The 71564-nt window shown below is 45.0% G+C and overlaps 2 protein-coding genes across 2 annotated transcripts; one reads left to right on the top strand and one right to left on the bottom strand.

Annotated features, from left to right (window-relative positions):
• The first annotated feature begins 34416 nt into the window (after nt 1-34416).
• On the top strand, nt 34417-37243 carry FAM181A (family with sequence similarity 181 member A). Its single transcript, XM_064142435.1, has 2 exons — nt 34417-34503; nt 34835-37243. The coding sequence occupies exon 2, from the start codon at nt 34894-34896 to the stop codon at nt 35773-35775; it is 882 nt and encodes a 293-aa protein (XP_063998505.1). The 5' UTR covers nt 34417-34503; nt 34835-34893; the 3' UTR covers nt 35776-37243.
• Nucleotides 37165-66601, bottom strand: ASB2 (ankyrin repeat and SOCS box containing 2). Its single transcript, XM_064142422.1, has 9 exons — nt 66357-66601; nt 64672-64776; nt 59595-59761; nt 58347-58502; nt 56987-57232; nt 55013-55184; nt 48775-49336; nt 42630-42783; nt 37165-41965 (listed from the first exon to the last, which is right to left on the bottom strand). The coding sequence occupies exons 1-9, from the start codon at nt 66599-66601 to the stop codon at nt 41829-41831; spliced, it is 1944 nt and encodes a 647-aa protein (XP_063998492.1). The 3' UTR covers nt 37165-41828.
• Between the last annotated feature and the right edge of the window lie 4963 nt (nt 66602-71564).

The following is a 71564-nucleotide window of genomic DNA, read 5'->3' as shown; positions in this document are numbered from 1 at the left end:
TGTTAGCTGAGATTCTTGCTGTCCTATGAACCTGTCAGCCAAGTCACAGGAGCAAATATAGAGAATCAATAGTCTTTTTGGCAAAGAGAAGGAGCTGACATTGATTCCTCCAGTTCTGGCAGCTGTTTTTTGTACTCTGCCCTTTAATGCATGGCCAAGGCCTACTAACTTGCAGGTTGTTAAACACAGAAGAAAGAAGAAGCACTCTAGAGCCACATCTTCTGCAACTTCCATGAGCTAAGAAATGGGTGAGTTTGGTAAAATGTCAGCCTTTCAAAGGAATGGATGAGACTGGGTGAAAAGGCTCCTCTCATTACATCCTGTCTCAGATGTTCAGACATCTGGCAGTGTTCTTATTTTGAGGAAGTGTCCTCAGTAGCCTTCTGGAAAGGTCTTCTGTCATAATCTAGTATGTTTGGCTATAATAATATATGGTCCAAACCTACCATAAATCAAAAGTTGTAGATTACAGTCCCAGGCTATGATACGAAATCTTGAACTTGCAAAGGAGACAGTTTGGTGGGAATTAACATCAACAACCCCCCTAGATGGTCTATACCCATCATCATCATAAGATTGACAAGGCAAAGAGTCATGATACTTTTCCTTCTTTGCCCTGTGCATTCCTAACACTATTCCTTAGATAATAATACCACAGTAAATAATACCACATTTGACTGATGTTGCTTTGCAGATCTTTTGATGATTTGTTTTTTTTCTCAGTTCAACTCTGTTTTGGAAATGCTGTGCACCTCCACAAGAAGCCAGGCAGAGCTGGGTAGAGGATTTATTTTGTAGTGATTATTCTTTATACTAAATGCCACCTCGTAAAACAATCACTGATAATTTGACTTCATTAAGCATTCTTTGTTTTACATCTTTAATTCATTAACCTTGGCATTGTCAGCATGTTGCCATAATCAAATGTAACTTATTCCATGTTGTGCAGTGAAAGCTGAGGGCAGATCTCACACTGGGCTGTTGTCTAATGGACCTGAAGTGCCTGCTAAATGTAATGATGGCACTGTCTTAGGTATAGGCACCTAGCAAGGGGAGAGGATGTATGTGCTGGACACGACCAGACACACACCCAGGTGCTGAGTTTGTCACATGCAGCCATTTCATCAAATACCTGATAAGTTTGCTAAAGCCCAGACTGATTCTATTCTTGAGCTGCTGCTCAACTTGCATTCCTCATGGGGCTGTTTTATTTTGCTTACTTGGACGGTGTTCTCAAAGGAGGAGAGAACTGACATACAGGCTTTGCTCAACATCTGCTGTACTTTTAAAACTGCATATAATGAGTGGATAATTCAAAATGATGTAACTTGCATCAGAAAGAGAAGTGAAAAGCCTCTTACACACACTGAGGGCATTATTTGGCCCTTTCATGTGAAAGCAACAAAAGAATATCGAGGGCAAGTTCTGCTTTTTGTAATGTGTGCTGATAAAATACTTGATGCAAATGACATCCTGTAGGTCTCTGCCACCTTTTTTCGTGTTGGCCTGCCTGTGGTCAGCTCTCAAAGGTCCTTGCAGAGCAACATCAGATACAGTAAGCCCTAGATCCAGCTATTTGGAAAGGGTAACTTCCTCAACTCCGGGAGTCAAAAGACCTGCTAATGCCAAGCATCCTCTCTAGTGCTACAAAGGGAAGGAAAGTGATAAAAAGCACCCTGAGGCATTTCTTTTCAGTCTTGCTACAGGTAAGAACTGAACTGCTCAAAGCTATCATAAGCAATTTGTCTCTATGTTACAGAGAACAGACCTGGTTTTGAAGGTGATGATTACATGGACTTCCCAGCAGAAAGTCAATCAAATCTGAGGCAATATGGTTTTCTTCCAAACTGGACAACAAAGCAGTCCTGGTGCTATTTTATAATGTTTTTGTGGGTGTGAATTTCCCATACACTTCCTAGCTGGGTTTTTCTTTAGTGATTGTGTCAGTTCAGGCTCCACCGGCAGGAGCACCATCTCAGCTGGACACACTGGCTTGCTTCATTCCTGACTTTCTGCCTGGCTTGGCCAAAGGAAACATGATACACCACACTATTAAGGCCATGTCAATCGTTTTTAAGAGCCATCTTTTCCAGTATTATCTATGCTGAGGGCATAGTACAGTGAGAGGAAAGTGATGTATCTTGTAGGCTGTGGTGTGTTAAAGGAAGATGAAGTCAGATACTGCCATGTCTGCAAACAGAACATCACTTACCACTTTCAGCTCTACAAATCATGGTTTTGGTTTCAACTTCTGTACCTTCTTTACAGCCCATACTCCCAAAGATCTCTGAGGTTTCCACCAGCTATTGATCTTTAAAGATAAAAGATTAATTTTGTTTAAAAGGTAAAAAAGCATTTGTCATTCTTGAACAAATCAATGTAAAGGTGGTAGATTTCACAGATGAAGTATCTATAAAAATCAGTATAAGCCCTTCTGCTACCTAAGATCCTCTTTCCAGAACTCCAGATTTTTATCCAGCCTCTTGACAGTGTAATTTCTGCATCTGAATCAACAGACTTTGCTAAAAGCAACTCCCACTGCCTTTTCTGCTTAGTAAACGTTCAACACCTCTTTATTGACTTCATTCTGGTGCCTGCCCAGAGCTGTCCTAGGATATGTTCTCAAAGAATTCTTTATGATTTAATTGCACCAATTAATATTTCAAACTGTCTATCAGCTATCAAACTTTCATCTGGAAGCCCAACAATATTTTATTGCTAGAGATTTGCCCAATTCAAGCTATAAAACTACAATCACTGTTCTGATAGCAAATAATACAGATATCAATCACTGCAAATAATAGACCTAACTTGAACTTTGCCTCTTAATTAAAATAATTGATAAGTTATGCCAGCACATAAAAGGTCAAACCCTTATCCTTCTGGTACTGTAGACCAATGTGACTTCCATGAAGTCAGCAAAAATATCTGTCTGCAAGCATAATGTAACTGAATGAAATGGCTCCTTCTGCTCTTGTTAAACTCAATGGGAAATACCCACTAAAGCAACAGAAGCAAAATCTGGCCAGCTAGCAAGTTTTATTATACAGAGGACAATTATTTTATGTGTTTTGATCTCCTCAAACTCTTCCACCTTCAAATGAATTAGTCTGTATTTACAGCTGTGTAAATGAGAGGACAATCAGACAACAGAGAGAAACAAAGAGAAGGCACTAAGTGCAATTCTCTATTTCCTTTGGGAAGGCAAGAAAGTACAGAGAATGGTATGTGAGCTTCATGCAGAAGAGGTTATTAAGAAAAACATCAGTGCCTGCTGGCAGGTATTGCCTGTCACTGCCAGAGTTTGATAAACTGCAGGCAAATCCTGAGTTCTGTACTGGGCATGAGCTCAGCTAGACACAGGGCATGGCGGTTTCTTGTTTGTTCGTGCTTATGGTATGCACTGAGCTATTATGAGGAAAATGGCCCTGAAACATCAAGCCCCTTTTCTCTATTAGTATTCCATGTTCTGTGCTTTGATGGTCCTTCGCTGACTTTTCTCCAACTTAATACTGTAGCTTGACTGCAGTCTCAGAGTCCCTGTAGTTGAATTTAGAGCTTGTTCAGAGCTCTCCTTTCTTGTAAAAACTAATTTGAGTAATCTAGGCTGGACTGCAACTGATGTACCTTGACATGGCTTCTTTAATCATTGGGGACCTGCACTGACTTGCCCTGGTGGCAAAAAAATATTTCATTTACCTGGTAACAGCATGGCCACTTACTTGGGATGTAACAGAGCTAAACAAATAGCTCTGGTCCCACTGAGTTGAAACAGTATTGTAAGCCCACATGTTCAGTAAACTGTGGAATGAATGAAAGAAATTTGGGTCTGGATTTTATTTAATATTTTTGTTTGCTTCTGGGTTTTTTTCTATTTTATTCCCCCACCCCATCCTCCTCCTTGGTAGGGGCACTGGTTTGGGACATGAGGCAACTGAGTTGACTTAGTTGGTATTCCAGTGAATAATTACTAGATATTTCTGAGTTGGGCTTTTTATTATTTATCAAAACCCATGGCTTCTTCAAAGCTAAGGAGTCTGATAAACTGAGTGCTTCTGAGAAAGCCTGCACTGGTGGAATATGTTATGGAGCATAATGAGAACAAATGCCTGAACCCTGAGTGTTTGAGAGGCAGAGTCCCCAGCCAGAAAGAAGGCTATTTAACTTCGTTCACATCAGGAGCAGCCTTGGGAAACAGGCATTATCTACAAAGGTTACTGCTGCTGGTTCTGATGAAAATTCTCAGATGAAGAAATGGGATTGAGGCTGATAGGTCATGGGGAGAGACATACAACAAACGCTTGCAGCAGTTCTGGGGCACATCACCCTCTAGGCACTACCAAGGCTTGCTCAGTTTGTAGTACAAAGCTTCATCGGTCCCATTAAACAGGCATAGAGCAGGAGAACAAGAGCAGGCCTCCCTCAGGCTTGTGCTCCCTATCTGTGGCCTGGAGAGCCCCTACTTGGGTGCAGTTTGCAGCAAGGCATTGTGCCTGCTGATTTACTCGACATGCCATGCTCTCTGCAGTGTTTAACAGGTGGTCCCCAGGAGAAAATAACTTTCTGTTTAATTGTTGGAATACTTGGAAGACCTCCAACTAGTCCTTGTGCTCTGCTAGCTGCTTCCAACTGCAGACACAAAGCAAGGCTGAATGCTCTCTCTGTGTTGTTGCTTGACTCTATGTGTGCCAGCAGCTAGGCAACTGATGCTCTGGAAAGAGGGCCAGTGGGGGTGCACAGTGCCTCATGCAGGCAGGAGAGCCTCTTGTCAGTCCCTTTTCTACCATGGCACACACTCCAGGCTCTAGCATGTCACAGATACCTGCTGAAGGTCTTTCACTCACTGTTTTTATGACATGAGGGAGGAAAACACATATGCATAGAGGAGAGCTGAGCAAACTCCATCCAAAGCTCTCCGATGTGCTATTTGAGGTGTCACCACAACTAAGCTGAAAACACACTTCTGCACATGTATCTGTGGGTGCATGGGAAAGCTTCCTAGTGCCCTGGGTGTGAGCGAAGAGTCCCAAACCAGGCTCTGCCCCTCACTCTGTGTGTGTCAAGATGAGCCAGCCTGACACACTATGTTGCAGCACCCAACCTCTGCAAGGCAGAAAACACTGAACATTGCTTTTACTCCAGCTGGGCAATTCATGACTGACAAAAGGATGTGTCTCAAAGTCCACCTCACTCCATGCACGCAAAGGAAGTCAAATGGCTGCATATATCACATTGTTGATACTGGGAAGGCATTTGCAGTAAAGCTGAAGGTGATGGAGTCTGGAGTCCAAGGCTGCACACTGATGTAACCTACAGAGACATCACTCTGAATCTGGAGAGGAATGAGTGGCACTTGTCTCTCAAGGGCTTAAAAATTGGGAAAAACAAGCCTTTAGCATATTGCAGCCTTGTTCAACTGGCAGTATTTCTCTGCAAATGGATAAACTAGGCAGTTCTAGAGACAATGGTGGCCCTTTAAATCCAGGGCTTGTTTTTATAGAATGGCTTGCCACTGTTTTATGGAACAAAAATGTAGCTGCTTCAGTACTTCTGGAAGCTTTAATGGAGTACTATGTAGTGTTTGACTATTCTCACAGATTGATCTGACCCCCTCAGTTTTTGTTCTAAAGTTCTTAGATACTTTTGATTTTATTTTGAGGAAATACTTTCTGGAGTTTGTTTCTTTTCTTGTCATTTCATTTTGCAGTGCTGAGCATCACTGAAATAATTCTTTCCCATGTTGTTACTGTGCACTGGGCTTTTAAAATGACTCCATGCAGCTTCATATTTGCTCAAGCAGAAAGGCATAAAATCCCTAGCAAGGGGTGTTGTTATCAGGGGTAATCACCCTCCCGCAGAGATGTGAAGTGCAAGGTGTAAATGAATGCCTCGGCTCCCAGAGGCAGTGTTAGCCAGCAACAGCCACACTCCAGGAGCTGTCTTAGAGGTATTGTGGAATGTTTTGTTTTTCCACATAAATCCTTTAAATAAATTACCATGATGGCTGGAAACCACTGGCTGATACTAAAAGGTCTAAAATGAAGACACAAAGAGAAATCTTTTAAGCGTTTACCATTGTGCTGTTTTCTATTAGTCCATGATTATTTAACTGTAGGCAAGGGGCAGTGGCAGGGAGGAGAGCAGGAGTTTGTGAAGGAACAATCTTCTTTAGATAGGAGGCAACCAAAATGTGGACAGAGGGGTAAGCTGAGGCCACTATGGTTTTAAAAGAGGCTGAAGGATCCTGACATGTCCTCCTTGCAGTGTATGGGCACCCAAGGTGACTTTATCCAGCTTGTGAGGGCAAGCTTACCACCACATGGACCTCAGGTTTTACTGCTGCTTTGCCAGCTTTAAGTGCCACTATGCAAGAGATTTCCTGGCCTTGTTCCCCCATGATATCACAGGGCAAGTGCCAGCTTCGACTGCATGGGCAAGGCTTCATCTGAATCCATCTACCTGTGAGATGGGCAGTGGCATGTGAAGTGCATGGTGACTTTAGAAAGGAGTGCTTCTGAGTCTCAGAAATGTGTATTTTCCTTAATGTCTAGAAAAACAGCACTCCTTTCTTCACATCCTTCATTTTGGTGTTGAAAGGCTTGGATGCCACAGTGCAAAAGAACAGTAACAGAATCATAGAACAGTTTAGGTTGGAAGTGACCTCAAGGATCATCCAGTTCCAGCCCCCTGCCATAGGCAGCGACACCTCCCACTAGAACAGGTCACTCAAGGCCTCATCCAACCTGGCCTTGAACACCTCCAGGGACAGAGCATCCACAATCTCCCTGGGCAACCTGTGCCAGTGCCTCACCACTCTCACTGCAAAGAACTCCTTCCTAACACCTAGTTTGAATCTCCCCTCTTCCAATTTAAATCCATTACCCCTTGTCCTGTCATTACAAGACCTTGTAAATAGTCCCTCTTCAGCCTTCCTGTAGGTGCCCTTCCAATACCTGAAGGCCACTATAAGGTATCCTCAAAGCCTTCTCCTCTCCATGCTGAAGAGCCCCAGCTCTTGTAGCCTGTCCTCACAGCAGAGCTGCTGCAGCCCTCTGATCATCTTTGTGGCTCTCCTCTGGACTCGCTCTAACAGTTCCATGTCCTTATTGTGTTGGGGGCTCCAGAACTGCACACAGACTCCAGGTGGGGTCTCAGGAGAGTAGAGTAAAGGGGGAGAATCCACTCCCTTGCCTTGCTGGCCACACTTCTCTTGATGCAGCAGTTTAATAAGCAGATTCAGTTGCATGAGAATTAACCTACAAGGATACCATCAATAATCTGACTATATTGGAAGTCAGAAGTTGGAAAAGGCCTCAGCTATTAATTAATAGTGGTTTCTTACTAAATTAAGCTAAGCCAAATAACTCACTCAGGCTGACTCCTGCGGTCTGTCTTCCTCTTCTTTTCCAGCGGCTGTAGGTGAATCGTTAAGAGGTCGTTAAGGGTCGTTAGGCACACAAAGGTGTCAATAGGAAAGCAAATGTTTTGAAGGTCTCTGCAGTCAAGACGAGGAGAGTGTGTGAGCTCCGGCAGATACATACATCCAGGCACGGGCAAACTCCAAAGCGGGAACCCCAAAGGCGGGAAGACCCCCAATATTTATAACCTTGGCTAGACAAAGGGCAGAGTTACCACACCTTAGGCGCGAAAGCGCACGGCCAATCCCAGCCTGGCTCCAGCGCGGGAACTCACGGGGCAGTCCTCACCCCCCTTCACTGCTGCAGGGCAGGCGAGGGGGGAGGGAAACCAGGCGGCTTTCCCCTTTCCCCCCCAAAGTCCGGGCAGGAGAGGAATTTAGGGGTACAGGACTCCAGGACACTTTAGCAGAGGCTTCAGGAGGATCTGCTCCATGATCTTGCCAGGCACAGAGGTGAGACTGACTGGTCTGTAGCTCCCGGGGTCATCCTTTTTTCCCTTCTTGAAGATGGGTGTTGTGTTTGCCCTTTCCCAGTCAGCAGGAACTTCACCAGTCTGCCATGACCTTTCAAATATGACGGACAGTAGTTTAGCAACTTCATCTGCCAGTTCTCTCAGGACCCATGGGTAGATCTCATCAGGCTCTATGGACTTGTGCACGTTCAGATTCCTTAGGTGCTCATGAACATGATCTTCAATTATAGTGGTCAAATCTTCTAACAGGGCAAGTGTAAGGTGGAAGATCAGCTATGCTTGAGACGATCTCTTCAGGCAGGCTGCTGAGGATAAAATTTTGACCAAGCTATGGACAACATGACTTAGAGACTGTGTTCAAAATGTTCCAAACTCTGGGTCTTCCAGATGTGGATGATGTCTCTAGGCTCACACAGAACTCAAATCTTGGCACACCTGGCTGTGACTCATGAGTTACGGCTGATAAAATTACATGGGAAGGCAAATTCTGTGATTCATGTGCCAGGCTGCATCCATTGTGCTTACTCTTGCAAACAGCCACAGCCGTATGTGATCAGAGGTGCTCCTGCTGACAGCAGCGTGCTGCCCTGCTGATGCTGCTCTAGAGCCACTTCTTCCACCCAGTTCACCATCGGTGATACTCCAGGTACAAGAGAGAGCAATGCTGTCAGCTCTTCATCACCCGTAGCGACTTTATCCACACGGGGTACTAGCAGGTGTACAAAGGGCCACAAAAAGGCAGTGAGGTGCTGTTGTGGAGGCAGGGAATTCAGGAATTTTTATACAAAAATAGAGTTGTTTTATTTTCCCAAAAGCCCGCCCCCAAAACTACATATACAGAAATTAAATTCCTTTTAATTACCCGGTTCAGTTGCTTGAGAATATCTACAGGGATGCCACTGATAATCTGACTGTTATGGAAGTCAGAAGTTGGGAAAGGCTTTAGCTATTAATTAATAGCGTTTCCCACTTAACAATAAAGCTGAGCCAAAATAACTCACCATCAGGCTGACTTCCTCTTGCTGCCTGTCCCTCTGTTCCCTTTCAGCAGCTGCAGGTGGGTCGTTAAGAGTCGTTAGGCTTTCACAAAGGGACCTTAATGGCTGTAGCAGTCCTTTGGAGCTCATTCTGTATCCAGGCCAGGCGAGGGGGGGGGGGGAAGAACTCTCAGGCAGGCACCAACGTTCAGGCAGGAATGAACTCCAAGGCGGGAACCCCAGAGGCGGGAAGCCCCCAATATTTATACCCTCTCTAGACAAAGATCAGAGTTGCCACTTCCTTAGGCATGAAGGATACAGCCAATCCCAGCCCGATTCCAGCGCGGGCACTGCACGGTGCCAGAAGGGCCCCTGTTCACCTCCTTCACGCCTGCAGGGCAAGCGAGGCGGGGGGGAACCAGGCAGCTTTTCCTCTCCCATTCAAGCCACGGAGGGAGAGCAATTTAGGGGTATCCAGGACTCCAGGACAGGTGTCTGTTAGACCTGCCCAGGTTCCTCTGGTAGAGGCTGCAGCAGGCTTTCCCCATTTTTCCTTTCATGAAGCACCCCAGAACAGAGATTGTTACCCCAGACAGTGATTGGAAAGTCTGGCTAAGGGTCCTGCACAAACCGATTATGCTAAAGCTAGGGTCCGGCAGAGGAGATGCCCACAGACAGTGGTGTGCTGGGGTAGTCATGGCAGATGTGAAGAGGCTGTAGTGAGTCTTAAGTGCTGCAGCTGTCACAGCAGAAAGGTCTGGTGAGGGGCACTTTGATCATCTGAAGTGTTTTGGAGGGAGGGAGCTTGGCACTTGGAATCCAGGGTGGACTAGGTGCCATCAACCCCACCACCGTCTGCCAGTGATGAAAGCAGTCTTAGGCCAGTCTGCGACTTCTGTAGACAGCACTCTGCTGTACGCCATGGCCATTTGTGACTCCTCTGGACCAGCCAAATGTCTCTGTGTTTCTTCAATTATTTTTTTTTAGTACTTTTCCTACTGGGGAGAGATCTGAAAAGGGACAGGTTTAGATGTAAAGAGTGGTCAAGAGGTCAGAGCTTCTTACACTACACAAAGCCCCTGCCACTGGCATTACAAGGAATTCCATTTACCTTTGTCTGCTGCCATGGAAGAAACAAGCTTTATATTGCAGAGAGCTCTGTCTTGTGACCTTGAGTGTGCATCACCCCATACTTGTGGAGGTGCCCTTATATTAACTAAAGGAAGATAAAAAGCCTATGCCCAGACATGAGTAAGCACAAAAAGTGTATACAGTGTGTGGCTTTCTGCCTCCACATGAGACTCCCTTACATAGGCAAGGACATTTTTCATGCCATGGAAGCAATAGAGCAGCGTGTGCCCAAAAGCTATATGGAGGCATGTTAAGGTTCATCACTGGGACACGGAGGTGATGGAGTTGAAAGCCTTATTTCTATTAAAAAGTAGCCAGATGGGAGCCTTTTGGAAATAAGAGCTGTTATTTGCTGTGAATCTCAGCAACTGATGTGCCTCTCAATAGATGTATCCTCCTCCATGCTTGCAAAAGTCTTCTCACACCCCATCTTCTAAAAAGCCCTTACATTAATCTAGATTATCTGCACTAAACATCCTTTTCTCCATTTGTGTGAGGTTGATGGATGGATAAACAAAAGGGGTGAGAGAGCCCAGAAAGCTCCTTTCTCTGCTGAGGGGCTGAGACCCTTAAGGATCTGCAGCACAGACTGGGGTGGGGGACACCTGGAGACAGAGCCATGCACTGCACCTCTGCTGTGCTCACCCCAAGCCTGGCTGGGCAACAAGGTCTCTGGATTAATGCCTTGGATGCTGCTCTCTGCACCAGATCAGTCTGTCCTGAGATGTCAACCTTGTGTGAGTTTATTAAAGTGTTCCTTATTCTCTTATAAAGGCAGTGCAAATAGGGTCAGACTGGTCTTGAATACCTTCCTGTTTGATGTGCAAAATGAAATGGAAAGCTCAAAAAAAATGGCATCTCCATGTACTGAAATGAAGTAGGGTGCATGAATTCATTACGATCTGGAAGCTCTTCAAACACTGCCTAAGTAGGTACAACAGCCTCAGATGAGCCTCAGGACTAGTTAATGCGAGTGATAAAGTTTCCTTGGATTTTTCCCAGTTCCTACTTACAGCTGCACAGCTTCAGCTTGAGAAGAGCATCCACGAAGAAAAGAGGTAGGCTAAAAGAAGCTAAAAGCTGTGAAAATATCTTCAGCTTAAATTAGTTCTCAGCTGCAAGTCTGCAATTCTCAGGACTTCCCCTCCACAACCTAGACAGGAAACAAACTCTCTGGTGGGATTTTTCTGCTCTTCAGACTATGAGGGCTGTGTCCTTCCACAGAGCACTGCAACCAGCAGAGCTCACTCCTTCACAAAATCACAGAATCACAGAATCACTGGGACTGGAAAAGACTTCTGAGATCATCAAGTCCAGCCTATGACCTAACACCATGGCATCAGCTAAACCATGCCCCCAAGTGCCATTCCCAATCTTTTCTTAAAGATTTCCAGGGATAGAATCATAGAATCGTAGAATCAACCAGGTTGGAAGAGACCTCCAAGATCATCCAGTCCAACCTATCACCTCCCTGGGCAGTCCATGCCAGTGCCTATCACCCTTTCCATGAGGAAGTGCTTCCTAATACCCAACCTAAACCTCCCCTGGCAGCTTCAGACCATGCCCTCTTGTCCTGTCACAAGTTGCCTGGGAGAAGAGCCTGACCCCCACCTGACTGCAGCTTCCCTTTGGGTAGCTGTAGAGAGTGATAAGGTCCCCTCTAATTCTGCTCTTTGCCAGACTGAACATCCCCAGCTCCCTCAGCCTCTCCTCACACGACTTTCCCTCCAGCCCCCTCACCAGTCTCATCACTCTCCTCTGGACCTGCTGCCGCACCTCAGTATCCTCCTTGCAGTGAGTGGCCCAGAGCTGCACTCAGTGCTGCCCTCTGCAGCATCTTCCTACCCTCCAGGAGATAGACTCTCCCTCCCAACTTGGTGTCATCTGCAAATTTACTGACAGTAGACTCAATCCCCTCATCCAGATCATCCCTAAAGATGCTGAATAGAACTAGGCCCAGCACTGATCCCTGGGGGACATCACTGGTCACCAGACACCAACTGGATGCGGCACCATTCACAACCACTCTCTGTATTCAGTCATCCATCCAGAGAAGGGTGCACCTGTGCAAGCCATGGGCTGCCAGCTTTTCCAGGAGGATGCTATGGGAGACTGTGTCAAAGGCTTTGCTGATGTCTAGGCAGACCACACCCACAGCCTTCCCCTCATCTACCAGGCAGGTCACACAGTCATAGGAAGCAATCAGATTCCCTACCACCATGGGGCCATACCCTGTTGCTCAGCACATCCAATAGGCCCTCAGAAGAGGGTTTACCCCAGTGGGAATTAGGGAATAGATATCTGTTGTTTCTTGGCTGGGAGGCAGAAGTATCTACTCCCCTTTCAGAAGCCAGCTGGTGATGTGCAGCCATGTGCAGGAGACCTCACAAGCAGAAAAGTGAGTGGATCTGCCTCAGCAATACTGTTGGCTGTCTCCTCATACATTGTTAGCTGTATTATTAATGCTGGTTTATATCTTGCAAAGAGTAGGCACAGCTGGTCTCCCTGACCTCAGCAGCACTATGGGGATATGAATTTCATGTGGATGAACTGAGCTCAGACAGCTGCTACCCATGTGTGAAGTGTGTCCCACACACTTTTTCCTTCCCAAAGGCTGGGACACTGCCAGGGCACGGGCTGGGAGCTAGCCAGGGTCCGTGTCAACCAGGTCTGGGGTCTACAGCCTGAGCCACTGCAGGCTGTGTCCAGAGGACAGCATGTCCTGTCCCAGTGCTGTTGCCTGAAGTCATGCAGAAAGAAAAGGCAAACCTAAATGGATTTTAAATGGTAAATTCAAATACAGTGTGTGCAGCAGAGAGCTTGGAGATAATTAACTCTTCTGATCTAAAGTAGCCTGGGTTTTGCATCTGAGCAGCCTCCTCTGGCCCAAACTGAGACTGAAGAGAGGTGTAGGCCTTGGTAGAAGGGTGTGTATGCTGCCTTATTCTGTCTTGACCCAGACCAGAGATAATAGTTCTTAGTAACCTTTCCTGCTTATGTCCATTTTCTGTCACTTCAAGCTACCACAGTTGATCTGCAGTAGTTCTAAGACGCCCTATAAATGCTGAGCTGTGGAAAGCTGCAAGTTGCCCTGAAAAGTTCCAAATCAAACAGCAGAGGAGCTGATGTTGGTGTGCATTCAGTTGCTGGCTGTACTCTGGGATGTCAGTTCCCACCCATATCATGGCCAAACAGCTGCAGTGTGTGGGAAAGGGCAGCAAAGGGCTCAGGACTGAGCAGGAGACAGCCGTGGGAATATTGTCCCTTCAGGCCATCTTACCAGGATGACTGCTAGTAGATATTGTTATCTCTGGACTAGTACTAGAGAAAGATACCTTCTTAATTTAATATTAGCATAACTAAATGCTAACTTTATCTTCTCCTACATCTTTCACAAATATTATAAATTAATTATTTTAAGGCTGTGAATTAGTTTATGTGCATCTTATCTGAGGCCACCTTGAACCAGCTTGTGATGGAGGGGCAGCAGCCCCAAAACTGAGGCTTTTCTATGCCTCTGCATGCCTGGACATGTTCTTCTGCCAGGACCCACGAGGCAGCAAACAAATCGTGTAACACACACACGCCCAGCCCGTGTGCCCCTGAGGTCCAGGCAGGTAATCCCCATTGGGAGGGTCCAGGCATGTCTCTACTGCCTATTGGGGCAAGGTTTGGCTTACAGCCAACCTGATTGGTCATTTTAGATGTCCAACGAGCCACGAATCTTGGGCCAGAGCCTATAAAGAGTGGTGCACAGCAGCCCCACGTGTTCAGACGGTCCAGAGGTTCAAACCGTTCAGAAGCTTAGAGCATTTAGACTCAGCTCTGATCCACAGCAGCATCCTGCTGCCCTGACCAGCTTGCATGGCCTAGACACAGGATCAGGCCTTACTCACTTGCAAGCATTACAGAGGCTCAGACCTCATGCATTGATCTCAAGGCACAGTCAAGCTACCTGCAAGCCCTTTGAGAAGCAGAGCGCATGCACGCCTGCACCATACATACATGGGGAGCCAAGAACCCCCTGCCTAAGCCTAGAGCTATCTTGATTTATCTACGCAGCATAAGTCTCCCTGCAGCACGGCATAGACCCTGCTTGCCAGCTGTTCTGGAAGTCTGGAAAGACCCAGAGCCCAGCAGACCCTCAGACTGTCTGCAAACCTACGAATGCAGCCTGCTAGCTGTGAGACAGTGTCAGAAGCTACACGGACCAATCCTTTTCCTGCACCTGGAATCCGGCCAGCTGATCATCCCTGGACACAGCTTCCAGAAGAAGCAGCATCCAGGCAGAGATCACCCCAGGAGAGAAGGTTAGAGAAATACTGTTACCCCAGAGACTGGGAAACCTTATCATTCCCTGCAAGCCGGGACAGACTCCAGCTGCAAAGACCCCAAGTACTGGGCACATGCTGAGACAGATTCCCGGGAGGGTGATTAATAATTGATACCTAAGAGCAACACCTAAGTAAGCTTTAAACCTTTGTAATATAAGTTATCTCTATCTGAAGAGCACACACAGTTTCAGCCCTTGCTGGGCAGACACTAGAGTTGCTTAGAGGCATTAAGCCTAAGAAAATCTTTCTCTCTGTCTATAATTGTTCATAATTTGATATTCTCACTTAATAATCAATCCCTGTAAATATATCCCAAGCTATTTTAATAACTTTGCATAAGAACCTGATTTCATAGTGGTTGGGGGTGGTATAAATTTGTAAATATTAATTTTAATAAATAATTTTATAAAAAATCAAAACTGCCTCAAATTAATTTCTCACCTCCCCTTAATAGAGGAGGAACAGAGAAATCCCCTCCACGACACAGCTAACCCCTGATAACTGGACAGCACCAAGGATCTCCTGTTTGAGAATACGGCACCCTTACAAGTGTTTTAGCTCTGACAGATAAAACTCCCCAAAGTAGCCAAAAACCTGCACCTGTTGGACATAATTTCTGCTGCATGAGGCAGAGGTGAACTGGTGTTGCAAGGGTCAGAAAAGGCAGGAGTCTCTTTTGGGAATTGCCCTAGAGGCTGGGACCCCAAAGGCACCTAAGGGGTTTGCAGCAGTTTAGTGTGGCCTGGTTTCAACTGGAAAATAAAGAAGAGGAGAGGTATGAGTGAGGCTACTGCTGCTGAAATCAAATGAGTAAGGCAGTAGCTGCAAGGATCTGGGCCAGGCTTCTTTGCAAGCAGTAGAGAGAGGAGGGCATCCCTTAACATCTCTGCAATATGCATATCCAAAAGGTTGAGGAGGCCCAGCAAGGCCTCCTGTGTGGTCTGGTGCCCCCAAGAAATGGCAAAGAGAGAGGGTGCTGGCAAGGGAAATGATCTCCTTCTGCCAAGCCCCATTACATTTGTCTTTGTCATTTAAGTCAGAGCCAGCTATTCTCGCTGCTGCTGTGCTTCACCCTCCTGGGTAACAATTAACCTCTCTTTCACACAAGATTTTCAGACAGGAAAATACAGCATGCCCTCGGATTCTCAGCTCCTAGATATCCAAACATCACTAAATTGAAGAGATTAAACCAAGATGGAAGAAGAATCTGCTTCCTTCCTGAACAGGCCTCTTGAGACAGGCCATATCTGAAAGCTGGTCCCCTGCAGCTGTGTACGCATCAGGGGAAGGCAATAGTATCACTGAGACTTGGGCAAGGCTGAGGACTGAGATATGTGCAGCATGCTTGAACAGTGATCCTATTGCAAACAGCATGGGTTGCATTTTGCTTTCATCACTGTCCAAGGACATCCTTGGAGCACCTATTATTTCCCAGCACAATCAGAAACTCAAGTGACATGAGAGTGATACTGCCCTGTTTTGCTTGGGTGGCCAGCAACCCACAACATGGGCTCCAGTGGGTCTATGTCCCAGTAACAGGTAAGGACTGAAAATGGATCCAGTGCTTGCACCAGAGGCACAGGCACGAGGAAGATGCTCTAATACCTTTCAGCTCACCCCATCAGACACTCCAAAATTGCAGTTGCACACTAGTATATGACTGCTGAGCACATCAGGTAACTCAGTGTCCAGTGGGCTCTGGCAATGGGTTTCAAGCAGACAAATTTAGTATTTTGCTTTCAGTTTTATCTGTTCTGAACTTTGAATAATTTTGTTCCCCTAAAGTGGGGAGAGAGAATCACAAGCACATATGCACTGGCACATACATGTTCTTCCTGTACCAAGTTGTTTGAGTGAAAGTTTGCAGCATCCTCAGTGAGATGGTCTTGAGCTTCTTGCATTTTCCAGGCAGCTAAAGACACCAAGATTTAAATGTAGTTGACAAATGAGCCTATTTCTTTTAAATTAAATGTAACTAATAGTCCTGGTCTACTGACTTAATAGAGAAGCTTAACATCATTATGTCTATATTAATAACAAGGCCAGTCAGCCATTAGGAATTGGTTCATTCATTGCATCTCTATGGCACTTTCCAGCTTGCTTTTTTTCATGGTAAATGGGTGTTGCTGTTCAGTTAATTCTCATTAGGAAGACAAACATACAGGTGAGACATCCTACTTTCCTCTACTTCTAAATAAGAACTGTTAGCAAGATGGTGATGGGCAGAGTCAATCTATGACAGGAGAAAATACAAAAAAGAAGGACCCACAGAGAAAGTAGTCCTGGCACAGGTGAGCAGAAGAGAACCAGGAGGAGGGATGTGAAGTCCTGACCCAGAGCAGTCCAAGACTTCTGGCAATTCAGTTCAACCTAGAAGAGATTTGGTAACAGAGAAAAGCACTGAAGGACCTGGGATACAGGCAGACAGACAAACCCACTGGGAGCATATTGAGTCAAGCTTTATTGCAAGCTCCTAGCCAATTCAACACTTGCCGTATATGTTACTACTGGTCTTTCATTCTGCCCCACAATGATCATCTCAGCATTTGGGAGACATATCAGACAGCTTGGATATATTTCATTGACCTCTGCATTTAATGTAATCCTGTGAAGGATTTGTTCCATTTTCTTTGTCACAGGTGGCAATGTGTACTCGATATGTTAGCTCACTTACCTAAAAAAATACAGCTCTGTTGGAGACTAGATTTTACCAACTCAGCAAAGACAACAGTTTCACAGTATATGGCAGTCTTCTGTCTTTTCCTCACAAAGCTGCTCCAGGGTTATCTGTTTCTCTCTGGGTTGCAGGATTTTGTCATGTCTCCTCTCACTCCACTCACTTCCTCCATGGGTACCAACCAGCCTTTGCACTTAGTGTGATGGTTTGGGTGTTCCCTGACCCCCCACACTTTGGAAATACCCAACTAGACTCATCCGGTTCTGGGAATATAAATGAAGCTATTTATTTACAGCTAGCACAATATACAAGCAGAGATTTACAGTATATACAATTATAGACAGAAATATAGAAGGTAAAAGTAATACAGAAACACAACTCCCCTCCCAGAAACCTGAGTCCCCAGGAGGGGCTCTCAACCACCCCTGCACCTTCCCCTTGCCCCTCTCAACCTTACCCCAGTCCTAAGGAAGAATAGAGGTTCAGCCAAGAGGTTAAGAAGCAAAGGTGAGTGGAAGATGAGGTTAGGGAGATGCAGTTCAGTCAGAAGCCCAGCCAGAAAGTGGGACAAAAATGGTGAGAGTGTTATCTAATGTTTTTGTTTCTTCTTCAGCAAGACTCTGAGGGGAGTAGACATCACCACTGTTTTCCTTTCACAGCCTATGATCTAGTTCTTTTCACCAAAACATTCTAGCCTGCTTCAAACTAGCACAATCCACCCCTGTCTACTTCACTCAGAGTATCACTCACTAAGTATCATTGTTTAATCAATTATCATAACTAAATTAAACTCAGGTTGAAGCTTGATGCCTATTTCAGACTTACAGAATGATTTCTGTGTTTAAAAGCTTACTTGCTTTTTCCAACTGTACCAGTTTCACTGATAACCTTAATTCCTACACCCTTTTGCCTTGTTTCCATCTGCCTGAAGTATAACAGTATGAAGTCTGGCAAATGGCAGTTTTTAAGGGAAAGCTACTCAGTCTCTGATGTGTAAAACTCAGATGCAACTAAACAAACTGCTGCCTTCTTTTGTGTCAAATACACAGCAATTACAACTTACTTTTTTCTACAAGCCTTCCTGGAAAAGGATTATCTAAATCTTCTGCCTGTAAATCAATATTCTCACTACCAAGCAATCTCTCCACAGCCAACAAGCATTCAGACTCTTAACGCTCACCACAGTTGCTAAACACCAGGCTGATGCAGCTTTTGTACTGGTGATTAGGGCTGTCTGCACGCTGCAAACAGCATTTGTAAACATTTCTGAAAGCCCCCAAAAGCTGCTGGATTCATCCATGTTCCTGATCCATTTTCCAGGTATTTCTAGAAAATTCCCCACTCTTTACTATAATTGTTGGAAAAAGAGATTTTTGTAACTGAAGCTAAGCCTATGCAGAAGACTAAAGCAAAGGACAGTGAGATCCTGGCATGTTAAGGCTTCTACAATTGCAAAAATGGCTGATGGACATGCTGGGACATCAAAATGCTAAAATAATTTTGTTTTAAAAACCCTTTTTTATTTGTACAGCTTTCAGTTGTTCAATGAATTACGTTTATTTTTTTTTAACCTGTGCTTTTATTTTTACTCATTTTTGGTAATGGCTATTCTCGGGGAAGACATTCAGATAACAAAATTAGACTCAGCCCAATAGATGTTTGACAGGTTTTGAGAAGTCACTGTTAAATAAAAGACTCCCAGATAATAGTGCTGATTGTTTTGTTGGGCCTTCCCCCCTCCCCCAAAAGCTCTGTAAAAGGGGAATGTTTCATTCAAGCATTTGGACCAGGTCTGCAATGACATTTTCAAACTTCACTTATTCCCTGTGCAGCTGGCATGCTGCATTCACCCCGTGGTGGCTGGCTGCACTGGCCTGGATGTAATCTTGTTTGCATAGTCAGTCACACACAAACCCAAGAATCACTTTACTGTATGAACAGGGTATTCATTACTTGCTACATCCCATTTTAAAGGTTTCATTCACTCAATCAAGGAATAAAAACGACACAACGTGACACAGTTGAACTGACACAAAATGAATTAACCCACTACCTGGAACTTAGCCTACCTAAATGGTCCAAGAAATCAAACCTGGATAATTAGTGAGTAATTCTGAGAGAAAAGAACCCTTATTTTAGTCTCAAGAACCTTCTGACCAGTATGCTTGCTACACTTTGTAGCATTTCCAGTTTGGTCTGTCAAGTCGTAGAATCATAGAATCACAGAATCAACCAGGTTGGAAGAGACCTCCAAGCTCGTCCAGTCCAACCTAGCACCCAGCCCTAACCAGTCAACTAGACCATGGCACCAAGTGCCTCATTCAGTCTTTTCTTGAACACCTCCAGGGACGGTGCCTCCACCACCTCCCTGGGCAGCCCATTCCAATGGCTTGCACTGGTAGGAACCCTGCATAGAGAACACAGTCTGGTGGCACCATGTTCCACACCTATTTGAAGCAATCCTACTTGACAGCACAGGTGGGACACTCAAGTATCTATGTTGCCTTTCTTGGCAATGATCTGCATACAATGGCCATTGGATTTCAAAAAATACCAGGTGTGTTCACAATCTTGGACCAATCTTCTTGGTCACAAATCCTTTTGTCAGCTTGGCCCTGAGAGTGACACAGTAGATGGACAGACTTTAATACGTTGATTCTGAAAACAAACTAAGTTAATAACAGTAAATCCTTACAAACAATGAGCAAACCAAATATCTGAAGATCATGAGAAATTCCACAGAAAAAAAAAGACTCTGCTGGAACAATATTTCTGTCTGTTCTCAACACTTCCATACTTGGAGGAAAGGCTGACAAAATTCCCGTTGTTCTGCCAGAGTCCTCCAAATCTTCATTTGCACAGAAAAATGAACATTGTTCACTGATACCACTTATTTATGTAGTATCTTTTGAGTGAAAGCTGTATCACTGCATAGACATTTTTCTCTCTACAATCATTTTATTAAGTCCAGCTGCACTGGTTTTATTACTAAATATATCTTTGGAAATTTTCTGGGAGCCATTATGGTACTTATTTTTCTGGACAATATTCCTCCCAAGTTCTTTGCCTTTCATTATTTATACCTATCTGACCTTGTACCCCTGATGGTCCTGGTATCCATTTATTAGAGTACAGGGAAAGGCTACTTTCCATAGTAGCTTTTGTTTTATTTAATGTTGCACAAGCTGGAGAGCAAAATTACTGCTTTTTGGGCAGGAAAAAAGATTAATTTCTCTACTGTCACAAATCACTGTCAGTGCTGCGTTTTACAATACTACATCTTTCTGAGCAGCTGCAGTCTAGTGTAAGGATTGCCCTTCTTTAGCAATACAAATGTGTCTTTAAACAGATGGAGATATGCACATCCAGAACCTTACTGAGGACACACCATCACACTTCCATCGGTAATGTGCAAAACGTCTACAATACTTTCCATCTGAAATGAGCTTTACTGTAAGCTAAAGATACCAGCAACCAAGAAAAAAAAAAGCCATGTCAGGTGGGCAGTGGCCTCCTAAAAGCATGATGGCTCTTGCCCTTAACACAGAAGTAACCCTTGGGATATCTTCATTAGACACAGACACTTATTTGAACCTGCAAGGGAAGACTTTCTCATTCCTGCAGCTGCAACAGAGATTATTTTGAAGCACAGAAGTACCAGAAGTACTACACAGTATGGAGATGTAAGGGTCACAAAGGTGCTGCGTGCATATAACTCTTTCTATGATTGTTTCTTTTGCTTACTCAAGTTCTGGCTCTTTTGCTTATATGACAACTTTTGCCAAGGACTGCACGAGACAACATGGTGTGCAGCAGCACCGTATGAGTATAGACTATCTTTGATGTTTCTCATATAGGAGCAGGGCTCGTGGCAGATGTTTGAATCCAAATGTCTGTCTGAATTGGTGGATTTCTGACCTGCTCCCTCAGGTTGTATACAGGCTTTTGTGAACAACTGTGGCATTGCTCAGGCTCACAGAGCTTCTGCTTTGGGCAGGGCAAGAGGAGCCCACTTTTCCACATCTGGGCTGCCAGCATAAGGCAGACTGGGCTAGTGTCTCCAGAGATAAAGGACTCCCTGGTCACCTGCCCCAAATTTACTCTCTACACAGTAGTTAAGAAAGGAAGAAAAAAAAACAACCTAGACATTATTGTGCTCTTCTGATCCTAGCCTGTTTTAGTATGAAATGCTCTTGGCTTTATTTGTCATTGGCTGCAGTAATGCTGGTAGCAGCCAAAAAGCCTGCTGAGAAAATAACGATGGCTTCTACTGCTTCCTTGCCCTGACAACCTCCCATGTGAAAAGAGGGCCAGCTGCTTGGAATAGGAGCAACATTCATGGGTTGGAGTGCCCACAAGTAATTCTTACTAAAGGGAATTTGAATGTGAGCCATCTTTCTCTCTGTTTTTCCATGCCCACCCATCCTTCACTCAGTCCCTTTCGCCAATGCACCTGTGGTGGTTTGTTTGCTGAGACAGGTGAAGTGACCCTACAGCCAAACTCTGGGCCACACAACCAACTTTCACAAATGTTACTAGTCATTTCTCCTTTCTAGGCACTGCAACACTGGAGCTGGACTGTGATCTAACCATAAATTCTGAGCTCTTCAGATCAGTGGATGTAGGAATGTGCACCATTAACCTTCTTCCTCAACAACAAAGTTCTCCAGTCCCCAAGCTATGGGATCAGTAACCACAGAGATGTGCAACAGGGGGAGTTGAAATGAGCTGTCTAAGTGAATCCTACGCTTTCTCTCTTTTGTTAAACTGTCCCAGGTGCCTCATTGCCCCAGGATCCCCAGTGGAGCAGAGGCACCACTCAGTGGAGAGGAGACAGGTTGATGGCACACTTTTTTTATTCATGCCCATGAGCTGAAATTGGAGGTAATAAAGCTGTATCTGATTTATATGAACAAGCCATCCATTGAAATGCTGCAGCGTTTTCAAAGATCCTGATTAAAAAATTGGACTTCACTTCTAGCTCCAAGCAGGCAAGCACTGCAAATAAGACATTGCCTCTCTCCTCTCACTCTTCTTTTGGAAGAATTTTACATAAATTAAAATTAATGCATTTTTTTTCAACTAGGTCAGTGAAATGTAAATGTTCTGTTCCAGGGAGGATTATAAATTGTAACTCAGTTAAGGAATGCACAGCACTGATCAACCCTGCTGCATTTATCCAAACTGAATAGTTTGGAGGAGAAAGGAACCAATTTTCCTACCAAGCACTTCACTGCAGTACCTGAAGGCTCGTGGTGCTTAGGACGAGTATTTGCATCCTATCTGGGAAATCTCAAAATCTTTGTTTTTTGTCTTTGTATCAGATGTGTTCTCTCAAATGCGGTCCTGATACTCAAGTGGATAAAATGGGTCGGCAGGAATATCCCTGTGTCTGTGCTTTCTAGCTGCAACGGGAACATGCACCTCCTCTGTTTACAAGCCAGGCAGAGAAGCTCAAGACTCAGCTGCAAGCTGAGAAAAACTGAATTTGTGCTGCCCCACAAACACAAAGCTTGGCTGCTCCTGCCTCTGGGCCCGCATCTGACTGCTGCCAGTAGCATGCTGCCCTCAACACTTGCCTATTTTGTTTATGCCTTAGACCCTAGAGTCAGTCCTGGATGTGGCACGTTGGAACACTTGATGGGGTCTGTACAGCAGCAAACAAAAAAGAATGCAATTTTATGTCTCTCTGTCTGGCTTGGGTTTTCTCCCAGGCCCCAAATCTGCAAGCACATGCATGCTCAAGGGTACCAGCCTGATTTCCACCCACACTGGAGAGTGGCTTCAGAGGTAAGCAGACATGTGGCTTTTGTTTTGGTAGTCTTAGTGCTGTACATTCTGGTGTAAATAAAGATCCTGTGACTGACATCAAAATGCTACAGCAAACAAAACGAATGCAGGTTTTTTTTGTGATGGATGACACCTTGAATTATGATAGCTCCCCTTCGAGCAACCTCATGTTTCTTCTAAAAAGCATCATAAGAAAATCTTTCTGAGTTGCAGAACTCTTCATGAGTACCAAGCCAAAATTTTTATGAGTGCAGAACCGCCTCAAACAAACTTGCAAATAGTTGGTGGAAGGAAATAAGACTTTGTTTTTCACACAGTTTCAATACATCTTTTCCTTGTCTCACACTGCACAATCATCCCTAGGATATCCTTCAGATAGCAAATGCTCTGGTCAATGAGATGAACGGTATCTCTAGTTCAGCATGCCACCTCAGATGACTGCCTATATGGACATTTGAGGAAGGACACAGTCAGTGGACATCTACAGTGATCTCTAGCTGGCAGTACAATCAGTACCTGGCTTTTGACAATCAGCAGTTTCAGGAGACCCTGAGCTACAAGCTGAAGGTGGATTTTTCAACTTAGTAATGGTCCTATATGGCATGACTTTATCTACATCTTTTGAAATCTCATTTATACTTTGGCAAGAAGTCTCATGATTCAATGCATCATAGAATGCATTGGATTGGAAGTGACTTCTAAAGGTCCAGCCCACTTGCAGTAAGCAGGGACATCTCTAAGTAGATCAGGTTGCTCAGAGCCCTATCAAACCTGAAATAATGCAAAATATTCCTTCCCTGTGGCTTAAACCTACTGTATGATAATTCAATTTGTTACCCCTATTCTTGAATTGAAGAAACACAGCTTAACCTTGTTCTCCTTACCTTCCCCCTGTCATTGGTGATTTTATACACTTACATCAACTCCCTCAGGTAGTTTTCTTTCTAAGCAGAAAAGCTCTAATTTAGTCTCTCCTTGAAAAGCAACTGTTCCAAAACTCTTTTTTTTTTTTTTTTTTTTTGGTTACCTGTTCTGCATCATTTTTAAAGTTACCTCAGTGATCTAATACTGTTTTCTGTCCTATTTTTATTGTGTTCTCTCATTCAGCAATTCCTGGTATTCAATTTGTCTTTTGACTGCTGCAGGGCAAAAAGTGATGTCTTCAGAAACCTCATACCTTAATTTCAGTTACCCGAAATCTTTCTTGAGTGTTGCTATCTAGAGCCCATCACTGCGGATGTATAAGTAGAGTTATTTTTTCCCTAAGTGCCTTACTTTGCACTTGTCAATACTGAATTTCATCTGGCACTTCACTGTCAGTTAGTATTATAAGCTCCTTCTGCAACAGTCAGCTTTAGCTTTGATTATTATGAATAATTTTATATCATCTGCAAACTTTGCCAGTATTTGCCCACTTTGACATGTCACATACAGAGACTGAACAGCACCGATCCCGGCATAAGCCCTCAGGGCACTGTTCTGATAAATCTGCCTCCAGTCCAGAGGAAATGTGGCTTTATTTATTCTGTTATTCGTACAGCTACATATTACATCACTCACATTGGTTCCCTGGGGTGGAGACTGGTGTAAATTCTGCGTTGGTAGCTCATAAATTTTGGACTTGAGCTCATTTAGCACACTTGAATGCCATCTCATCCTCGTAGTTTGATTCAGGTCAATTTATCCAAGAGGATCTGCTTTCCAGAGGCTGAGTGTGTTTCTCTTCAACCAAAGATGTTCCACCTTGCCAGCAAAGCTCTAGCTCTGGGAGTAATGCAGGTGTAATGACTTGTTTATATGAAAGTGGTCAACCTTTTGCATCTAATCCCTAAAAGAAGGGCCCTATACACCTAGGTTAATGTGATGGTTTGGATGTTACCTCACCCCCCCCACTTTGGAAAGCATCCAGACTAGACTCAGCCAGCTCTGGAAATTTGAATGAAGCTTACTATTTACAGCTAGCACAATATACAAGCAGATATTTACAGTATATATATTTATATACAGAAATATTCAAGGTAAAAGGTAATACAGAAACACAACTCCCCTCCCAGAAACCTTAGCCCCCAGGAGGGGCTCCCAACCGCCCTTCCACCCTCTCCCACCCCCTCAACCTTACTCCAGTCCCAAGGAAGAATGGAGGTTCGGCCAGGGGGTTAGGAAGCAAAGTGGATTAACCAGAGAAATGACAGAGAGGCTAGAGAGAAGTGCAGCTCAGGCAATGCCCCAAGCAGAAGTGCCTTATCTACGTTTGGATTCTTGTTCTTATACCTCTCAGCAAGCCTATGGGTGAAGTAGACATAACCATTGTTTTCCTTTCACAGCCTGTAATCTAGTTCTTCTCACCAAAACATTCTAGCTGGCTTCAAAATAGCAGTTAAGCTTTCAGATTGATTTCTCAGCTGGTGATTCCTCCACCAGCTCAGGTCTGGGGATTCCTTCAGTATTCAAAACTTAAATTCTATCAGTTACAACTCAAGAACTGTTTTAAGTATACTGCATTGCAAACTTGGGGTGTTACAAGTAGCATTCTGTTGAGTTGGGCACATAACAACAAATTCTGTTGTGATGAGTAATGCTTTTCTGAGAACTTTTGTCCAAAAAGAATGGGATAGAGGAAACTCACTACTGCTAATCAAATGCTGAATAGAGTCCACTTGAGTAAGTTTGTGTACTAGCACATAAGCTTGCACTTACTTGTAACCCAGAATTGGGATCTATAGCAACACACAGACATTACACATACATACAACAAGAAGTATCTCTTGTTGTAGGTGGGAAGGATACACCTAACAGGACAGCAAGCAGTGTTTTGACCCTTCCCCTTCCCATTTACTCTCAGGGCAGGGAGCTCTATGGTCTACAGACATTTCTCTGCTAAGCAAATGTAGAGCTTTTCTTCAATCAGGCTGGCAAGCTGGTAAAACACTGGTCTCTCTATTTTTTGTTTGTGACAGAACAAGCAGCAATCTCAAAGTTGAGGTCTTCAAGAAAAGACTGGATGAGGCACTTGGTGCCATGGTCTAGTTGACTGGATAGGGCTGGGTGATAGGTTGGACTGGATGATCCTGGAGATCTCTTACAACCTGGTTGATTCTATGATTCTATGAATCTATTTGTACTATTCTCTGCTGTTCTCATGGCTGAGCTCTACAATACAGTTCCTGAAGAAAATAATAAAAATTCAAATTATTTTAGGTATAAAGTCTCCTCATATATAAAAGCCTTCAGAGATATAAAAGCCTATTAAATTTTGTTGATAAGGTGCAAATCATAACTGCAAGTAATAGGCACTTAAGCTACTATTAGAAATAACTACAAATACTTCTCATTCATCATGAGTCATGGATTATAGAATTTTGTGGGTGGAGTGCTACTTTAGAGCATTATCTCTCTGGGTTAATTTCTGTGGTCCCATGCTGGATTAGACCAGACTAGCACTATCTCTCACATGGAGCTCTGCACACAGCTGGCAGCTTGATTCACAGATCTAGCTTGTGCAACACTAACAGACTTTGCTATGTACTAGACCCTGGAGGCGTTCAAAGAAAGCCTGGATGAGGCACTTAGTGCCATGGTCTAGTTGATTGGACAGGGCTGGGTGGTAGGTCGGACTGGATGATCTTGGAGGTCTCTTCCAACCTGGTTGATTCTATGATCTACAAGGGAGTAGAAAGAATACAAATGATAGTCATGGCATCAGACCTGCAAAAACTAGTTAGGTCACCTAACTTGGACAGTACCTTCTTATTGCTATGTGCCACAAACAAATAAAACACTAACTTTGTTTCTTTATCAGCATTGCCTCTGCAAAAAGTGTTTTAGGAGATTGTATCAGGGCTAATAAATGTGTTTGGTAGGTCTTTTGTTTTTGTTTGTTTGAACTTCTCCCTTCTTCGGTATGTTGACCTCCTGGTCTAGGTCCTTTATGTTCTGCAGAAGCACATACCAAACTCAGGTGCCTCACAGCAACACTCACATACAGGAGTCCAGTGGATATAAATACTGAGATATCCTTGTGATAAATAGGAGCACCATCCGTACTGGGAAGAAACAAAAAAGGGTGGGGGTGGGGAGGGGAGGGGGGGGAGCGATATGCCTCCCTGGGGTGGAGAATCAGCGTGGGAACTGGCAGGATTTTCTTCTATGGCGCTTGCGTGGTTGGGCGGGATGTCAGGGTCGGGAGGACACACAGGGAAGCTCCGACGACCACCAGAGGTGACCAGGTGATGCAGGCGCATGAAGGACCTCTGGCGGAGCAAGAATTTCAAGGACTTATTCACATACTTCATACATATGCATAAAGTGATGTATAAATGGGAGAGGTTGTTGTGTGCCCGTGGCACGAGTTGGTAGAGCTCAGCCTCCTCTCCTGCTCAGCTTCTGCTGCTTGCTTCTCTTTTAACAAATACATTTTGTATTGCCTTTGGTACTGATTGGCTTGTGTCTAAGATCATTTGTAACATCCTGGACAAGCAGAATGCTAATGTGAATCAAGTACCCAGGTCTTGTGTTTCTAACAGAACAATCACGAAGGAGCCTAATTTGGAAGCTGCTGAAATCCATGACCAGTTCAAATGTGGCTTCAGTGGGAGTAGAGAGCCCAAAACTGTTGTAAAAAACACTCGATCTCTAGCAGAGATTGATTCTAGTCGGTGATGCTTCCCTTTATATTGGATGCTTTCCTTTGTATCAGCTTTGTAATTTGTTCAATATGTGCTGCAATATCATTCTCCCCTTGAACTCTTTCTGATGCTTTACGAGTGCAGGATTGGTTCTGAAATGCTGAACCTGAGCACATGGAAGGTGATGACTACACTCAGACACTACTGAACTGAGGAAGCTTTGAGAAGGTGCTCAGGCACCTTCGAACCTTCAACGTGGCAAGGGACTCTCAAACACAAGACGGATGTTTGCTTGCCAGGGCTTCTCCCATTGCCTATCGTTTCAGAAGCAGTACAGAGTACTCCCAGACGCACTTGGCACCACGGTGTAACAAGTGAGAAGGCAATAAGAGAGTTTTGCCCACTAGATTTGCTATAAATAACACCCAAATCCCCGACAGCGGCGGAGCAATGACGCTTCCCGGGCGGCTGCCGGAGCCCGGGCAGGGCGCTCCGGGGAAACAACCAGCGCAAGCCCCGAGCCTCTGCCCGGCCTGGCCCCAGCCGCGTCCCGCAGCGCGCTCTAGCGGCTGCGCCGCGCCACGGCACGGCCCCAACAGCAGCCCCAGGCCGATGGCGATCTCCAGGAGCACAGCGGCTATGCCCGCGCCGCTGGCCTGTGGATCTTGTTGCGAAATCAGGCAGGGAGTCGGTGCCTGCATTCTCTTTCCGAAACGCCGTTTCTGGTTTATCGGGACGTGCGTGCGCCTCCCTCCAGCTGTGCGGCTCGTGGTTCAAGTACCCTCAGTGCGCCCGTGAGAGAGGCGCACGAAGGGCAATCGCTGCTCCCTCGGGAGGAGGCAGACAACAGACAGGCGTTTTCCCCAGATGAGGGCCAAGCCCCTGCGTTAGCACAGCCTGCGAATCAAATGCATCCCACTGAGAGGCAGACCCCGGCTTAACAGCCGAGCATTGAGGTGCTCAGTGCAGGGACACACACACATTTGCGCCAGGCCATGCAGAGAAGCACCCTTTTTTCCTGCACATATAATAACCATTGCATCTCTCGGGAAAGGTTTTTTATCCACCCATCTTATGGGTTAGCTGTCCCTGCAAGGCTCCTTGTTTGCAGGCTGCTCAGCAAGAGCAGTGTGCCATTCCCATTTTTTGGCACTCAGCTCCCAACAGCCTTGCTAGTGGTTCCTGGGGTGACCCACAGCAGCTGCAGCCCTTTTGACACCTTTCCTCCTTCGAAGCGTAAGGAAAACGTTAGAAAAGGACATTTCCAAAGCGGGCATGGAGGAATTACACTGAAGTTGGTACAAGCTGGTGTTACTTCCTTGAGCAGCTGCTGCATACAGCAAGAGAGCCTGAGTTTTCCAAACTATAAATAGCACTAAAATGATGAGTCAAAACAGCAAGCAGCATAGAGAAGATTTAAAGGTCTCTCAAGTTATTGTTAGGCCTTCTGAGTTGATAATTCAGTCCAGTTAGGCTGGACACTGAACCTTCATGCACAAATCTTTCCAGAAGGAACACCTGGGGCTGGAAGAGCTCCCCGGTAGCTCCAGTGCTGCAGACCACCAGGAAAGTTTGATGATCAGAGCTGTAGTGGATCAGTTATTTCTAGTTGTCATTGTAAGTTAGAAGGGAATCATTTTGGTTTGACTTAGTTTTTTTCTAACTTTGTTTCTCAGCAGAGAGAAACTAAAGTTGTAGTTAGGGTTAGTTTTTTATTCTCTATATCAGTGTTGTGTACAAAGTACTCCAAACAAGGAGGTGCTACAGAGACAGTCTGAGGAAGAGTTGCAGTGCTGTGGAAACATGGTATATAACAGCCCCTGTGGCTTGTTAATGTGAGAAGAGTAAAGAGATCAGACACCTTTCTTGCTCGAATATCACCTTCCTCACACTTAGACAGGCTGGCAAATCTGCTTTAAGCAAACCTCAACATCTCTGACCTCCTTCTTTGTTGAGATGATGCACCTCTAGTTCTGCAGGTGATGCCTACCCACTAGGCAAAGCTCTTGCCATGGTCTGCATTCCATGCAGCATTTCAGCAGCGCTGGTGGGCAGACGCCACATCTGGAAATGCAATGAGGTCTGTGTTGTGGTATAGCACACAACAGTGCCTTGCAAGAGAGCTGTCCTCCTGACTGCACACCACAAAGGGACATCTCAAGGCAATACTGCCACGGTTGCCTACGCCTTGTTCCATCACCAAGAGCTGCTTGATTATAGGTGTAGCACTGATGGGGCTGTGGGGTACAAGCATGCTCCCTGGTGAGGAAATGCAGATGTAACCCTAACTCTAACCATAAACCTAGCCATAACCCTACCTCTAACACTAATGCTTAACCCTAACCTTAACACTAACCACTAACCACTAACCTTCACCCTAACTCTAAGCCTAAACCTATCCCTAACCCTAACCCTTCTCGTGCTTTATTTAACAAAATAAAGAAAACCCAAAGGAGTTAGAAAACTTTTAATACCCCAAATTCCCAAGAAGATATCTGTCAGGGGGTGACATGTCGGATATGAAGTGCCTGTCCAGCTGGTCCCTGTCTGCATGCTGGGAAGGCATGTGGAGAGATTTTTTCAATTGCTGTAATGCTTTGACATGTTCACAGTGGAAAATGATGTATCATTCTTGAGCCTTTGGTTGGTGGACACTTCAAAGTGCATCGGATCCTAGGAGAAGAGTGCCCTATTGTTAATTGTTCCTTTCACATGTACATTGGGATGAACATGGTGAGAGCAGCGAGGAACAAAAGGGCTCCGGTGGCCTCTTAGAGAAAACCCTGTGCAGCTCAACCTGAGTCTGACCTTGATGGGGTGGGTTGCTCTGGTTTTTAATTCTGCTCACTAGCTCATTCTCCTTTGACTCCCCACTGTTACCCAGCTGCAGGGAAATGGGATGCTCGAGCAGCGAGTGCAGTGAGGCATGGGGAGCCCCTCACTGCTACTGCTGTGGTATCCAAGGAGCTTGCATTCTGGGCAAGCATCCTTCCAGAGGGGATGGTCATGGCTGGAGTCTGGAGCTTGGAGAAGGCTTCTGCAGTGGGTGTGTTGAATGGATGCTAGGTTTCACTTATCCCCTGGGAAGCAGACAATCCATATCCACCCTTCTCGATCTAACCGATCCACTAGCTCCCAGCGTCAGGGCACAGCACAGGGTTCTTGAGCTCCTGTGATTGGATACAAGGTCTCATAATACACAGCATGAATTTCCTAGGCCTCTGAGGACACAGTCCATTAACATCCTGAGACTATCCTTTGCTTACAGGCACCTGTCTCTTGTCTCTTTCACTCCCTTGGACAATGAACTAACTCTGTTGGGATATTGCACTGTGCAGTATGGTATCCTGGTTGGGTTCAAAAGCTCAAGGAGAGGAGGCAGTTTGTGTCTGCAAACAGAGATGTGATCCCTTGTTGTGCCTCTACACTTAAGCAAGGAACATGGGGACTAAACAGAAAGAAGTGCAAATACATGCAAGTCTACAGGGTTATGATGTCACTGGCATCGCTGAGACAGGGTGGCATGGATCTCATGATTGGAGCTTGGGGATAGATGGTTATAGACTCTTCTGGAGGGACAGGCAGGGGTGAAGGGGAAGGAGTGTTGCCATTCTACGTCAGTGATAAGCTAGAGTCCATGGAGCTCCACTGAGGATGTGCAACGCAAAACCAGAGAGCTTATGGGTAAAGATTAAAGGGAAGACAGGGGAAGGTGACATCATAGTAGGAGTCTGCTACAGACCTCCTGAATAGGAAGGCAAAGCAGATGAGGCCCTTTACAAACAAATAGGAGAAGCTTCATGCTCACAGGCCCTGGTCCTCATGGGGGACTTCAGCCACCCTGACATCTGTTGGAAGGACAACACAGCAGAGCACCAGCAATTTAAGAGGTTCCTGGAGTGCACTGATGATAACTTCCTCCTCCAAGGGGTAGAGGAACTCACAAGAAAAGGTGCTATGCTGAACCTAGTCCTCACCAACAAGGAGAGGCTGGTGAGTGAAGTGAAACTGAATGGTAGCCTCAGTAGAGTTTAATATCCTCAAGGAATCAGGGAGGGTGCATAGTAAACTCACTGCTCTGGACTTCAGAAGAGCAGATTTCAACCTCTTCAGGGACCTCCTTGGCAGGGTGCCATGGGAAAAAACTCTGGAAGGAGGAGGGGCCCAGGAAAGCTGGTCAGTGTTCAAGCATCACCTCCTCCAGGCCCAGGAGCAATGCCTTCCAAAAAAGAGGAGGGCAGGTAAGAGGGCCAGGAGGCCTGCATGGATGAATAGAGAGCCCCTGGACACACTTAGATGCAAGAAGGAAGCCTAGAGAGAGTGGATGCAAGGACAGGTAACCTGGGACAAATACAAAGAAATTGTGCAACCAGAGCTCAGGTTAGGAAAGCTAAAGCACAGCTAGAATTAAATGTGGCTAGAGACATCAAGGGGAACAAGAAGAACTTCTTCAGGTATATTAGTGAGAAAAGGAGGACTGGAGGGAATGTGGGACCCTTCCAGAAGGGAAATGGAGAGCTGGTGACAAAGGATATGGATAAGACTGAGGTGCTCAATGACTTGTTTGCCTCAGTCTTCAATGGCAAGGGCTCCAACCACAATGACCAAGTTCTATACGGCAAAAGTAAGGAGGAGGAGAAGGAAGATCTGCCCACTATAATTGAAGATCATGGTCATGAGCACCTAAGGAACCTGAACGTGCACAAGCCCATGGGGCCTGATGAAATCCACCCACGGGTCCAAGGTCTAGATGACTGGATAGGGCTGGGTGATAGGTTGGACTGTATGATCTTGGAGGCCTCTTTCAACCTGGTTGATTCTATGATTCTATGAAATTGCTAAACCACTGTCCATTGTATTAGAAAGGTCATGGATGTCCCACATGACATCCTGGTTACCAAACTGAAAAAACACAGACTTGATGGATGGAGCACTCACTGGATAAGGAATTGGCTGGATGGTCACACACATAGAGTGCTGATCAGTGGCATAATGTCCACCTGGAGACCAGTGACAAGTGGCGTCACTCAGGGGTCAGTGCTGGCACCAGTGCTGTTTAACATCTTTGTCAGGGATGTGGACACAGGAATCGAGTGCACCCTCAGCAAGTTTGCAGATGACACCAAACTGCGTGGCACAGTTGATTTGATAGAGGGCAGGGATGCCATTCATAGAGACCTGGACAGGGTGGAGAGGTGGGCCCACGCCAGCCTCATGACATTCAGCAAGGCCAAGTGTAAGGTCCTGCACTGGCTTGGTGCAATCCCAAGCACAAATACAGGCAGGGTGGCAAATGGCTGGAGAGTAGCCCTGAGGAAAAGGACCGGGGGGCTGGGTTGATGAAAAGCTCAACATGAGCCAGCAGTGTGCATGTGCAGCCCAGCCAGCAACCGTGACCTGGGCTGTATCAATGAAGCATGGCCAGCAGGGCAAAGGGGGGATTCTGCCCTTTTACTCTGCTCTCCTGAGACCCCACCTGGAGTCTGTGTGCAGTTCTGGAGCCCCCAACACAAGAAGGACATGGAACTGTTAGAGTTCAGAACACTGAAAATATAGTAAAATGCCTGTAAAATGTGGCTGTTTTCAACCCTAGCACTCAGGTCTTTGATGCTTCACATCAGTTAGGTAGATTTTACTTGCAAAATGACTTGGACTTAATTTCCTACTTTTCACAGAGCATGCCTATGCTTGGTCCAGAGCTGGTAGCATGTCTCTGAAGGTGGGTGCATGTGTTCTGTGCCCCTTTCCACTCTTCTCATTGCCTGGGTGCTGCAGGCTGGAGAGGGGGAGGTAGCAGGCCCTAGGCTGGCACACAGGCTGCTGCCAGCTCTGTATCATCAGTGTGTCCAGTGCACACGAAGAGCAGCCCTTTTGCTCTCCTTTTTCTCCAGCTCTTGGTTTTACCATGCTATTAAGTTATTGCCACCCCTTAGGGACAAGCCTGTGAGAAGGCAGAGGGTTCGCATAACTCTGGATCAGTAAAGGAAGCAGCTCAATTAGCATTTCACACGCCTTTTCTTCCCTCTCTTCTTACCTTCCCTGCAGTGGGCATGCTTTCCCCTTAAAGGATTGTCCTGTTTCTGCTCCTTGCCAGCGTTGGCAGGGTGACAGTAGTCGAGTGTGCAAACTTGTGCTATTGTTTCCAGGCCAGGGGGAGTCATGGAGACCCACTAATATGACACAGGAAAATGTTTGCTGATGGCAATTCTATGGGCTTTGTCTAACTCTTTCTCCATCATGACGACTCGATTTAAGTCTCTAACTGTTTGACTACAGATGCAAGAGTACTATCCAACTCCATCCTTTTGTCCGGGTAGTTTGAATGGGTAATTCAGCTTTTGTGTAACTCAATTGAGGGGGCAAACATAAAGACAAGATTCTTGAGCGCTCAAGCTCCCTTTCCATGGATATCTGCACATCTCTTTAGAGATTTGTTCCTTTCCTACCTTTTTCTGACATCATCCTTCCCTTAAAAAAAAATAAAAAAGGAAAGGGAAAAAAAAGGCTCTGATGGGGAACAGTTAAAAGTAGGCTAGCCTAGTTCCCTGTATTACATTGTCCTGTGCCAATGAAGCATGGTTAGTGTCAGCCCCCAGACAGCTTCAGGGAGTGCAGAGAAAAGGTTGTCCGAATTTTACTAACTCATCCTCAGCATTTTCACTTCGGATCATGTCATGTTTTAAAAGAAGGGCCATGATAAGGGTGAAGAGGATATGGAGAATGGTAGAAATGGTGGGGAAATGATTGTATTTATTAGCTGTCTTTCTGTGGCTGTCCCCATGGTGATAATTTGTGATGGCAAAGAATGTGAGGAGGGGAGGCTGATGCCTGATTGGGATGCTTTGTATTTGGCAGAGTGGCTTCTGATTGGCCTGGGAGAGCCCCGAACTCGCTGGAGTCGATATTCATTCAGCTTGCTCAAGTGCTTGCTAAACTGCGTCCAAACAGTGGCGGGCTCTGGCTGCCTCCGCGGAAGCTGGCGGTGTGTAACCTGCCTAACAAGATTAGCAGGGACGGGACCCTTCGCTGCAGCCACGCCGCGGCCGCCAGCACCGGTGAGAAAAGCCGTCAGGCGCTGGGTGAGTACCCGCACTTGCTTACAGGGAGGAGGGAGCAGCCGCCCCGACTTCTTTTCACCTAGGCGCTAATAAGATTAGGCACCAGGCTAGCCGACGTTCGTCAGCCAGTGCTTGTGTCGGTGCGTGTTGGAGCAGCAGCACAGGGCAGCGAGCTGCAGGCAGCGGTGTAGGGCAGCTCCACCGGGAGCTTGCCAGCACAGCGGCAAGCGGATGGAAAACTTGTTTGTGTGCTTGAGAAGTCTGACATGCCGCGTCCTCCCCACCCTCCATTTCCTTGGTGCTGTTTGAGCTGAGGTTTCTTGCTCTCAGGTCTGTCCACTGTGTTCTGCAGGTTTGCCGAGGTTTATCCAACGGTGGATTATAAACTTTTAATGGGAAATTCTGCACGGCATGTCCAGTGAGATGGCATCAGACAGCGAGGTAAAAACCCTACTGAACTTCGTCAACCTGGCCTCCAGTGATATCAAAGCAGCCCTGGATAAATCAGCTCCTTGTCGCCGGTCGGTTGACCACAGAAAATACTTGCAAAAGCAGCTCAAGCGGTTCTCGCAGAAGTACGCTCGGACTCCTCGGTGCCATCCCAGCAAACCCCTTGAGAGTGGCTGGCGCAGGGCAGCTGAGGACCGGGGCCGTGGTCCCCAGCCTGAGACGCCTGACCTCAGTTCCCATGCAGGGGCTGCTGCTGAGAAGATGCTGCAGACATTCGAGGCAGAGGAGAGCCTCGCTGGGGAACAGGTTTTGCAGGAGCAAAATGCAGAGGCCACCAGGCCGGACCAGGTGCCCATGAGGAAGCGACAGCTCCCTGCCTCCTTCTGGGAAGAGCCAAGACCAGCCCAGAGTCTGCCAGCCAGGGCCTTTCCCTCTGGCCCTGAGGGGCTCCCAGCCCCCAGAGACCCTCCTTCCTATGAGGGGAAGAAAAGCAAACAGAGCCCAGATGCTGCCGGCCCAGAGAGCTCCCCTGAGCCTGCCCCACATGCTGGGGAGAAGGACCCTGCTGGGGTCCTCTCAGGCCAGGTGGGTGCGTGGACCTGCTGCCCCTTCCCCTGCCCTGGGCCAGGGGTGTACCAGCCCCCAGGTGCACTTCCCCCCTCGCCCTTCCAAGGGCTGGGTCTATGGAGGAAGAGTGCAGCCACGTTGCCCATGGAGATGCCGCACTTCTGCAAGGAGGCTGACGGCATGGGGCAGAAGCTACACCGACCTGTGGTTTTGAAACCCATCCCCACTAAGCCTACTGTTGCCCCACCAATCTTCAATGTTTTCAGCTATCTTTAGCCAGGGTGCTGTTGGAGGCACGCTGAACACAACAGCTCCTGAGAATAAATCGAAACGCCTGGTCAGGCACCAGTTGTGAGCTGCTGGCAGCGTGGAGTGGCAGGGGGAAGGAGGCCAACAATCTCACCCTCTTCCTCGTGGGCAGCTGGAGTGAATTAGTAATCGTTGTGAAGCAACTTAGACCTCCACTCTCCTCTCAGTACATGGGTGTAAACTGGGAATAAGTCTTACGAAGCCAGTGGCAGGGAGCATGAGGCAAACTAGGGCTCTTTCATTGATGGGCATTGTCTGAGCCACAGTGAGTGGGGCTGCGAGCCATTCATAGCTGCACTTGTAACACCTAGGAGATCTCCTCCATGTGGGAACATCTTTCCAGGGTTGCCCTGTGGCAGTGGCAGCGAAATGAATTTAACCCATTCAAAGGGGTTTTGTATTTTAAAGTAATTCCAGAGAAGTCAAGATATTCAGGTCACTTCCTTTTCTGCCCAAGAGACTGGAAGGACATTATTTAATGTAGAAACTACACTTGTGAATAGATTTAAGGTCTTTTTGTATGTAAATATGGAGATAATTAAAAGAATAAGGGAAGAAAGGAGGTAATTTTATTTTGGTGACTCTGCAGATGCAATCTGTTTATATTTGCCCCACTGGGTAGACACAGGTTTGATTTTGCAACTGGTGGGAGTGACATAAAGCAAAAGTAATTCTTCTGGGTCTGGGAAATTACTTAATGTTAAGCTGGTGCAGATGGACGCAGAATAAATTTCCATGTCAGGAACTGTTTTGTATCAGCAGAACAAATGAGAAACTGTATTAGTTGAATAAAAAAACATAAAATTTGATAAATGAAAAAAAGTGTATAGAGTAGCCTGCCTTGATTTGTGGCTCACAGACATCTTTATTTTGTCTGACTTCAAGATACTAATACAAGACCTGGCTGCAAATGATTTTCCTGGTATCTTCCCAATTATTTTTAACAAATTGATGTTAGAAAAGTTAATAGGGCATTAAAAAAAGATATATTTATCTTAATCCCATAAAGAAAGTGATTCTAAAGCACATAGCATGGGATCTGAAAGATGTAATACTGCAGGACTATGCCTCTATTCAGTTATACTGAAGTAAACTAAACCTGCTTCACTGAATCTAATGGGGACTTCTAGGATTCAATAAGAAATGACCTTGATTGGCTTGGTTTCTGGCTAGTATAGCTCCCTGTGACTTTGGGTATCTCCATAACAGGAAATGTCATGAAAAAAATATTTTATGCATAAAATTTTAATATTTGGATCTCCTGATAGGACTTGGTGCTGTATAATCAGGCTGCAACTTTCAGTAGGATATGAACTACTCTCAGGTTAAAAGTAGTTCATTCTCTCCCCAAACCTCAGAAGTACATCTGGTTGTAATGTGTTAGTCTAGCAGGCCAAAAATAGAAACAGAGATGGCTTTTATTGCTTTCCCTTTGCTACCAGTACTGAATATTGTGGCAAGCCTGTATAGACTGCTCTGACATCAGAGAAAGAAGGAAGTTGCTCTGGTAGCACATGCCTGCAATAACGTGCAGCGACAAAGAGGTGAACTAAGGCTTCAAGACATAAGGCTACCTCTTGATCCAGAAGTGCAAATATGCATATACTTAGGTGTATTTCCCTTTTTCTCTTTAGAAAACAAAACAAAACAACCCCACTCTTAACTGAAATCAGAGGCAGTAACTCCATTTGAGAAAACAGGAGGAGAACTATTGCTTTTCACTTGCAGAGCTGTAGGCAAGGAATTTTTGAGGTTGGAATAGAGGTGCTTTGTCACCCCAATATCTCTTGTGACACTGTTGTAATCCAGATGAAGCTAGATGCTGAACTCGGTCTCAGTCCCTGTTGTCAGTGCAAAGTAACCTTCTTAGCATTGGTTTGGATTTTGTCTGAGTGGCCAGAGCAGGTCATGGAACGAACCATGGTTATTTCAGTGATTGCTCTGGACAAGAATTCCTGCATGAGTTCAGAAAAGACATTTGAAAGTGCTGTGTACTGCAGCAGAATATGTATTTCTATCAACATTAAAATACTTGGCAAAGTGGATAGTCTCTGTAGGAATTTTATTTCTGAAGAAATCCAGAGAAAGAACAGAGTTAAAATTAAGTTTCTACCTTTTGGATATTAATTTCTTTGTTCTATTTTCCTTCATTTAAACTGCTTCTTCTTTAAACATGTGTTGCACATAATACAATAGTATTTTTCCATGTAATGCAATAGCATTTTTTAAAAGTTACAATGAAGGATTGAACCAAATCATTCCAAATTATCTCTTGCACACAGATATTTATGCCATTTACCCTCAGATTTAGGCTCATGTAACTTAAAAAAAAATAAAAATCCTTAAAATCGTTTGTGACATGGAACTACCCTCCCCAGCCCAGGGCAGGCGGTGGCCCGTGCTGTAGCTCTGAACTAGAGCAGCCATAAAGTAAAACACAAATGATCAGAAGACAATTGTTAAGTATATTCAGAATCACTGAATGGGGATGTGTGCGACTCTCCAAAAGGTTTTCAAAGAATAGCAACTCTGTGTCCTCTCCAGCAGTAGTTACTCTTCTCTCATCCCTGAGATTAAGATAAAAATTATTAATTGTTCAAGCTTGGATTAATTCAGACTTTTCCTGGCTGATTGTGTGGTTAGTTGTTCAGTGTTGCTATTCAGGAGATCTGATAGCCCATCAGAATCTATGCGTTTATTCATACTTTGTTTGAAAGATGGAAACGTGACATGTGGGAGTGCTATCTACTGGAACAATGCAAATTGAAACTGTTAAAACCACTATAGTTGTTATGAATAATGGGGAGGGAGAGGTAAAAGTGAAAAAGCTTTCATAGAAAACAAAATTTTTAAAAAAAGTGCACAAGAACATCAAGTGAACTGCAGATGTTGCAGAATAAAACAAAACGTACAGTAACCTGGTCATGAAACATTCCTAGAACGCTTCAATTAAAGCCATCACTTCTGAAGGAGTCTATCTAGCACACTTGTTACAAATGCACCTGAACTACAGATCTGCTTACAAAGCCTGTTTTGCTTGGGTTTGTGGGATTTGTCTTTTCACAGTAACTTCTTAGATAAATGCACATTGAATTGGTGCAGATTCAGTATTGGGCACAAAATGCTGCGTCCATGAGTGGAGAGGTAGTGGGCTCCGTTGTAGGGCAAATAAATGTAAACTGCATGAACCTTACTGTAAAGAGCAGGGACAATGGACTTCAGTAACATTGTAATTACCAGATCCCCCCCTCTAACAGAGTCCTCTCAGTTTCTGGGCACAGTATGTCCTTACAGCAGTTAGATGATGTTCCCGCCAGACTCATGCTCTCCAGCTCAGTGACTCTCCTGCTCAAGACACATGGTTGACAGCAAGCAGGACATGGGTCTCCCATGAGAGACAGAGGTCTCTTGGTTGAAAGAAGGAGGGGACTTTTCTTATTTACTCCACTCAAACCCAGTTTTAAACTTCTCAGAGGAAATTAAATTAAAGCTTATGAGGCAAACACTGTTGGCTCAGGGGAAATTCCCAGCTTGGGATAGCTTAGGAAATCCCACCTCTGCAGTTATACATGCAGTTGGTGATTGTGAAACTTTATCAGCCAGTGGTCTCCAAAGCTGCCACTGCACACCAAACCTGCGCTTCAGTAAGTGGTCTCCATCAAGCTTTGTCTTTATCCATCACCCTCTATGACTCTGCTCTGTTACACTCATTTAATTTCAAGAGGTTTTCTCCTACTTTTTATTAAGTAAGACCCAGACCTTCACTGCTCAATCCTATAAGATGTGAGAGGCACAAACACTACAGGTGATTTTCTATGTGTCATACTGTTTCTTGTCAATACAGGGCCTTTGTTGGTAAATCTGTCTAAAGACTTCCTGCTCCCCATTCCTTTCCCTCCACCCACTGTTTTTCCAAGAGACAAAGGGGTAGAGTGTAAACTGGTACTAATGCATGTCACTGGATGGCATTTCAGCAGTGGAAGAATCTCACCTGACTTTTCAAAGCTTTGCAAGAAGATCACTGTTCAGTGTGAATTGAAACTTGGCTCTTCAATTACTTTTGCATTTGGAAAAGGCACAGCTATGAATACAGTGCCTGTAGCTGCAACTAATTCTTCTTCTGATTATATCCTAAGTGTTGAAGATATCTCACAAAAAAAAAAAAAAAAAAATCAAATCACAAAAACTGACCTTATGTGCCCAGACAGAGTTGTATGTGTGCAACACACTTCAGCCCTGTGTTAAGATATAAAACTCTACACAAACAAAACTCAGTGCAATGCACTTTCCCTACTTGTATTTCTGTCTGATTCCATAGATGGCAATCCAGGCCAACAAACAAAATCAAATCTGTCAGGTCTCTGTTGGGGAATCCAAACAAACCATAATGCACAGCTCTTTGTCACCTAAGGTAATGATAAGTATACTTCTAGCATAAGATCTGTAAAGATGTAGCTCCAAATTTAGGCTCTTCCATTCATACTTTAGGTGCCAACTCGGGAATGAGGCATTCATGAAATCAGTTCAACAAGTCACACCTGTCAACTGAGCTGTGGTCACTGTCAATAACAGTTCATGGGCTCCTTGGCCTCCCCAGCTGTGAGGGAATGTGACTTGTTAAAAACTTCAATGAAAGAATTTCACGGACAATTATAGTGGTTCAGCTGATAGATGGTAACTTGTTAAGCTGCCATCAATCAGTTGTGGATCTGAGCTGTAAATAGGTGACCTAATTTTCAAAAAAGATGAGATAACTTTCATCAGTGTCTAAGGGACCTAACAGATACTTCAAACTTCCAGAGTCAGGCAATTCAGGGCTAAATCCTAAGACTTTTATTCTGTCTCAGTAATATTTTAAACCACATTTAGTCCCATTGGCTTAAGTGGAACTACACCTGGCACAAGCAACTTGGCATTGTTTGAACACCTGAATAAGGATGTAGAAGCCTAATTCTAGGTGTTTGCTTGTTTGCATAAGCCTCTAAGTCTGACTTTCATAATTTTGAAATAGTTTTCTTCCAGTGATGGTATTGTTATAACCACAGAAATCCAAGGAAGTAGGAAAGGCTGGATTTTGAAGGAACAGGTGAAGTCTGTTTAGCAGTGTTACCTCTCCCTACACAGTTTGTCTTTTTCCTTCACTTTCTGTTCCTGCTTCTCTAGGGCTTTGTTTTGTTCTGACACTATCTCTGTGACAGAGTAACTCTACTGTTTACAGTGCAGCTATTTCTAATTTACACTGAAAAAAATAAGAGTTAAGAGTTGCTTTCAAATTCCCAGTCTAGGAAGTTCTCTCAATCAGAATTTCACCTACTTACTGCAATACAATGCAAATAGAACTGTGTTCACTACATGCAAATACAATTCTTACATCCTTCTTAAATAAACTTTTCATTGACTTTTAAAGGAATTATGATTTCTGGACTTCAGTCTATAAAAATGTTCAGAGATGTGAATGTTTAGAAATCAAGTACTCAGTAAGAAAGATCCCAAAAATGAAAGTAAAAGTGTAAGCAAGAATGGTACCAAGTTATTGGAGAATTACCAACCAGCACACTTAGAAATCCAAACACCACTATAGAAACTAAAGCAAAAATCTCAGTCAGTGAAGGAAAGGTGATTATTTTCCTAAACATTTTGACTCTTGACAATTTCTGAATTGCGATCATAGCAAGGATGCTGAACTCCATCACACACCAGAATACCACTGACTTCCTCACTGGTACTTGCTTTAACACTGCACATTTTTCAGCATTGGTTTTAGTTTCTTGTTCTTTGCAGACCAAACTGAGGTGAATGTGTTTTCTCCTGGAAAACTGACAGACCAGTGTATAGCTTTCTGTCTCCTCCTTTTTCTTCTCACTCGTGCTTCAGAAGCATATTTCTTTTAGATTAGTCATTGGAGGGCACCTGACCAAGCCAGCAGCAATTCCTCCCACTGTGCATGATGTGCACCCCTGCCATGCTGATGACACTGAGTGCCATGCTGGGCAGCTGCTGCATGTCCAGTGCACCTAGGGTCACTGTGTGTAATCATGCTGTAAGTATCGAATCAGTCTGTCTGGGAGAGGCAAGGTGTCAAGAAGCTTAATGCGGTTCCTTCCAACCAGGCGTCGTACCTTGATGCGGCAAAGATGGGAAAGAGGTCGTGGGGGCTCTGAAAGACAGGCAGGTCAGAAATGTGAGCAAAACAGGTTTAAACTTTAAAGTGACAGCTTAGTTTGGCCACACCAGTGGCAAGAGGAAAACAGGAGAAAGAAGAATGAAAGAAAAGGGGACTTTCTTGTAACAGAGGGATGATATGTTTGGCACTGGGGGCAGCTCACCTACTCTGAGGCATAGGGAAGGAATTGGAGCTGGAGAATGGGGTGCTGAAAAAAAATGTAATATGTACCAAATTGAACTCAGTGCCAGAAAACTAGTTCTGATCATGCCTGTGATAAACTTTGCATCCTAGGGGAAAGGATATCTAGGAAAGCAGGTTATTAGTAAAGGCTTTAAAGCCACTGGTGCCTGCTGGGCAGCTGCGGAGATGGTTGTGCTGCTACCTGCCCTGATCTAACTGCACTGCAAGTACAGGCCTGCCTGCGCTGGCATTGCTCATTCCCAGTTGAGCAGATCCACAGCTGGTGTACATTTAACATCAGTCAGTGACACCACAGCAGTTTCTAGTGCTTCATATCTGGTCCAAAATACAATTCAGTCTCAGTAGGGAAATCCTATTGAGTATAAAGGATGAATATCCAAGAGGAGATGATGACTAAGGTTTTGAATCCCACAGTGGGACTATTTGTGCCAGATTCTCCCCTGGGTGATCATACCTGCTTTCTCTTTAATGACAGCCCAGTCCTCATAGCTGTCAATGTGCTCCTTGAGTCTGGAACAGAGCTGCACATTCCCCACGTAATCCAGCAGAACATCGATGATTGGCCCAGCCCAGCGACTTATCTCTGGAGTAGACACCATTTCACAAAACTTCAATGAAAAACAGATTGCCTATAGTCAGTGGGGTGTGAGTGCACCTGTAGAAACTGCAACAATTGCAACAGCCCTTATGGCTTTGCTTGTCCCATGCTTCTACCAGTTGCAATGGAAATCACATTTCCCTTCAGACAATGTCAGCTAAAGCCTTTTCCTTTTGCAACAGAGAGTAGAATCTCCTCTTTACAACCACAGCGGGACACAAAACCATGAAGAAGGCCTAACCTTGAAGTATGGGCAGGATACTGAATTGTTTACAGGGTTCAAAGATCCAAAGTCCACAGAAGCAGGAAGGAAGAGGAGCTTTGCCTCAAGACAGTGACAGAGCTGCAGAAACATCCATGTAGCCCAGGACACTGTGACCCAGCACACTGACTGGGAAGGGATTTGTGGGGCAGCTGTGTCCAAAGAACACATTAAGCTTAACCTAGGGGGAGATGATGAAAGTGTTGAAAGAATCAAGGGACATGCAAACATGAATGACACTGTTGTGGGAGTTTACTGCAGGCCACCAAACCAAGAAGAAACTGTTGAGAGGCCTTCTACGGACAACTGGATGTATCCTCAAGATTGAGTGCTCTGGTGCTCGTGGGTGATTTCCATCACTCTGATGTTAATTGGAAAGACCACACAGCCAAACATAAATAGTCTAAAAGGTTCCTGCCGTGCACTGATGACAAGTTTCTCCTGCAAGTTGTTGAAGAACAAACAAGGAGAAGTGTGATGCTGGACCTTGTGTTAACAAACAATGAAGGACTGGTTGTAGATATTAAGGTCGGCAAAAATCTTTGCTGTAGTGACCACAACATTTAGAGTTTGGTGTCACTACAGAAAGAAGCAGGGTGATAAGTAAAATTTCAGCCCTGGACTTTCAAAGAGGACTAAGTCAGCTCTCTTAAACTCTACTTAGAAGTATCCAGTGGACTAGGGCTTTAGAAGGAAAGGCCCAAGAGAGTTGTTTAATACTCAAACATTACCTCCTCCAGGCTCAAAAAATTCTATTCCCCAGTCTCTGGAAGCAACAGAGCAGAACTGGAGAGAAGAGTACACTCCACTAGTCAGTCAGGACTGGGTTAGAGATCACTTGTGCCAGCTTAAGACACACAAATCCACAGGCCCCAATGGGGTGCATCCACAGTCAATGATTCTATATAAATATCTGAGGGTGGGTGTCAAGTGGATGGGGCCAGTCTCTTTTCACGGGTCAGCAGCAATAAGACAAGGAGCAATGGCTGCAAATTGGAACACGGAAGGTTTCACCTCATTATGAGGAGAAACTTCTTTGCAGTAAGGGTGACAGAGCACTGGAACAGGCTGCCCAGAGAGGTTGGGGAGCTTCCTTCTCTGGAGAATTTCAAAACCTGCCTGGATGCATTCCTGTGCAAACTACCCTAGGGGATCTTGCCTTGGCAGGGAGGTCAGACTCGATTATCTCTGGAAGTCCCTTCCAACCTCTAAAGTTCTGTGAGACACAGAATAGATCTTCAGAATACCAAAGGACTGACCAAGAATGGGTAACAGTAGGGAAGATATTTGAGTATGGTCTTTTATGACAACACAGTAGTACTCCCCCATGAGCTTCCAGTTCAGCCAAGTACTTAAGCTCATTCTAAGCAGGCAGAAAGAAGCAGCTAAACAGAGAGGAGCTCAGCTTAAGTAAGGAGGCCCAGCCAGCACCCGTGGGTGATGTTAGAGTGACTATCAAGACTAATCCTGCCAAACTGGGGGGCCACCAGGCCCCCCAGCCTTTGTCCCAATCCCTTTCACCCACTGTGCACCATGGGCACTCACCAGTGGCAACAGGAGAGGGATCCCTCTGCCCAGTTGGGCATTCTGAGGCTTCTGCCTTTCCTGGGGCTGATTAAAAAGGGAAGTGGGCAGGGAGGGCAAAGTGGTCACACCTGGGGTGGGAGGAGACTCCAACAGAACGCAGGTGCTCTGGGTTTGGGGGAAAACAGGGGAAAATGCAGCGTGGGATGGGAAAGGAGTGAAAAGGGGAGATGATGCTGAAAGGAGGGAGATGGAGAGGAAAAGGATGGAGATGAAAAGAGAAAGATGGGGGAAAGGAGGAAGATGAGGGGAAATGATGGAGAAGAAAGGAAGGAGATGGGGGAGAAGTGGGGTAAAATAATAAAAGCGAAGGGCTTAGGGGACAAGGGAGATTCTGGAGTGCACAGTACCTCCTGCATTTGGGGAACAAATGCCTTACTAGAAACAAATCTGGATATGTTTCTGCATGGTCAAATCCCAGGAAATTTTACCTCCTCATAAGAGAACTAACCTGGGTCTGATACAGAGGCATCTTCATTACTTAGTCTTGGATTGGGCAAATTTTCTGTTGCCTCCAGTGCAAGCTACAGAGTACTCAGGGCCATTGTATGGAGGGCTGCTTATGGAGATACTGACGAACAGACTAAAAAATCTGACTTTTAGCAGTTCCATTTGAATAAAGCAGTGACTTCCCTTCCCTCTTCAATCTAAATATGTACCAGACAGTCATCTATTTCTGTCAGGCTGCTGCATATGATGACGATATCTGTGGATTTATCTGCATGTGAGCAGTATGAAACGTTAGTGTGAATTAAATCATGCTGAGTGGATAGGAACTCAGGCACAGCCCAACTGAATAATGGTGTCTTAAGCATCGTCTGTCAGCTTAGTCACTGAAACTGCCTGCAGCCTCCAAGACCGCCACAATCAGGGAATAAAAACAAAATATCAGCTTAAAGATCTTTCAGTTTAAGCTCCTCCCCCCCCTCCTTTTTTAAATTGAGCATCGCTATGTAAAGTTTCCCAGGAAAACTAGATCCAGTAATGTCAGGAGTATCCCAGCAGATAACCCAGTTTCCTAGCTGTATTACTTATAGAAAGCTCAGATTATAATATCTGGCTTTAATGTATATGTCACTGCCACAGAGTTTCCACAGGACATGCAAAATGAGGATCTGCACTACTGCCTCGAAGCAGTAACTCCACTCTGACAGAGTTTAAATGAGGACATGTGTAGGGCAACAAAACACTGATGTCATTGCTCTCCTCTTCTTGGCTCCACCAGAGACCTTGCCTTCTTTTTTCTCTCTTCCCTATTCACAGTCTCAGTCTACAAAAAACGTTTTCTGAAATAAAAAAAAAGTTCCAAAACGTGTTGCAGGAAACGAAGCACAGCAAAATGATAGAAAATAAAGCAAACCTGCAACTCCAGGCAATGGGATTGGCTCTGAGCCTGCAGTGTCAGCAGGCCGCTGAATGCCCTATGGTGGCAGCAGGGTACTTTACTCCCCACATAGAATCATAGAATCATAGAATCAACCAGGTTGGAAGAGACCTCCAAGATCATCCAGTCCAACCTATCACCCATCCCTACCCAATCAACTAGACCATGGCACTAAGTGCCTCATCCAGTCTTTTCTCTGTAATCTTAGGTGAGAAAATAAAACAAGCAGATCTTAGTTGTGGAAAAGAACATATAGTTTGATACGGGTTGGGATGGGCTGCCAGGGAGGTGGTGGAGTCACTGTCCCTGGAGGTGTTCATGAAAAGCCTGGATGAGGCACTTAGTGCCATGGTCTAGTTGACTGGCTAGGGCTGGGTGCTAGGTTGGACTGGATGATCTTGGAGGTCTCTTCCAACCTGGTTGATTCTATGATTCTATAAGATTCTGTGTACTTCAGAATACAGACTGTATCACAACTGCATCATGAAGCTACAGCACATAAGCCTTACTTTTATTAGCTAAATTCCTCCTAGCAATAAGGAGCAAATTTAAAATACTACTGGAGGGAAGGCATTGCTTTTTTTTCCCTGTATGCATTTTTTTTGCCCCTCACCAATGTCTCTTTAGGCACAGATATAACTTTAGACAGCTTTTGCTACCTCTGCTTCATGGGATGTTGCCACTGAGGTGATGACTCTCTGAGTGAACTAATATTTTGTTAGAAACTAAAACTAGTTCTAGGTGATGTCCAGACAGAAATAATGTGAGTAAGGAAAAAGAGGAGCATTTCAGAGTGCCTAGGACACCGTAGAGGGCTAAAGACAAGCCCTCTCTTCTTGCCTTGAAATTCCAGCCCTTTGTTCACTCTACATGCTAACAAATCAAGGTTCAAGAATGAGAGATGATACATTTTTGTTAGTTTTTCTTTGACAAAAATGTGTTATCTTGCAGCAATTCTGCTGAGACAAACACTCTCAATGAGAAAGCTCTCTTTGGGATAAGTGATTCTTCCGATGGAAGTCCTCTTTCTAAAATTTCTTTGTGATTGTTTCCCAGACATGTTACTGGAAAGTGAAGCCTTTTGGAAGACAAGACCAACTCAAAGGTCATGATTTCCTAGGATCTTTTGGTGGCTTCCTTTATTCTTTCCATCACCAAAGAGCATTTATTGGTGACCATCTCTTTGGGCCAAATGACACTTTCTTTTGAATCCTTCAAAGGTACACTTAAACTAGGTAGAAGCTGAATCATTTCTTCCCAAATTATTTGCAAAACTTCCTTTCTGTGTTGCATGTTGAATTACAGAATCACAGAATGTTAGCAGTTGGAAGGGATCTTGAAAGATCATCTATCCCAGCCCTCCTGCCAGAGCAGGATCACCTGTACCAGATCACACAGGAATGCATCCAGGTGAGGTTTGAATATCTCCGGAGAGGGAGACTCCAGTTTTGGTTTGGAGATTTTGTTTGAGCTATATTAGAAGAAGTCAACATACAGAGATCAGGAAAAGATACAGTCTGAGACCCTGTAAAGTCCTGTAAGGGTCTAAGAGTCTAATTCCATCACAATAGAAGCTAAGCCCAGCTGTGCTTTGGAAAGGGCTGCAAAGATACATATATAAAATGTGGCTATCTAAAATCTGTGAGTGGCTTTGAAAATATGAAGTCATGGAACTAAATCTCCCAATCTTTTTGGAAAATTTCAAATATAATGGACAGCCATATACCTAATATAACTACTTATGCTCTCTCTCAAGGGCTGTTTATCCAATAGACTCAGAAACAGCATGTATTTACATTCACTAGTTTACTCTGAAGGTCTGGGCCCCTCAATTCAAGAAAGATGTTGAGGTGCTGGAGCATGTCCAGAGAAGGACAACAAAGCTGGTGAAGGGCCTGGAACACAAACCCTATGAGGAGAGGCTGAGGGAGCTGGGCCTGTTTAGCCTGGAGAAGAGGAGGCTCAGGGGTGATCTTATTACTGTCTACAACTACCTGAAAGCACATTGTAGCCAGGTGGGGGGGTGGCCTCTTCTCCCAGGCAACCAGCAATAGAACAAGGGGACACAGTCTCAAGTTGTGCCAGGGGGAGTATAGTCTGGATGTTAGGAGGAAGTTGTTGTCAGAGAGAGTGATTGGCATTGGAATGGGCTGCCCAGGAAGGTGGTGGAGTCACCATCCCTGGAGGTGTTCAAGAAACCACTGGATAAGGCACTTCGTGCCATGGTGTAGTTGACTGGCTAGGTCTGGGTGCTAGGCTGGACTGGATGATCTTGGAGTTCTCTTCCAACCTGGTTGATTCTATGATTCTCTCTGAAAGTGAAGGACTAGACATTTTTAACGTAACCAGGAGATAACTTCTGCATCAGACAAACCCAAATATTACACAGCTAATAAAATAAGCAGATTTGTACTGTCCATATGGTACCTCCCATATTCTTCCACCCACATAACACTGCCTTTCATGAATCCCGGCACCTCAGGTCGTGGGGAAAAGAATGCTGTAGATCCGACTGCAAGGCTGTCAAGATGGCTGTAATTCACAGCAAATTCAAGCTAGGGCCATAGAAGCTGTTGCCTATCATCATTCTGCCATTGAACGTGGACTTGGAACGTTCACAGACTCTTACTGAGCCTTTTTCTTTCTGTAAATTAAGTAGGAATAAAGTAATCTTTCACAGAAAAGCTGGGGAAAAAATACATTTATATTATTGAGATACATGGGTAGGAGATGCCCTCAGAAGTACTGTAGGTGGACTAGGCAGTGCTTACCTGCACTACGGTTGGCTCCTTGGAGAGCTGAGGTTCGTTAAGTCTGTCCCGTCTGTAATTTAATGCAGGATGTGGTCCATTTCCGTACTGACACTCAAAACAGGAACTTGCATCACATCCCAGATCCAGGAGATATTTCAGCACGGAAAGGTACTTCATAGAAAACATGATGGTGGCTGGAAATGTGGTGGGATGGCTCGTTATATAAGCATCAATATTTGCTCCGTGGTCAAGAAGCAGCTTCATGGTCTTCAAGCAGCCGTGGCGGATGGATATGAGCAATGGGTTAATGAGGTCGACATTGGGGTTGGCTCCAGCCTGCAGCAGGAGCTCTGTGGCATAGATGTTGTTGTTAAAAACAGCGAAATAGAGCGGAGTGGTGCGCCTGTCCTCATAAAGGCAGGAGCGTTCATCAGAGAGGGTGGTGTTGACATCGTAGCCAGCGTCAATCAGCTCTTCCAGGATGTCGTCGTTGTTGCGTTCAGCCGCAAAGTGCAGTGGGCTGATGCCGCTGCGCTTGATGCGGGTGCGGCTGGTCACGGGGATCAGCATGGAGACAATCCTGCCAGGTGGAGAGTCAGGGAATGGTGGTGAGCTCTAGGGGATCAAGAAGATCTACAACCATAGAGCAAAGTGTAGCTGTATGGTTGTAACCATAAGAAAGAGCCTGCTCCCTTGGGTATAGGAATTGCTCTTTCACAGCCCAGCTGGCAGACAGACAGGATCTCCTAGGTGTTCTGCATCTTCACTGTGCTCTGGGTAGGACTGGAGCAACAGGGGCGCAGCCTCTGGGCTATGGTGCCAGCAGAGAGGCTGTATCTCCCCACATCCATTGGGATTGCTTGGCACCAAACCTTTCTCTGCAGGACTTAGCTAGAATAAACTACACATCTTCTTCCCAGGCCTCCTTGAGCAATTTTACAATTCAGTTATTGCCCTGGATTGATCCACAGCCCTCACTGTGTGGCTTTTGGCTGTGGCAAATCCACAGGGCTGTCAACATCCATCCCAGATCACAGGGAGCAAAAAATATAATTAGGAGAGGGCATAAAAAGAAATAAATACACTTTCCAGACGTGTTCCCATGCTTTAGCCCAGGGAGAAAAAATGTACAGCCAAGTCTCTAACCCCAGTAGTCAAAGATTGCTCTTGGAACGTGTGATGTGACCTTAAACACAGCAACATACACCAAGGTGTTATCATTATGTAATAGAAAAGTTCAAGTGTATGATGTACAGGAGTTCTGCAGTCACAAATCCACAACCAGTTTAATGTCTCCATAGGTGTCGTTGGACACACATGATCAGCCCCTTGGGTTAAACCCTCATTTCCTGCTCATGGAGTTGGCTTGGTTTAGCCAAAGGCACTATGTTGATTCCATACATGCAGACAAGTCAGCTTAAGCCATTTCCAGAAAGAGAAATGGAACTTCCAACCTGAGTCTGCCTCCTGTCTCAGGAAATCCCCTTGCTCACTACATGATGCTTGTGGAGAGAGGGATATCTAAAAAGGGACTTGTGGGAGGCAGCAAGCTAAGCACACCTCTCACTCTTTCTTCTCCCGTGCAGATTCCTCTGTCTAACAGTCAGTAGGTTTCTTAACACAGAAGCATGTAAAGATCAGTTTCCTAGAATGTAGCAGGTCTCCTTTAAACTGCTGCATACCTTCAGCTTGACTACAATGGCTGGCCCCAGCACTGGGCCTTCAAATATATATTTACATAGTGAATTAACCCAAATATAAGCTAGTCTCAGGAACACATTTGTCCATGATGCACTGAATGATCATGTGAAAGACTGAGCTTCAACACTTCCAGGAGCTGAAATAAGAGCTGAAGATACATAACACTTTACAGGGTCATGTTCCTATTTACAAGATGGACTGTTGATGTCTCCAGGTTACTTCTACATCTTATTTTAAAACAAAAAGACTTCTAAAATGATGTAAACATCTTGAGGAATTAAGCATGGAGTTGTTTTGATCCAAGCAACTTTGCTGATCTTCTAGCACTGTAAGGCTCGCCAGGGAGCAGGAGGTTTTGGTGCTGGTGAGCTGGCAACTTCTCATCATTAGCAAATGTTCTGTAAAAGCCATAATAACAAAAAGGGCACAGAGTACTGAGAGGACACCATGCCAAGTATCAGCATTAGTCATCCCATGATCAACTGTTTTGAAGATTTAAGGATCTGTTTTGTTCTTTCTTTCCAGCATACGTGCTTCAGCCAGCTTTTCACATCTGACTTAAAGAGGCACTGCATCATTTCTGTCTGCAAGAGGAACGCGAACCTCATCACAGGGCTGCCACACCGGGTTCTGTATCCAAATGCTGCTATGCCCTAGATCTCAGTACATTCCCTGTAGCCCAGGTTTATTTTGGGAGGAAAAGCAAGAAGCATGAAATTCTTATCAGGGTTCAGTTTTGTGGTTTGAATCTGTCTCTGTTTCTCATACTCCAAAGCAGATTGGTTCAGTAATACAGTGCCTCCAACTCTTTGTTTCCCACCTGTCTAGAGGAAAAAGCATCCCAAGTTATGGCAGCCAAGGCCAGACAAACCAGGCCACACTCCACGTCTGTCACAGGGCTGAGCTTCATGTGCCATTTCAAAATGGTGCTGAGTTTCCACTTATCCCTGACACCTGCTTCTGTGATTTCTATTTGTGAGAAATGATATGGAGGAGGCGGAACATCCTTTGTTTGAGTGTGCCAAGAGTTTACTGACTTCTGTTTGCTTAATGAATCTGCCCTTCCTTCACAAAGTCTTCCCTTCAAGCATCTCAGTTCTGAGGGGGAAGGAGTTAAACCACTGCTTGTGATTGCCTACAGCTGATGAGATGACCCTTATGAATTTCAGGTCAATATTGGCAAGGTGTCATTTAAAATAAACAAACATCAAGCAACAAGAGTTGACAGTTGAGCCTTGGGACCACAGTCTCAGCTTTTTGATGGTAGGGAGCCTCCATGCTCTGGCAAAACGTTGAAGCACAAAATTCCTGCAGAATTACGTGTTAAATCTGCAGGAATACAAAGAGGTCACCCTGAAGGGTGTTATTTTACTGAATACCAAAGGAATTAAGAATGATCAGCCAGTTGGGCTAAAGCTTTGTCATTTAAATAAATATTTATAAAAGATTTTTTTTCTTTGTTTCTTCACTTAGTTTGCAGCAGTTTTGAACAAAATTTGTGCTCAGTCTTTTACAAGTGAAGCAACTCAGTGCTTGGGCTGGATTCTTGTCTCATATATGTGAGATCTGAAGCAGGTCCTTTCTTTTATAACTTGAGGATGGACTTGGGTTGCAGATTGTTCCATGTAGGTTTTGTTCCAGGTCAGGAGAGAATAAGATTCAGAGAGCCGATCCATTTGTGCTTTCAGATGAACTTCTTTGAAAATGGGCAACTGGAGATGGGTTCTGTCTCTGGCACACTTCTCATAGAAACTGTGTTTGTTATCAAGAAAATGCCTTTGTAACTCAAACCCCAGAGAAAATGCTGAGTCGTGCCTGTGTTAGTCTATGCAGACTACTCATGTACATGCTGTAAGCTGTTAGATAAATTCTCCTCTAGAATGCACAGCTTGCACAAAGAGGCAAGTCTACCCCAGCTACAGAAAATTTTAACTTCAAGTCTATTCAAGTGGCATAAAAAGCTTTGGGTTTCCAAAGCAGAGGTAAACTCTAGAGTAAAAGATGCTATGGGACAGTGTAGTGATGCAAAGATTTTAATTGCTCAGACAGTGAAATATATAACAATTTGCTCTAGCAGTTGTCTGCTAAGCTAGTTTTATTATTCAGAAACAATCTTTGCAGCTGGATATGCACTCTCTTGGCTACTGCTGGAAGGATTTTGACAGAAAATGCCAGAAGAGTTCACTACAGTTACCAACAGAATCTGTCAATGCAAGATGTGGCTGTCCTGCAAAAATAGGTATGGGCCACTCACCCGTCCAGCAGGGAGAAGTTAAAGGCAGGAGCTAAAACATGCCCTAGAATCAGAAGTAAATGCTATGGAGGTCAGGTTCAGAAGCATGCTGAGTATGTCCCATGTCTTGGAAGAGATAGTTAAACATTACACACACGACAGTATAACAATCCCATCCCTAGACAGCATCTTTCCAATTGATGTCCTTCATTATATGACGTTGGAGTATTTTTCCCCTTCCTATAAACTGCTTCGAAGGACTGGTAAGTCTACCCAGGACTCAAAGAGATCATTGAGTCCAACTCTCCTACCAGAGCAGGACCAGCTCAGGTCACAGAGGAATGCATCCAGATGAGCCTTGAAAGTTTCCAGAGAAGGAGACTCCACAACCTGTCTGGGGAGCCTGTTTCCAGTGCTCTGTGGCTTTTACAGTAAAGTTCCCCCTTGTGTTAAGGTGGAACCTCCTGTGCTGCAGCTTACATCCATTGCTCCTTGTCCTATCACAGGGTAAAAGTGAGCAAAGCCTGTCCCCCCGCTCCTGACCCCCAGCCCTCAGATATTTATAAACATTTATTCAATCCCATCTCAGTCTTCTCCAGACTAAAAAGCCCCAGGTCTCTCATCCTCTCTTCATAAGGCAGTTTTCCAGACCCCTAATCATCCTCGTAGCCCTCTGCTGGACCTTCTCCAGCAGATCCCTGTCCCTCTTAAACTGGGAAGCCCAAAACTGAACACAGTATTCAAGATGAGGTCTCACCAGGGCACAGTAGAGGGGGAAGAGAACCTCCCTTGATCTGCTGGACACACTCTTCTTAATACACCCCAGGATCTCATTGGCCTTCTTGGCCACAAGGGCACATTGCTGTGCCATGGTTAACTTGTTAGCCACCAACACTCCCAGGTCCCTCTCCACGGGGCTACTCTCCAGAAAATCACCTCCCAACCTGTACTGGTGCAGGACTCTGCACTTGTCCTTGTTGGACCTTACTTGGTTCCTCTGTGCCCATCTATTAATTACTTTTCTCACTGCCTAAAGAATGTGCTCAGCTCTATCTTAAACACATTTCATTTCAGAAACAAACTATTGCATCTCTGTGTACTTGTATGTTACATTTAAGAGTAATTTACTGTCTAATAAAGTATATTTTCCAGACCATGAGTAATTCTTGTACTTCTTTCTGAAGGCTTTCCAATTTCCTGAAAGGTTTCTGAAAGGGAGGATACAAGCACTGGACACTGCATTCTAGCAGCAATCTCACTAATGCCCCAGAGAGACATTTAACCACTTCCTCCTATCAGTATCTGAATTGTTGTTAATAAAACCTGCATAGATCAGAGATGAGTGCAGCATATTCTGCTTGTGCAGAAAAGTCACTGTGGGCTCATGTAGGAAAATTATTTTAAACTATGTAGCAGTAGCTATTGAGGTCTAACACCACAACCCCTTCACACACAGATGCTTTTTAATTCCATCTCAATGATATGTTGTGGAGCTCAGTTTAAGCTACTTCCAAGACATCTGATGTTATTCAGCTGTAATAGGTGATATGTTGGCAAAGGTAAAGGAATCTTGCTCCTCACATTCCTGCCCAGCCTATCCCAACTGTGCTAGTTTGAGCCTAGCTGGGATATTTTAGTGAGAGGAATTAGATTATAGGCTGTGAAAAGGAAACAGTGGTGATGTCTACTTCACTCATTGGCTTGCTGAGATGTATAAAAACAAGAACATAAATATAGATAAGGGAGTTGTTCTTGGGATCTGGGCTGCATGCGCTTCTCTCTCTCACTTGCTGCCTAACTAATAAGTCTGCTTCCTAACCCCCCTGGCCGATTCTCCAAACTCAGCTTGAACATAAGGCAAAGCCTGGGACAGGGTGGAGGGGTGGAGAGGAGGTAGAAAGGTGGATGGGAGCCCTGCTTGGGGTCTCTGATTTCTGGGAGGGCTGTTGTATTTCTGTATTACTTTTAAACTTGTATATTTCTGTATATAGCTGTAAATACTGTAAATATCTGCTTGTATATTGTGCTAAGCTGTAAATATAAAGCTTCATTCTTTAATTTCCAGATCAGCTGAGTCTAGTCTGGGTGATTTTCTTAAGTGAGGGAAGGTGGGTAACACCCAAACCATCACACCACCTGTAAACACACTCTTCAGTTCATAATTTTCAACCCAAGCTCTGCAAGTGGAACATTTTGTTCTCAGATTGCAGGTCCTTTGCTCACAATGCTCAGGATTAGATCTGAGATATTAAACTCTCTTTTAAAATAAAGATTCTGGATTGTTGTCTAAAAGAGGAAACTATGAAATTAACTACAACTTACTCGCAAATCCCTTTTTTTGCTGCTATGTGAAGAGGTAACAGGCCATCCTTATTGGCTTTGTTAGCATCTGCTCCTTGGGACAAAAGAAACTCCACGATATGTACATGTCCATTTTTACAGGCTTCATAAAGAGCAGAGGCATTGTCACTGGCTTGAGTATTTACATCAGCACCTAGGAAGAAGGAAAATCTTGGTAGCACCAAAAGGTTAAAATAAGACAGAAGGAATGTATTTAGAATGGGCACATTCATCTCTGTGACACTGAACTACAAAACATGCTGGATGTCAATGAGGCAGTATCATGTGAACGAGGTAATACCAGATGTGATCAAGTCATATCAGTTGTATCCAGTGATATCAGAGTTTTCCACTGGTTTTTAATATGATGCAAACATAACAAATAATGAAGACTTACTACTTTTTGGCCACACCTTGGAATGTAGCTTTTTCTGTGCTAGAAGTATATGGCCTGAAAGCCTAGGTTTCACCTGCTTTATACTGTACCATGGTGTCCTCAGGAAGGCTGTGCAATATGTATCCTAAGTGGCAATAACAGTTCACTGAGTTTTGCTTTTAAACTCCAATAAAGAAGCCAATCAGTCTCCCGTTTGATCATGAGAACACCCTGCCAAAAAGAACATTTTCCCTGTGCTCTCACCCTAAAGTAAAACATCTGTGTTGTGTTTGGCCCTTTGAAAATGTTATAGCTGGAAGAATCAGGAGAATTGCAGTGACAAAACATAACACAGGCCTGTGTTCCTAATGAAAAAGAAATGAAACTCTTTTTATGATGAACACTGCTTATTGTAATAATGCAGTGATATCATTGCTGGGATTCTCAGAGAAGCTTTTTAAGGCTTGAAACAATTGGACAGTTTTATTGGATTTTCTCCTGTGTATTTTTCTCAAAAATGAACTTTAAGGAAATCTTAATATCTATCTAAGTTGAAACACAAATCACATTCTGGCTTAGCTTCTAAAATTGTAGGCAGTATGATGGGCTAACTGGTCAAATAAAACTGACTTGACAATGGTAGTTGGACAGTAGAACACATATTTTATTCCCCAACTCTCAGATATTTCTTTGCCATACTAACTGCCTTAGAAGATTTTCTTACCTTCATCGCTGTTCAGTTCTTGTTGCACAAGTGCAGCAGCCATCTCTGACCTACACTGAAGCTGTTAGCCCTCAGTGAAAATAAAATATGCTTCAGAATAGTAGTTAAGCAAGTGGTGCTTATTGTAAAGCTGTTTACATGGCTGGAGCAGTAAATGGTAGGTTTAGTCTAAACTAGAATCAAATTTGCTGTTTATATGTTTAAGCATATGCATATAGAGAGAGTGAGTCTGCTTCTTCTTGGTGTAAATCCATTAACTAGACAATAGTAGTTCTCTGTTTTCATCAGGATTCATTAGTGGAGGACAGTTAACCTTGCCCATCACAGCACCTGTTCATGAGCAGATGGGGTTGGCTAACATTCAGCTGTTGCCATATATGACAACCTACAGTTTTCTTCTATGACTGATTGGATTTTAGGCTGTATGTGTGCAGCAACATGAGTTTTGAAGCTGTCAGGCAATGTGGTTAGAGAGCACCGTATTACTCCCATAGTAGATGACCTTGAATCAATGCTGAAGAAGTGCATGTGTCTAGACCATGCTCTCTGACAGACCTTGCATGATTCAGCCACCTGGAGCAACAGGGTTTCACTAAAGAAGTGCATGTGTCTAGACCATGCTCTCTGACAGACCTTGCATGATTCAGCCACCTGGAGCAACAGGGTTTCACTAAAGAAGTGCATGTGTCTAGACCATGCTCTCTGAAAGACCTTGCACGATTCAGCCACCTGGAGCAACAGGTTTCAACACCTCTGCCAGCTAAGTTTTGTCTTCAGTGACAGAAAGCCTGAGACAGGAAGAATTAATGGGAACTTTGAAGTAAGTAAAGGTGTGTAATAGCACAGCTGTACTCACCACATTTTGCGAGGTACCTCAAAGCCTCCAACTGCCCACTCTCAGCTGCCACAAATAAAGAAGTGATCCCATAGGCATTTGCAGACTCGATCTTGGCACCTCCTTTCACAAGGATATCAATAATTTCCAGGTCATTTCGAGAGACAGCCTCATGGAGAGCAGTCCATCCTCGATTGCAACGATGGTTGGTATCAGCATTGTACTGTACCAGGAGTCGTGCAGCCTCTGCATTCTTGCGCTCACAAGCTGTTTTGGAAAAGAGAGATGTGGTTAGCACAGGCTTTTGAAGAGATTCTGTGTGTTGTGGTGGCAATTTCATGTATCAAGGCAATATAATACAACTGAGCCATAGAGAGTGAGACCAGAAGTCCAGCTATGTCAATATGGAGGCCAAGGCTGTTGCCAGTTGACACTGTCTGGAGCTTGTAAAGGAGATGGCAGTGAAGCCAGTCCTCAACCAGGACTTGGAGGAGGCTAAGTGTCATCTGCAGGACTAGCGCCAAGCCTGGTACTGAGGGAAATCCAGCCCACCACATTTGTACCAACTGGACACCACAGTGACACAGGGATTTGACAAGGTGTGGGAAATAATTTATGAAGAACAAAGATGTTGCATAAATCACATGACACAAACACTTTCCAAATTCTGTTCAAAACCTTTATCTTGTTTCCTTGGACTGCAGATAAAGCTCTCTATAGACAAGTATGGTAGCACACTACAAGAAAATACTTTTTCACTATGAGGAAGACTGTGAGGTGCTGGAGGGCATCTCAAAAGTGGGCAACAAAGCTGCCCAAAGAAGGACAACAAACCTGGTGGCTCAGAGTACAAATCTTGTGAGGAGCAGCTGAAGAAACTGGGAGTGATTAGTCTGGAGAAAAGGAGGCTGAAGGGAGACCTTATCACTCTCTACAACTACCTTAAAAGAGGTTGTAGGTAAGTGGCAGTTGGTCTCTTCACTCAAGTAACCAGAGACAGGACAAAAGTTGCATTAGGGGAGATTTAGATTGGATATGAGGGAAAATTTCTTCATGGAAAGGTTGTCAAGCATGCCCAGGGAAGTGATTGAGTCACCACCCCTGGAGGCATTTAAAAGATGTGTAGCTGTGGTGCTTAGGGACATGGTTTAGTGGTGATCTAGCAATGTTAGGGTCACAGTTGGGCTTGATGATCTTAAAGGTCTCTTCCAACTAAAACAATTCTATCATCCTATGGTAGGTCTGACATAGGAAAGAGAGGAGTGCTGGAAGGAGGTAGAAAATGGGAGATAATCACTGAGTTTCCACCCCACATTGTACAAACAATCCTGCATCTCTGCCCTCATGGTATCAAAGCCCCCTTGTAAAGGCAGGCACTGACCTTTGTAAAGCGGCGTTTCTCTGGCCTTGTTGGAGATGTCAGGCTCAGCTCCAGCCTGCAGCAGGGTGAGCAGGCAGTCCAGGTTGCCCCGGCTGGTGGCCAGGTAGAGAGCCGTCTCCTCGTTGAGGGTGCGCTGGTCGATCGTGCCAGGGTACGCTGTGAAGAAATGTTGAGGCCAAAGACACTACAGCAGGTAGTGCACAAGTATCTGCAGCATCATTGCCCTTCAAAATCCTTGGAGTTCCAGGTGAGTTTTTTGTTATGTATTTCCTTTTTCCATGAGCAAAGTTAAGAATATACTATGAAGTTACTGTGACTTGGATTAAGTATCTAAATCAGCCACTGCTTTAGATGAAAATGTTCAGCTGTGGCCACTAGTGGTGCAGAAAGATGCTGAGTAACTTCTCTTCAGTAGCAGTTTGAAAACAAATTACAGTAACTAATCACCTTCAGGCACCAGCAAAGCGTTTTGTGCCAAGATCTCCAGCTGGTGAGGGGCCTGGAACACAAACCCTATGAGGACAGGCTGAGGGAGCTGGGGGTGTTTAGCCTGGAGAAGAGGAGGCTCAGGGCTGACCTCATTGCTGTCTACAACTACCTGAAGGGAGGCTGTAGCCAGGTGGGGATTGGTCTCTTCTCTCAGGCAACCAGCAACAGAACAAGGGGACACAGTCTCAAGTTGTGCCAGGGGAGGTCTAGGCTGGATGTTAGGAGGAAGTTCTTCACAGAGAGAGTGATTGGCATTGGAATGGGCTGCCCAGGGAGGTGGTGGAGTCACCGTGCCTGGAGGTGTTCAAGAAAAGCCTGGATGAGGCACTTAGTGCCATGGTCTAGTTGACTGGCTAGGGCTGGGTGCTAGGTTGGACTGGATGATCTTGGAGGTCTCTTCCAACCTGGTTGATTCTATCATTCTGTGATCAATAGGAAGCGAGGTAATTGTGCCCTGTTGTGGTAGCCGAACAGATCACAACAGCTGAGAGCTGAGCTGGGAGGCTTTACTGTGAGAAATTCAGAGCTTGTGAAGATCTATTCAGGTACCACTTTGCCCTGAATTTCCTAAATTTTAGAGATTTCAGTCTGGAAATCTGTTCTCAAAAATAGAGTGAGATCACTATATACTGAGAGAGGTTGGAAAAAAGCTTCACATGCAGTCCCAGAACAGGACTGGGCTGCTTCTAAATGTGTTTTTAAACTTTATTCATGTTCTTCTTTTCCTTATTGTAGCTATTTAGTTGTAACTTCACTGACCTTTTTGCAGCAGGCTCAGGCAACCCACTTGGCCATAGTAGGCAGCTTCATGGAGGGGTATCCAGCCATCCTTATTAGGTTCAGAAAGGTCTTTTCCTGATTTCATCATGTTGCATACTGCATTTTCATCTCCATCCTTGATTGCTGCCACTACAGGATCAAGTTCTCTTTAAAACAAGATTAAAACTTGATTATTGCTTTCTGTGTTACTGAGAATCTTTCTCTTTTTCTTCTTCTGTTTTTCTTTTCCCCAGCAGCATCAGTGTATCAGTCTCTAAGGTGTCTTGCTACAAGGCCTTGCTACAAGCCTTTAGAGCTATGGCTTTAATTTGGCCAGTCACAAAAGATGAGTTGAATCATTGTCTGGAGGCCTTGTGTTCCAGGCCCCTCACCAGCTTTCTTGCCCTTCTCTGGCCATGTTCCAGCACCTCAACATTTCTCTTGAATTGAGGGGCCCGGAACTGGACACAGTACTCAAGGTGTGGCCTGACCAGTGCTGAGTACAGGGGCAGAATAACCTCCCTTGTCCTGCTGGCCACACTGTTCCTGATACAGAAGCGAAGGTGTCACTAACCTCTGACACAAGCACTTACATTTTAGATATCTGGAGTTGGAGGAGACTTGCTCTGCCCCTGCTCTGTGCGCTTCCCTAAGTGCCCATGCTTGTGACACTTAAATCACCCTGCCATTTACTGGCTTATGTGACAAGATGTTTCATATGTAATCTCTTAAATAAGACCAGGTTTGGAGAGAATTGCCCCTGTACATCCCTGAAAAAAACCTGTTAAATTGGACTTGCAGGTACCTTGGCCCCAGAGCAGAAATTCTCAGTAAATTTTATTCTTGTATTTTAAAGATATTTCTTATTTCTCTTACTCAAGCCTGTTCTCAGAAGTTAGCCAATTCAGTTCTGAAGAAAGGAGAGCTCTGCTTCGACCACGTGAACATTAGGGGTGCTGGTCAGGACTCTTTGAAGCCAAGGAGGCTTAAACAAACTCCAACAAACTCCCACTCAAATTAAATTCTGAGCTGTCTTCCATGACCATGCCTCAGAGCCTCCCAGCTGTTACTTCAGCATTGAGGACTTAGATTTTTCAGAAGTTGTAAGCACTTCTGACATTACAGACCTTCAAAAATGTGTCTTCAGTGTCCCGGTAAGGCACATCAGGTGTTGGATACCTGTGAAAATCTAGTCTTTAGAAGACTGCTTGGGAGCAGACCCAGTAGCTTTGTTGACAAGTACACTCTTGCAAACCTTTTAGCCAAGTTAGCAGTTCCCCAAATAACTGCAACAGTCAGGGGCCTCTGGAACCACAACTGGGATGTGGTGAAGTAGTTTGTGTTCCGGTTTGAACTCAGCAAACCACTGTCAGGTTCCACAAGGTGGAGGAGGGCAAGGAGATAGAAGAAGTGAAAAAATATTAGGGAGGAAATATTTTAAAGTCTCTTCAGTGTATAATCACTGGAATGTGTTAAAATGGTATTTCACTGAAAATCAGCTGGTGCTAAGTGCTGCTTGGTTCTGAACCTTTCAAGCAGCAGCTCCGTGTGAGAGCCTGCAAAAAGCATGAAATGTGCCTCATGCCACTCTGCAGCCTACAAGAGATTTTAGTTCTGACAGACTTCTCCTTTTCCAAGCATGCATTCTGCACACTCTGGGCACCAATCCATTTCTCCAAGCTCTGCAAAAGCAATTGCAGAGCAGGGCTGACCTGAGCATACCAGTTCTGCAGAGAGAGAGCGAGAGCTGCTGTGGGAGTGCCCGCACGGCGGGAGTCACAACACTGCCTGACAGTCACCCATCAGCAGTGCCTACAGCAGAGCCTCCCTCCTGCCCCCATCTGCCACTGCACGCAGTGCAGCAGAGGCAGGGAGCTGGTAACCTGCAGCAGATGCAGGCAGCAGCCTTGCCTGTGGTGGAGCAGCTTTGTTCACGGTGGCTTCCTGTGCTCTCCAGTGCTAGCACCTGCTTGCGCTCCTGCTCAGCTGTGCTGGAAGGCAACCGCTGCTTCCTCACTCTGAGGCACTAAATGGCTAAGCTCCAGCACAGAAAACACTACAATGGAAGAAGTATTTTTCCAGTTCTAATGAGAAGCTTGAAATCATGGGAAAGTTTGTGGTTTGAACTAACTCAAAAAGATAAAATCTTGCAGCCTTGAAGGCAGATAGACTGGGGTGGGAGGTCTGAGTCTCAGCAGAGGAATAAAGCATGTGATGAAGGTCATGCAGGGCAGTGACAATGGGAACAGCCAGAAACTCTGATTATGGGAGAAGGTCTAAAATGCCACAACAGAGTGAGATCAGAGACAGAAAAATATGGGCAGCTGAAAACAGGAGTCCTCAAAAAGCAGATTATTGGTACAATATCTGCATTTAGTACAATTACAGGAGCTGCACTGGATTGCATTACCTTGCAGGATCTGGACAGACCATCAGTCTGAAACTCACACACCCATCATTGATTTCAGCTTGCCCAGAGATAGTTAATCTGTATCATAAACACTGATAGTGGTACTGAAAGAAAATTCACCAAGCTGCTTCTGTGAGGTTAAACTGAGCATTTGGAGCAGAACAGGTGAACAAAACACATGCCAAGGAATGGAAAAAAAAACCACTATTTCCCAGGAGATAAAGTACTTAGTGACACTTCTATAGCTAGAAGCAGTGATCTCAGGACAGCAGTCACAAAAATAGCAACAGTGGAATGAAGGGAGATATGGGACACAAAGCAAGGCATTTTTCCTGAGGAGACAACAGCTAGAGCAGGCAGCTGCCTTTCTGTCCACAGCCCACCCACTAGGAATCCACTGGCCTTCTGATAACTGTTGTGCTGAGGTCCCAAGGTCACTGCTGTATCTCCATATTATTTAGAGTACCCTGGAACTAAACCTAAAATTGCTAGTGTTGTATAGATAAGAGCTTTTCATATAGGCATTTGACACTGAGTATTGTGTTGAAGTCAGTTGACAGCAACCATCGGCATGTTTGGCTGGGAGGAGAAGCGGAGGTGGGGGATCTTTGTCTTTAAAAACCTCTGGCAGGAGGCTGATGAAACCATCTGTTCTGTGCAAAGATTCATATTACACGAGCAGGGCTGCTTACTGCAACCTCAGGTTTTGGTCACACGATAGAGTTACTGCGCTTGATGTGTTACTGCGTGCTGGGTGGGTTATGGCAAGAGTTTGTGCAACGGGGCTGGCACACAGCAGATGCAAGGTGAATCACATTATCTGAGACCTCTGTGAAAGCAGAGGGTTCTTTGGATCTGTGACAGGGTTGAAAATGTGTGAAGAATCAGTTACTACTCTGCTTAAGCCCTCAGATGTCGAATGAAGCAAACTTCTGTTGGGCTCCTTGACCTTAAATGATTCCTGAGTAAGATGAGGGGGTTTGCTGGACGAGACTGTGGATGTTTTATCCAAGCAGATTCCAGATCAGTACAGAAAGTTTAATGATTCTCTATTGTAATCTTTGTTTTCTGACTGGCTCATACTTGGCTGTTATAAAAATCTGACACTTTCTTCTGCTTGTGTTTCATCAGATACACAGAAAATCAGTATTAAAACTATGGAGGAAGTCTGAAGATTTGATTAAATCTTACATTTTTAAGAAGCTTAGGTTTTAGAATTAATGCATTTCAGTGCTCACTGCAGATGAGATATATGGTGAGGTCAGTTCTGAGTGCTGCAGGAGAGGTTTAGTGGAGCACAGAAATGGTCAGGATTCTCCTTTTCTTGGCAGCCTGGTGAGATGCAGACAGCGTGAAGGAACAACTTAGGGAAGGAACAACAACTTAGGGAAGGAACAAATTAGGGAAGACCTAATTTGTCAGCCTTACCCAGCCTTCTTGTTGACTGGACTCTACTGAGCTATGTGATGGAGATGCAAAGCCTGCCCTCCAGTCATTGAACCCAGAACAGCAGAGAGGCACCTAAGATGTGCAGAGAACCTAATAGAAAGATGCAGTTTCTCTGCCTACAGGGAGGTGGCAGGTGACAGGGACGAGGGAGGCTTCATGTCTCAGCAGAAGGAGGTTTTCACGATGGCAGGGAGGGCAATGTCAGTAGAGAGCCAGGGACAGAGCCTTAATCAGCCAAGGTGCAGGGTGAGATGGAGAACATTGTAGAGATGAATGAGGGATGGAACAAAGACTGGTGAAGGGGTTGTTACTGCAACCATGCATCCATGAAGGGACTTGTAATATTGATAAAAGAAAGTGAATTTGGACAGGGTAGATAAAAAAAACAAACTTCAGGGACATGTCTTCTGCAGGATATAGAGAGGTGCTGCCTGCAGGCCTTCCCTATCTTGTGGTAGTAAAGTCAGGTGCATGCATTTACTCTACCCCACAGAGAGCCATCATGATCCACACATTTCCACTGCCTAAAAGCACTGGGACAGAACTCTGTCTACCCCCTTGCCTATCTGTTTTCCTCTTCCACAAATGTGTTCACCTGAGCTTATTTACAGTTCCTGCCAACAGCAAAATATGGCCAGGATGATCAAAGTCAGTCAAGCTGATTGCCTCTTTGGGCAGGCAGGACGGGGTACAATTCCCCTGCAGCCCTCTTCAGCATGGCAGGGCAGTGCAGGTATTTCTGGGATCAGGCACAGCATCTTGGGAACATTTATAAGATAATACCAGTGCAGCTACTACCAGCAGCTGCCTGCCTCACAACTGTGTTGATACAGAAGCCAGTACATATAAATAAACCGCATCACAGACATCCTTTTCCTGCTGTCTGTATCACCTCAGAGCTACTGAATGACCCAGAGTCCCCAGGACGTGCACTGGAAGGATGAAGAGGGAAAAGGGGGGAGAAAAGAGCAAGGGAGGTTTGAGGTAGATCACTCTCAAGAGCCTGGGCATGGTTTAAGGTGGCTGGAAGGTTGGAAGGAAGAGTGGAAAGGCAGTGAGTGTGGTGCAGGTGTTAGCAAGACCATCACCAGATGAACACTACTACTTCCCCCCATCAAACACCATTGCCACCCAGAAGAGCTGGTTCAGGGGAGGAGTGGATAGCAGGGCTTGTTTTGACTGCAGAGGAAAGCAGGAGAGGGAGAGAGAGGCACTTACATGGGCTGTGCTGTGCTGAATGGGCTGCCGTCGTACCTTCGCCTGACCCCCCAGGCTGCCCCTGAGCTGGATGGCTGAGCACGGCCTCTCGGCTGGGCTGCCAATCTGGTGTGGCGATGACATGAATGAAATAAAGAGAAGTACTCCGAGTAGGAGAAACAGGTCATGTTGAGGCAGAAACAAAGACACACACCCACAGAGACCGAGTGAGAAACCCTGCCGCTCAGGGCTTTGAACAAAAGCAGATGGCCACGGCTTGCTCTGTGCTGCATTCAGCTGCTTGCTCGGCTCAGGATTATTTTTGGCCCTCTGAGGAAGCGTCAGGGGATTCAAATGACCATATAAGACAGCAGTGAGGTTAACCCTACCACTTCCACACAGGAAGCAGGCGTGAGGTGAGGTGGGGTGACATTCATCACCTCCAGAGTGCCACGCAAGCAGGTCAGAGGCGAGGGCAGAGGAAGACTCAAGGTCTCCTAGATGCCAGATCCATTTCTAGCTCATCTCTCCCAGGTGGCAGGACAGTTCAGCAATGATACAGATCTGGACCTGCAAGCTGCAAATGGTTTCCTTGTAGTAGAAGGTCAAAAGCTGCCGGGCTGAGGTAAAGGCAGAACAGGTTAATGCACAGAACTGCAGATGATGCCTTTTGCCAAAGTAGCAGGTGTCAGAGCACCCTCAACTAGAACAGGGCCAAATGGCCAGGGAAGCCCTTACTCTTCCCTGTATCAGGTCCCTGTGGCAGACTTGACAGTACGAGTCCATGGTAATGACACAGAGAAGCCACAACCTTTGGTGGAAACCTGTTGTAGAGTATCCTGAGTCTGCAGCTATGAAACATGTTTACTGCTCATCAGATTGTCCCAAATTTCCCACCCTTGGAAACCAAACAGTCACGGGCAGTAATGAGTGAAGCGTCAGAGGACAGTGGAATTACGAGAAAGCAGTAGGAAAAAACCTTCAGTTACTCCTAGCTTATTAAAATAAAATCAGTTTCAAAGGATATTTTTCCTTGCTTTTGGAGTGACTTTGTAACCTCTTCCCTCCCTCCTTGAGAAATCTGCCTTTCAAAAACTGAAAGGAGAACAATGGGTTTGAAACTGTCAGCAGGTCTCTGTAATCCACATCTCAGCGTTGCAGGGGAGGGGGATGCCACCACCCTTTGGTATCTGGAGATGCTCTTGGCTGAAAGCAGTGTGCTTGAGGTCAGACTTTGATCTGCAGTAACTGCATCCTTTAAAGACTGCAGTTTCTAAAGGTGCCAGCCCACACTGGTTTATATACCTATTTTAGGCCTCTCTCTTATGTTTTCCCATAACAGATGCTGTGTTCCTTCTCTGGTGAAACCTAAGCTCAGTGTACAGTGTTCCCCCATGGGAAAAAGGAGCCACTGGCTTCAACAGGGCTTTTGTCGTTCAGGAAAGCTTCTAGCAGTGACCCTTTTGTTTTATTTGTTGTTTAAAACAGACAACATCAAGCAAATTCTCATTTTGCTGCAAGGGCATCAATTGGTGACCTCATTGGATTTATAGCAGACTCCAGCTTTCAAACTAATGACAGACTCAAAAGAGCAGCTACTCAGCAAAGCTAATTAGAAAGCTTGTGTTTTTACAGGGGAAGCTTTTGTTCTCTTCCCAGGCTGGGTGGTTGTTGAGATGGTGGAACTTGGGCAAGTGCTCACTCACCTTTGCCAAGGGTAGATGTGGTAGGGCGGGTGGTGATTGCTGCCACGGCTAGGGGTGGCCACCTCACTGGGACCAGCCACCATTGGCTTCTGGTGGCTCTGGGTGGCTGCCTGACCCATGGGGTCCTCTTCTAAGCTCTGCTGGATGGCCATCTTTATAAGGTCGTCTTCACTCAAGCTACTGTACAGACTGTATTCCTCACAGCCAATAATTTGTCTCTGAGTATTTGCTGCTTTTGTAGCCATTTTTAAGTATTATTATAACTTTTTTTTTTCTTTCCTGTAAAAGAAAATTGTGATCATCAAAAGCTGGAAATGAAAAAAACAAAAGAAAGTCAATTATCTTGTGCTTTTTCTTCAGCTCTGCCTCTTGACTACAGTGACCAGAAAACCCTTCAGAAGTCCTTCACCAGGGAGAGAACACCAAAATGTACATGTAAACCTAATGAATTAACTCCTCCCTATCACAGGGAAGTAACTAGTTACACAGTAGTTAAAAAAAGGAAGGGAGCTGCTGCAAGCAAGGTAGATTTTTATCTATTTACTGTGGTTACCACAGCTGAAGAGAGCAACAACAACAAAAACAAAAAAAGACAAGTAAAAATCCCCATCAGATAAAAAGATACAGCTTTGAAATTGCTTTCTTTAGGAGAACACAAATTGATCTATCTTTCGTTGTTTGATTTGGGTTTATTTCTTGCTCTTATTGCAGAAAATTATAGGGAAATGTTTGTCTGTCTGTTTGTTGGTTTTCTCCAAGGGTAGATTTTCCATCGTGAATTGTGAAGTGTCTTCATTGAGTAATTTTTTCCACCTTATCTGGAGATCCCTTAAGCGACATGCAAAACTCTTCCCTGAAGAGCTCAGCTAGGAGAGCAACGTGACACAGTTTCACTTCTGATTTTTTCCTTTTCACAGAAAAAAGTTCAAGGTCATGAACCTGAAGTCTTCTACAAACTGATGGTTGTGTGTTGGGAATCACGTTCGGTGGAGCGCTATGGGAAGATGACTCTTTATTCACCAATATGGTTAGATGGTCAAATCCACTTTATTTCCGTGATACAGTGACTTATATGCATTCTAGCAAGAGGCGTGCTCAGCTCAAGATTGGTTACAGTCAGAGGGTCCAGAGTTACATGTAAGGTGTGCATAGGTTAACTTATCACAACATTCTAAGGGTCAGCCTCCCAGACCACCCGCTCCAGCCCCCTTGGTTATCTAGTCTCTGCCCACTGCAGCTGTGTGTGGGGTGCTCAGTTGTTTACATCTCGATTTCCTAGCCTCGCTGGGAACCAAGGACGTTCTCAGCGCAAGTTACCCATGTTTATGACTTTATGTCCTCGACTGGTGAGAAATTCTTCCACAGTTGTGAGCTGAAAATTAAAGAAGGAGGAAACACCAGGGCATGGTCGGCAGTCACAGAATGACTCTGCACCATCACTGCAGTGTGAACTCAAAAATGGCAAAGACAATCAAAACTACTTGGGTATTTCCAGCAGTGATGGGGAAGTACTGGTGTGGTGAATGGTCTGATGCTCTACCAGGATCTCCTTTGGATGCCAGAGAGCACTCTGGCCAACAGTGTCCAAGAGTTATGGGAGGAAATGGGAAAGCTTGTCTCTTTTAAAAAGATGACAGCCAAGGAGTAATAGATTTGCTTTTTATAAGCACTGAGTAAAAACTATGTAAAATAGTGGACAACACTGAGGTGAGAAGCAATGGGTACAAACTGCCTAGGAAGACATGGACCAGATAGGGGAGCTCAGGGAGCCAGCAGAATGGGGCTGGGGAGGTATGACCCCCAGGTGCAGAGAGGTGAGGGGCTGGCTGAGCTCACCACTGGAGTTAAGGACAAAGCTTCCTGCCCCCACCCTGACTCCCATCAGTGCCTATGCCCATGGTGCCACAGCAGGGCTGACCTCCAGCTGCCCATCACCTGCACAGACCTACCCTGCCCAGCCATGGGTCCTATGGAACTGGGTCACTCATCTAACAGAGCCACCTGCATGAGGATGGCAGAGCCATGAAGCCTTCCATTGCTTAGGACCTGCCTCCTGCCACACTGGCACTGCTGACAGAGTGAAGCCTTCATAGAATCATAGAATCAACCAGGTTGGAAGAGACCTCCAAGATCATCCAGTCCAACCTATCCCCCATTCCTGTCCAATCAACTGGACCATGGCACTAAGTGCCTCATCCAGGCTTTTTTTGAACACCTCCAGGAATGGCTCCCCTTCTCCATGTAGCTGCTCTCTCCAGCCAGCTGGGGCTCTGTCTGGGCTCATCAAGTGCCCTGGTTTCTCAAAGATTCACACTCATGTTGATGGCAGTGGACTCCAGCACACCATGAGCTGCATTCCAGGAACCTCTCCTGCTCTAGCAATCCTTGCAACTGTGTTCATGGCCAAGAGACAGTCCTGACCTGGAGTGTCTCCAAATGGCAACAGAGGCATATCTGCCTATCAAGGCCATTTGTCTTTGTTTCTTCAATAATTTTTTTTTCCTAAAAAAAGAATCTAATACAGTTTAAAGAAATTGCAATCCTTAAAAGGTTGGATTTAAGCTTTTCACTTCAGAAATAGTGATACCTCCCACATCAATGGCCACATGAGGCTCCAAGCTAGAAGAGGGAAGAGTTCAGGGTAAAGGGAAGCCCAACAGATTTCAGACTGACATGAATTTTAACAACAAAGAATGCATTTTCCAGCCATGAAAAGCTGCCCAAAACAACAACAACAATAACAACAAACCACTTTCTGTTGCTGTAAATAATGCAACCCAACTTTGTTTTGGGGTTTTGGTTTGGTTTGGTATGGTTTTCTTACCTATTTTGGTTTCATTTGTTTCTGAGTTTATTTTTTGTTTCTTTGTGGAGTTTTGGGTTTCTGTGTGTGTGGTGGGGGTTGCTTTTTTAATTGTCAGTGAAATCTCTCATGGCTGCAGTTGGTTACCTTCTCTGGGTGTCTCAGCTCTGTTAAGAATCTTGCTGTCCCAGGGAACCAAGCCCAGGCATCAAAGTACTGATAGCTCATGTACAGAGCTGCTCCCTGCCTCATGCAGCAGCCACTCTGGTACCTGTCCTTGGCTGCACTGCAACCAGCAGCTAGCCAAGAACCATGACACAGCTTTGTTTTCCCAGCAGCTTCTGCTGCTGCTTGACTTGCTCAGCTCCTGGCACTCTAGGCAGCACTTTCATAGTCTGTTATCCTAGGTACTCCTATAAGGTGTGTTGCAGGTGTGTGAAATCCATAGGCTATAGTAAGAGGGCTTGTCTGCAGCATCTAGCACTGCAGTGCCTGAATGTAGGATCCTGGCCCCACGGGGGACCAAACTAAGCAGGTAGTAGAGAGGGCAGAATCTGGTCATAACTTCATAATGGAGGTGATACACAATGATTCCTTGGAGGAGAAAAGAGAAAAGAAAGGACAAAAGATGAAACTCTTCCTCTCTGAGAGCAACCTGCACCAGAAGTGGCTCTGACATAGATCTCTCTCCTTTATCCTGCTCAGCCTTACTGCTGACATCCTGATGGCACAGGAGGCAGAGCAGGTAGCAGTAGTTGCAGCTTCACTGTGCTTCTGATCTGGGTGGTACAGGGCTCACTGACCAGGCTTCATGGGCAGTCAGGGCTATGAGGAATGCAGTGAAGACAACTGTCAATGTGACTCCCTGCTCTAGCACAAAGGTGCAAACTGATTTAGATGACTCACTAAATCCACAATGGATCTAGGTATAAAGACCATTTCTGGACATCTTCCCCTCCCTCCTCTTTTTTCACACCTCATCAAAGCACAGGGAGGGAAAATAAAGGTTTTGAATTTGGGGATCACTACTATTTCACCCTCTTATTCTTTGTATGGGTTAACTGGGTCCCACCCACTTGCAAAGAAAGGGAGAACCTACCTAGCATGTTGGTGAATCTACCTAGCATGTTAGTGATCCTCACTAAACATTTTGACAGGAGTCCCATAGAGTGCAGAAACAGCAGGGTTGGCTGCAGCTCCCACCACTGACTCATCCAGAAGAAAGAAGCTTCACAGGGCCCAAAATAGAGTAAGTTTTCAGTTCTGCTCATCTAACTAGCTCAACCCTGGCAAAGGTGTGATAGTCACATCCTGGGGCTGCAGGAGCTTTTTGGCCCATCCCAACATCCAGGGACAGCCTTGACTGTCCTGAATCCTTGCAGAACTTGTTCTAGTTGGGTTTGAAGCCATTCTTGCATCTCATCGCCTGTTTCCCCTTGCTCAAACTGAACTGTGTGGCATGATTGAATTTGGCTGGAGGCACAACAGGCCTGGGCAAAGCAGAGCAGAACAGAACAGAGCCACCACTCTCCCTCCCCTTTCAGCTGGTGTGCTTTTGCTTAAGTTTGTCACAGGGCTCAGGCACTGAGTTTGAGTTATCACTCGAACAAGCCATGGTGAACCAGCTGTGCTGAAGCACATGCCCTCAGCTAGAGGCTAATGCAACACAACCTGATTCAAACTTGATTCAGTTTAACTTTCTTTCACTGTGGCTCAGCTCAGTAGCATCATCTGGTGCTGGTGCAGCAGCCTGGACCCACCCTGGCTCAGCTTACACAGCACGACTAAGATTATACCATCTGAGGCCAGCGGTGAGCTACTAACGACAGCCTCATGAGAGTTTACAAGACTAACGCACTATAAACTAAATACTTTCTAGTTTCTGTAATGAAGATGTGAAAAAAAAAACCCACAGTATTTTTTGCTAGGAGTCACTGAACCAAGTAAGAGCTGGCCCAAGTGGTCTTTCTAAATGCAGCTTGAATCTATTTGCTTGCTCTAAGCCTGTATGTTTAAATATTGCAATCAGATTCATGTTAAATGCTAGGTTTACTGTCCACCCTAACCAGGATTTTTGGGGTGTTTTAATAATTGGCTGTCCCTGCATTTCTCTGGCAGCCCAAGAGCCCACCCTCCTGCACAGGTAGCACAGAGCACTGCATCTACTGTAATAGCAGAATCTGAATTTTAAAGATGCAGGCATAGGTCCCTTATTATTCCTTAGAGATCATTTTGCCTTTAGGTCTGCATGGCCCCACTAGCCATCTCTCTTGCCAGAGACACAACTTCAGATACTGATGCCTGCACTGCCATTTAATAGCTCAAACTGACAGGATCTTCTGGATCTAAGTTTGGTCTTGTGCAATACAGAAGATAACCGAGCTGCTTTCAGCGACCTGAAGGTA

The sequence above is a fragment of the Pogoniulus pusillus genome, chromosome 1 (genome assembly GCF_015220805.1).
Source record: "Pogoniulus pusillus isolate bPogPus1 chromosome 1, bPogPus1.pri, whole genome shotgun sequence".
NCBI lineage: Eukaryota > Metazoa > Chordata > Aves > Piciformes > Lybiidae > Pogoniulus > Pogoniulus pusillus.
This window is presented reverse-complemented; position numbering and strand designations above follow the sequence as displayed.

Excerpts from the sequence above, each read along its gene's own strand:
- FAM181A (XM_064142435.1), top strand. The coding sequence starts at position 34,894 with ATGTCCAGTGAGATGGCATCAGACAGCGAGGTAAAAACCCTACTGAAC.
- ASB2 (XM_064142422.1), bottom strand. The coding sequence starts at position 66,601 with ATGGCTACAAAAGCAGCAAATACTCAGAGACAAATTATTGGCTGTGAG. Across the intron at positions 59,762-64,671 it reads TTCAGCACAGCACAGCCCAT|AGAACTTGATCCTGTAGTGG; the intron begins GTAAGTGCCTCT and ends CTTGTTTTAAAG. Across the intron at positions 42,784-48,774 it reads AGGAGCCAACCGTAGTGCAG|TTTTGTGAAATGGTGTCTAC; the intron begins GTAAGCACTGCC and ends TTTTCATTGAAG.